Source organism: Mobula birostris, chromosome 4 (assembly GCF_030028105.1).
Source record: "Mobula birostris isolate sMobBir1 chromosome 4, sMobBir1.hap1, whole genome shotgun sequence".
Lineage (NCBI taxonomy): Eukaryota > Metazoa > Chordata > Chondrichthyes > Myliobatiformes > Myliobatidae > Mobula > Mobula birostris.
The window spans coordinates 125,909,955-125,982,043 of NC_092373.1; the positions used below are offsets into that span (position 1 = coordinate 125,909,955).

Genomic DNA, 72,089 nt, shown 5'->3' on the forward strand with positions numbered 1-72,089 from the left:
ACCCTTCTTCAGTACAAGGAATCAGAATTGAAACCAAAATGATAGGTTTAGCTCCAATAACAGTAAATGTTTTCACTGTGACATTTTTGAAGATAACTATAGAATTCCAAAACAGAATATATAATACACTGCAAACACGAGAAAATCCGCAGATGCTGGAAATTCAGTCTGAGACCCTTTGTCAGGACTCATGAAGGGTCTCGGTCCGAAATGTCGACTGTACTTCTTCCTATAGATGCTGCCTGGCCTGCTGCGTTCCGCCAGCATTTTGTGTGTGTTGCATATATAATACACTGTTTCTTGTTATTTGTATCCTCAGACAATGCTAATTTCTGCACAACTTTACCCATGAGGCATGAAGTTAAATACACTTGCTCAAGCACTTTTGACCAAGCTGAGATTGCAAAATAACCCATTGAAAGGTTATGTAACAGTAAGTAAATATAAATTACTAAACATCACCTGTGTAATGATTTGGCAGTATTTCACTGTCAAAAGTGGGTATCAGTTTTCTTAAAAACTCATTTTAAACATAAATTAATTGTTTGTTCTGGCAATAATAAATATTTCTTAATAAGTAACTTTTGAAAAGTATGCTTATTAATACTGATGGTGATCCTCTTCCCAAACGTTGACATGCATCAAATATATAACATTGGACAATGCTGACATTATAATACAGTTTGTCAAAAGAACCCACAAACAACATTGTTATCGTACCAAGTTTTTTTTTGGTTCAAAGTATCTGCTGCAGATTTACTTAACGGGAGTGTATTTGTAAAATCAAGCCTGTAAAAGAAAAGTTTTTTTGTGAAATAGTTTCTCAAAATCAATGACTTCCTTATTTACAAGTCCTCTATCCTTCACTATCATCTGCCCAAGGGAAACAACACTACCCATCCATTTCTTTGCTACTGGGAGGCAAGTGGCAACAGAATGAGGTAGCTGGTCCTTTAATTTTCCTCTCATCTTGAAAAGAACACTAAAACCTTAAGCTTCAGTTCTTCCATGACATCAATACAGAGAACTAATTTTGTTAATACATCTAAAGGTCTTGTAAATAGAGTGCATGCTAACAGAATATAATTTGAAAAGAGTTCAGATACATTATAAAATATGCCCTTCCCCATGTTACCAAGAAGACATAAATAGAAGTTATAAAGTTCACGCTGTAAAGTTCGTGACCTTGAACTATTTTACCAAAGTCTTCTTCAAAAGTAGCATAAATGTTACCAATTATGGAACATAGACCAGAAAGAGCAAGTTGTAAGGAATCTCCTGTTTAATAGGTAAAATATAAAATTCATGAAATTATTTAAGACGTTGAGTAGGTGTTTTGCTTCACATAGGTAGAATGATCTGTTGTAATATTCAGTAGCATAGTTGGGGGCACCAATTACTGTTCATACTACTTAGACAATACTTTGGAATCAACAAATCTCAAGCAATTTGTGTTGTCTGTTTCAAAGAGCTCTTGGAAATCTCAGTCTGCATGGTTGACATGGCAATAGCTTCGTAGTCCTCCTCTCTGGAGCTGCATTTACAGTAATGAAGAATTGATCGCAAGTCCCTCTGAAAGTTCTTATTGAGGAATCCATAAAAAATGGGGTTTGTGCAGGTTGACAGCATTGCTGTCAGATGGCATAAAGAAAAAACTAGATTATGATGGCAATTATTAAAAGCCTCATGGTTCCAATCAAAAACAGCATTGAAAATGTTGAGAGGTAGCCAGCAGACTGCAAAAGCAACTACAATGGAGATTAGCATAACGTTTATCCTTCTGTTCTCATCTGCCCTGTATTTATTCTCTCTCATCTTCTCCATCATGGTATTCCTCCTCCTCAGGCGCATATATATCTTTTGAAGAAAAAACAAGATTACTTTTAATAAATTATATTTCAAAATTCAAGCACATCTGTATCATATTATAGAAAATATTCTTTTCTGGAAATCAGATATAAATTGTTCTCCAAGATGACAGCAATCACATGGCTCCATAAGCACTCTGCAGTCTAATGAACTATAAGCTATGTCCTGTAATCCAGAGAACGTACAGATTCGTCATATAGTCTCGGTTAAGTTGGCTGATCTCTGCCAGCATGGTGGAAGGCATGTTCAAATAAATTCAGTGACCAAATTTTGGCTTCCCAATTCCTATTCAATTATTTATTGTATTTGAAGGTAGCAGGGTGAGAGTCATTAGTGACAGCCTACAGTTTGAACTGTTTGAGAAAGGTCATTGTCTATGCCAACATATCAAGAATCAGAAGGTGTGGGACATTTAGCCTCTCAAGCCTGCTCTTCTGCATTCCATATGTTAATTTTACACACCCTTGCTTTTCAAATATCTACCTCCAAATTAAAACAAGATCACAGACACTGCTTGGATCACCTTTTGAGGAAGAGAGATACAACTAGAAATCGCTTAGAGCAATTGGTTGGAAGTTAATTGGTCATTGTAAATTGGCCTGTGATTAAACTCAGGTTAAATTGGGTGATTGCTGGGTGCTGTGACTCGAAGAGCAAACTCCACACTGTATCTCAATAAACAAATAAGTAATGGGTATTGTGGTCAGCATGGGCTTGCTGGGCCGAAGGGCCTGGATCCATGCAGTATTACTCTAACTAATGGCATCAAGTCCTACACAGGGAATGCAGAGGGAAGTATAGGTGATGAAAGAAGACACAAACTTAGGTTAGTTCTTCTTGCAAGCTACAGATTTATACAATATGATACTAACAATCAGTTCCTTAATGGTGTTCTCTAAAATGCATTAACTCATTTATAAAAGAGCAAGGCTTTTGTAAATCATTGAGCAACATTGAAATCATTTATCAGTAAATTCAATTTAAAACAGAATATCTTTTAGTGATTCTCAAGGCTATAATTTTCTCTAAATGACAATAATTCTCACTGTTTACCATATTAATTGAACTAAAACAGTCTGCTGTATTGGAAACATCCTTGTATGTTCTGTTTATTGTAATATTTTAAAATACTATAATCATTAAAATAAAAGGTTTCATGGAAAACCTTGCTGAAATTACTGAGCGTTTGAATTGGAAAAGTGCCAGCCCTCCTGAACATAACTTTTTACTGTTTTTATTTCTTTGTCTTTGTTATGTGTCCCTCTGAGGTGCAAGATCTCTACAAGGGCCAGCAATCTTGTTGGGTTCTTCTTTTACTTCAGTATTTCTAATGAAGCTCTCAGTATGATTCTTAACTCGGTATTTCTGGTATCATCAAAGACCAAAGCTTCACCAATATAGTTATGATTTTGTTAACAAGAAGTTGTAAAATTCCTATTCCTTCTTTTACATCTTCTTTTGCTCTCTCTCGATGTGACTAGTTTAATTGTTTGTTTGCACTTTCAGACTGTATCATGTCACTAATTTTGGAACTTCATTGTCACCATCAAACAGTCAAGAAAGGAAAAACTGGGCACAAAATAACAGACAAGATCTCTGTGGGCTCATTAGCATCTGAATGAGTAGCATTTGTTGCTTGTTCACACGAGGAATCTGCAGATGCTGGAAATTCAAGCAACACACATCAAAGTCGCTGGTGAACGCAGCAGGCCAGGTAGCATCTCTAGGAAGAGGTACTGTCAACGTTTCAGGCCGAGACCCTTCGTCAGGACTAACTGAAGGAAGAGCTAGTAAGAGATTTGAAAGTGGGAGGGGGAGGGGGAGATACATTTTCTGGCCTGTTTCATTCAGCTGACACCTGCATTAAAACTTGTATCCCCCACCTTGTTTCACTATGCTATGAGTTCTTGATGATTAAATATAGCAACTGATCAGCTCACCATATTAAATAAGTTAAAATTCTTCAGTGGAGAAAAGACAGATAAGAATTAAAATAACAAAAGAAATAAGATAATCGGTTTAAAGTTTACAGTTAGCTTTTGCAATGTGATGTGTTGCAATCTTAGGATAACTCGTCAAGGTCAAGTCCAACCTGCTGTTCTTCCAGCGGTGTGACTTACTGAACTATTGGTAATGGTCATGATTGTGGTCCTGTCGCTGAGAGGGCAATGACTGCCATTCCCTGAGTCTGGATATTCTGCTAGAGGGAAGCAACTTCACCACAGTGAAGTCAAAGGGATGATTGGCGGCCATCTCAAGTCGAGTTTATTGTCATGTGCATAAGAACTGTTTTCCTGTTCAGACTGTCAAAGTTATTTGGCAAAGTGCCTCACCAACAGAACTCTTTAAAATCAACAAGACCTTCTTTGGCTGGTGGTGAGAAGTGTACTTCTCGTCGGGGTCTTCTTGCAGAGCCAGGATCTAAAAGTCACTCCATGTTGCCCATGAGATGATCATTCGTCCACTTACAGACCACATCAAGAAAATCTGGAAGGGTACTCAGCGACCTTTGTTGAAGTTCGTCCTGAGTAGCTGTGTACACTTCCGGCCATTCTCCAGGACACATAGTGGGTCAAACAACTGCTGCTGCTGGAGATCATCAGCTTGTCGGCAGAGAACCGCTGGTCTCCTTAAAACCTGATGGTCTTTCAGTGGAAGGAGAGGTCCAAAGGAATTGCTGCTGACCAGCATATTGCAAAATGCCAGGAGCTCTACATACGCCTGTCTGTTTCCTCTCACATCTCAAAGACTGTAGGTTAGCTGGTTAATTGACCATTGTAAAATTGTTCAAGCGTGTAGGTGAGTGGTAGAATCTGACGGGAGCAGAGGAGAATGTGGAGAGAATAAGTGATTAGCATAGAACCAATGTAAATAGCTGTTTGATGATTTATAGTCAGTAGGCTGAAGGAGCTGTTTCTGTGCTGTCTGACACTATGACAATCAGAATGTTCTTAATTAAACTGTTTAATCACACCAAAACCACTGAAAAATGCACAACAATTCATGAAAAGAATGGTAATAAAGTTTTTTTTGAAGAAAGTTAAAAACCAAATTTGGCTAAGTCCAACAACAGCACACTTGGCACTGTGACATATTTGGACATTACAGTCCTCCGTGGTTTCTGAAGTTGTGAATTGAAAATGCCAGGATAAAGAGTTTCCTTTGTGATTCCAAAGTTAATTGTTCTTTTTTGTTCAGGTGTTGCTCCAAGTCGTGATACGTATGAGAATGTAATCAGTTGTGTACAATTCCAAACTCAGATTAATTGACTGTTACATTAAACTAATAAAACTCAAATCAAATTGCTCATTCACCAGAATATAAAACACTGCTGTTAAGATTCACTGTAAGGTCAAATCATACAGTTTTATCATATTATGAAAGAGATGCAGAGAAGGTAGGAAACTAGATAGTTCCTATTAAAGAGATCATTCTGATGCCTAAACAACAAGTAGAATATTCTATCAGTAGCAAATTTCTATAATGGACACCACAGTGGCGTAGCAGTTAGTGTGACCCTATTACAGCTCAGGATGTTCTAGAGATCTGAAATCAATTCCGGCACCGCTCTGTAAGGAGTCTCTGTACGTCCTCTTGGTGGAATGTCCGGGTCATTTCCAGGTCCTCCAGTTTTCTCTCACAGTCCAAAGATGTACTGGGCAGGTTAATTTTTAATTGTAAGTTGCCCTGTCGTTAGGTTAGGGCTAATCGGTTTGTTGGGTGTTGCTGGGTGGTGCAGCTCAAAGTGCTGGAAGGGCCTATTCCATACTGTAACTCTAAATATAAATAAATTTTATAGTTTAAAATCAACTCCATGGCTAATCAAGGTGCATTCCTTGCTGACTGTTCCACACCTCAAAATCCTCATCATATGTGTTACAAATGATTATACCTTACAAATATTTGTTAATCAAATATTTAATGCACGTATTTAAAAGAAATGATTGTGCCCCTTTCTCTGAAGGAAAGCTCTAAAAAATGGCCAGTAGCTGATAAAGAAAGTCAGATTTCACACTGATTCATGTGCCTAGTGCAAATCTTTGAAAACTGGAATGAAACAACAGGAATTTGCACAGAGGCCAACAACTCATGCAAATTTGATTTGTTTCTTCACTTCAATCCCCATCAGGATTTACCATGCATGAACTTCCCTGATTGGGAACACAATCAGAAAAATATTCTGTGGAACATTAATATTAGTTCTATTACTATTGAAAAAAAATCTGGAAATGTTACAAATAACATTGTCATTATAAATACATAGATACTCATATTAACAGCACAGACAGGGATGAAGATTGCTTTTAAAAGATATGTATGCTTGTTTATTGTAAATAAATTAATATCTGGGTTATGAAAACAGAAAGGAATTTTATTCAGACATAAGTATTCATACAATAACCTAACATAATAATTTCCATACTTTTTTTCATTTCCTACAGGAAAAAAAAAATGATCTTGTGTTCTCTTTAGATCTAACAAAAAACTGAAGTGTATCATTCCATCACTCACTGCTCTTGGGAAAACAGAATTTATAAACCTTTCTCTCTCAAGATTGTCCATGAGAGGTGCATAAAATTACTTTAGTGTTCACCAATTGATGTCCAGTTGAAAAGATCAGAGACAAATAAGAAAATATTTTGGTATATAATCTTGTTCATCAAGATAAGATATGTGATTTTGTAAGAAATAGCAACATACTGTGCATACATTTTCCATTACATTAAATATGCCAGTGATTAATCCTTATCAAAAAAATTTAGAGTACCAAAGAAATACAGCAAATAATTACTTAGCTATGTGATTAACGAATCTGCCTGAATAAAGTCAGCTTTATAGATCTTGATCATTATTTTCTGTACAATTTGAAGCATTCTTCATTCAAATAGCTGGGAAAGTTATTACCACTTACTTCTTTTCCTATTCTTTTTGCAGTACTCCAAGCAGCCTTACGTGATAGCAAAGAAATCTGATTTGGTAAATCACTGATAAAAAATTGCTGTGATTGTTCCTTGATCAGAAAACTTAAGCCTGTGATAAACCATGAATGGTGGGAATATTAAAAATAACTACATGCAGGAAATATATAGCAAGCCACAAAATATGTTAACATTTTCAGCAAACGTTACGTTGTCCATCTATTTATGCTGATTGTCTTGCAGAATCAAAATTAAAACAAATTACATTATACAAATAGACAAACTAGTCCATTTGTCCAATTTCCTTCCACGTGACACAACAGTATTAGTTATATCTAACTACTGAAAATGCCACAAATAAGCATAATTGGAAAGCCGAGAATCGTCATGGACAGTTTCCTTTCACTCTTGCTGCATTTACGTGCTTTGAGATGTTGACTAACATTATGATTCAAATTCAGATTTGGAATATTTTCCTTAATGTAGATGCTAATAACATATCTCTTAAATAAAATTCTTACTATCATACCAATAACTGACATAAAGTACTTCAAAATTATGTCTCCACAAAAATCTATGTCCTTAAACTGCACTACCATAACTTTAACACATTCAAGCAGTCTAGTATTCACTAAACATATGCATAAACCCAAAACTTTGATTGGATATATTGAGCGCTCAATAACAGTTCCATCTGGCAGCACTCACGACTACTGTCTGCCAATGTCTTTAAAGATCCATGTTAGATCGATTTTGAAACTGCTTCAAAGCGACATTGTATTGAAGTACATCAGCTTATTCAGAATTGACAGATTGAAAACCAAAACATAAGATTCACAAGCAAACCAACTTTTATAATATGTAAACCAGACAGATATGTTGCAAAATATAGACACTTCTCACTTACTTTGAAGTAGCAGATGAATATAAAGCAGAGTGGAGCAAAGTACTGCAGTATCAGGAGACACGTGGTATAGGCAAGCCTCTGGTTTTCTGATGGCCACTGGTCAAAACACAAATACATTCCAGCAAATTCCTCTGAGTATTTAGGGTCAAATTGGATCTGGTCACTTGTTAGGATGTGGTAAAGTGGGAAAGGCAGTGCTGTCAGGATGGCCACTGCCCACATAATGGCAATGCTTAGATAGGCATGCTTGTTGTTGGGTCTCCAACCACGGGGGTTGATGATCAGCTGGTGGCGCTCCACGGCAATCAGCACCAAGGAGAAGATGGAGACAGTGATGGAGATGCACTGGATCATCGAGTTCAGCTTACACATGGCCTCACCAAAAATCCAGTGGTCCATGAACGTATAGACAAAAGTGAAAGGCAAGCACATGATACTGATCAGCAGGTCGGAGACTGACAGGTTGACAATCAGAATGTTTGTGACATTGTGCATTTCCTTCTGTTTCATGATGATAACAATTAGAAGTAGATTGCCAGAAACCCCAAGGATGATGATAGCACTGTAAATCAGAGCTAATATGAAAATCATGGCGGATGGTGAATAGCACTGGTCAAAATGATCGAAGGTGAAATTTCTCTTTGAGAAGTTAAAGAGAATGGAATAGTTTCCAGCGTAAATAGAAGCTATCCCATCCATTCTACTTGCAAACCGTGCACTGTGGACGATGAAAACTTTGGTGACGGTGTCTTCTGGGAAGAACGTTCTTTTCACAATTCATGTCACTTCCATGTTTTCTTAAACATATGAATCTTTCTATAATTGAAAATAAATATTACCAAAAATACAGTGAATGAACAAAATCTTCAACTGCTCAGGATCAAAAGAAAACACTTGTCATCATTCAACTTTGGAAAACTGAAAACTATGGTCATTTAGTTACTTAATTACTTTGTAGGATCGAGCAATCAAATAACTGGGTCTGGAATTTAAGCGGCACACCTTTGGTGCTGAATGCCTAATATTGTTATCAGATAACTTGATCCTCATACATCTAACACTGTGGCTTAGATGTTAATTGGTAATAAAATGCTTGTAAACTGAGATTCCAGGAAGCATGTTGAGATATGATACATAACCTAGTACCTCCTAAAAAGATGAAACTTTAAACTGTTGTTAGCAGATGAAGGCATTTGCACAAGACATCCAAATATTATCCCTCTGCAACCCATCTTCCTTTGTTTAGCTAAGGACGAGCATGGTCCTGTAGCAAAAATTTAGCTTAGTGGGACTGCCTGTCTTGATTCTTCTCTGAGGTATTCAGTAACTGCTGTTTTCCTACAGTAATGGCTTTGCTTCATTCCGCCACATCATTACCTCCAGAATCCCATGAGGATCGTAATTAATATAAAATGCTGTATATATATATATCCTATAAAATTGGGTTAAATTTAAACATAATATTATTACTTCTCTAAAGTTGATATTGTTTTATAAGATTTTATTCGGTTACAGGCTCCTCTTCTGTAAGGTACAGGACATGGCGTCCTTTCAGGGGCATATCAAGAGTCATGGGGTTAGTCTCCAAACACAGACCTCTGCCGCTTCAATGCCTTCCCTGGCCTCTCAAATCTCCTCACTATAAGACTGCTTGTCATTGATGAATCATTGTCCATGGGCCCAATCCTGCCACCAGTTCTATCCGTCTGACCCAGACACAGGCTTTGGGTTAAACAAGTTTGTTTGCAATACCAAGAGCTATTTGATCTCTGAACTTCATGGCCTTGATGTTCTGTTGCATATGAGAATGATATATGCACCCTATGTTGGAATTTAAAAAGAAATGATTTTGGAAGTGATTGATTACCTTGTGCACTGGGACTACCTTGGCAGACTTGACTCTGGTGCCTCATATTCACAATCCCACACATTAATTCAAAAATAACTGAGCAATGAGGTAGTCAAAGAGCATTGAGGGCTTTCCTGTTATTAACCAAAATGCCTAGCCTTACCTGTAACGCTGCCAGGGAGTCTCAGATACCCGTCTTCCAGGTAGAAAGAAGTTTTCATTGTTACTAATTCCCATCTACAGCTTCTTGAGGCATCCCTGAATATTTCGATGACTCCCACAAATACTTCCAAGTCTCACTCTCGCTGCCTATTTCTGAGCATTCCCCATTAACTCAGTCCCCAATCCCGCCTGTGACAGACTCAATACCCCCTTCCTCCGTCACTGATGTCAATACTGATAGGTAACTCAATTCCATTCCGTGTTGATAACTTCCCTCCTTTCCAATCTCCAACTTGGGGTGCGTGTCTCACATTCTCTTCCCCCAAGGACTTCGCTCACCACATCCCTAATCTTCCCTCTTACCATCTTCTTCCTCCAATCCCAATCCCAGTTCCCACGCATGCCCCCCCTCCCCGGCCCGATCACCATTCTTCATGGTGCTGGGAAATCCAGGACTTTACTTATTTATTTTTCTCTAGATTCTTACAGAGTTTCATTCATGCAATAAATCCTATTGTTGTTGAATTCAATTACTCCCCAAACTCTTCCATTCTTACCTTTTTAAATATTTTCCTGGTGTCGTCTCTGTAACCTCTTCATTCTATCATTACCCTTCGTACTCTGACCCTGGCTTTAGTATGTGAATTGCATTAGCTAGAATTTTGTGTCACCCACTGTACACAGTGCTCCCAGTCAGGCCTCCTGTATATTGGGGAGAACCAATATAGACTGGGAGACCACTTCACTGAGCACCTCTGCTCCGTCTGCCACAAAAAGCCGGATCTCCTAGTGGCCACCCATTTCAATTCTACTTCCCATTCCCATTCCAACATATCAGTCCATGGCCTCCTCTACTGCCAGGCTCAGGATGGAGGGGCAACATACTTACATTCCATCTGGGTAGCTTCCAACTTGATTTCTCGAACTTCTAGTAATTTCACCCCCCCCCCCCCTTCACCATTCCCTACTCTTGTTTCTCTCATTCACCTTATCTCCTTATCCGGTGCTCGTCCTCCTTTTCTTTCCTTTCTTCCATGGTCTTCTGTCATTACCTATCAGATTCCTGCTTCTCCAACCCTTTTATCTCTTCTTCCCTGACTTCTGCCTATTTGAACTTAAGATACATAATACCAATTGATCTATTTATCATGCAGCAAAGACACTCCAGGTAGCCTGGTGTGGATGAGGAAGATAAGAGATCTTATAAGAGATAAAAGATATGTGATTACCTATTCCACACAAAGGACAGCAATTCTGAACACTGTATGATGGTGTCAAATATTGTACAAGATTTTCCTCAGATTCATTTTATTATTTTTATATTTTATCTGAGAAACACTTACAGTATATGGAGAGATGTGTATTGCTTGCTCTCTCTTTCTGAATTGGTGATTTTCTGTTGAAATAAACAAGAGCTAGTTTTAAATAGTGGGATCTCAAACCAAAAATTTCAATGCCTGTAATCAATTATCACAACTCAAGTTCTTACAGTAATTCTAACAATGAAACTGTCACTTTATTTGGATATTCTACTTTTCTTCTTGAAGGAAGATAAAAATTACAAACCATTTCACTGATCTTAAATTTTATTTTTAGATCAACTCTAGTCAAATAAACTGTCACATTTCTTTTGGACCAAATATTGAAACAAAGTATTAGTAATGAGAAATCTTTGGATTTGATTGAATTTAGCAAAACAGTTGTAGAATAAAATACTTCAGAATGGATTTTTCAGCTATAAATTTTAATGAGTAGAAAAATCATTACATTGATTTCCTCATCTGAAACTCTAACCAAGTCATCCTAAGTGAAGTGTGACATTTAAAATATATCAATTTTGAAATAAATTACTTCTTCATAAAGTACAATGCTATAAGTTTATAATGAATAATTCACCTTTTCTTTGAACACATATTTGCTTAAGCTATCAGTGCACAAAAGGACAATATTTCTCAAGTAATTAATTGGCATTTTTCATATTTAATTCCAATTTAAGAACTAACTGACGAGAACTAATAGAAACTGGATGCGTTCAGACAACCCTTCAGGACAGTATATTTGCTACATCACACAAATGCAGGGTAGTCACTGAAAGAGTACATGAATTTCAACATCCTTGGGGGCCTGAATACATTAAAAATTTGCCAAAGCTTGTCAGAAAGCTATATGTTTAGAAAAATTAAGAAGAGAAAAAGGTCATGAGGTGGATATTAAGTCCCATGAGAATCCGAATTTGAAAGCAACCTTGGTTGGTTAAGGTGGGAGTAGATGGTAGGTGGGACTGGGAATTAAATACAAAAGAAAAGATACCTAAGATGTCCATTTATTGCACAACTTTTGCTTTCAATAGCAGACTGAAAACCTCCTAGCAATATACCTTTGACATTTTCAAAGATTCAAAGTACATTTATTATCAAATTATGTATGCAGTGTACAACCCTGAGTTTCGTCTTCCTCACAACAGCCACGAAACAAAGAAACAAAGAAAAACTATGGAACCCATTCAAAGAAAACCATCAAACCACCCTCCACACGCAAAAAAAAACTGCAAATGACAACAAAAAAAGCGGAAAACACAGAATACAAACACAAAATTGAAAGAGTCCAGGCATATTCAGTTCAGCTCAGTATTCGTTATTTGCAGGCTGCCCAGATTCAAAATCAGCCAAAATAGCAACAAAAACAAAAATGGCAATTGCTCATTAACAGTGATGGCAACAGGGATTTTGACTCCTTTTACATTTTGAATGGGTCCCTTGAACTTACCAGTGAAAGTATGAGGAGCTAATTGGGACAGACAAACCAATCAATGTAAGCTCTGGGCTCACTGCTGCTTTCTTGAGTGACTCTGTCACAGGCTTTTTTTTCCTGTTGGAAGCTAGTTCAGAACACTCAGCTGGATATTTTCTTGGTATTTGAGCTAAACTTCTAAGTTTTACTGTTCAAAATTTAGTGTTCTGAATTTAAACTTTGTAGGCACCAACTTTTTCAATTTACTTTGCTAGGTTTTGTGAATGCTGTTCATTCCGTGAGTCGATGAAACAGAGCAGAGGGTCGAGCTGAATCACAGAATCGTATCATAGAAATGCTATGGAACACAAAAAAGACATTTTATAGAAGTGTAATCCTGTTAGTTATGTTCAAAGTTCTTTCCTCAGAGAACTGTAAATGATTCCTTCTCAACTGCCTATCTGACTCCCTTCCGAAGGCACTGATTGATTAAGCTTCTGCCAGCCTTGCACACAGTAAAATCCACATCATGACAACGAGTAAAGCAGTTTTCATCAAACCCCCCTTCGTCAAAAATAAATTAAATCCATGCCTGCTGGTTCTGGAAATGGGAAGAACTCCCCCTCACTTAAACTTTCAAAAGCAGTCACAATCTCCCATAACTCCATCAGCCTTCATCACGGCAAGCAGAACTACCCCAAGTTCTCCAATTTAACCTCACAGCAGAAGCTCTGGACCTAGTCCAGTGAATATGTCCTGCACCCCTCGAGATCCCTCATGTCCTCATTAAACTGTGGTGACCAGGGGTGAACGGGGTTGTTACCTAATCAGTCTTTTGTGCAGCAGCAGAATAACTCCCCCGCTTTTGTACTCTCCACTTCTAAATATAAATCCCAGGATCCCATCAACTTTAATAACCTCTCTCAATTTGTCTTGTTACTTGGAAAGACTTAAACCCCTGCTCCTGCACACTTTTAAGAACTGTACAGCATGCTCAATGTTTTCTCTCTTCCTTTCTGCTAACGTGTATCAACTCACAGTGATCTGTATTGAATTTCATCTGCCACTATTCTCCCCAATTAGCCGGTCTACCTGCATCTTCATATGCATAGTTTATTACCCCTCAAGGTTTAGAACATTCTAGTCTTCGTGTTAGCAAGAGGTAGGCAAATTTTTCTCTGCCGTCTTCTCAGTCCACTATACCACCTACTGTAGTGTCATCTGCAAGCTTATTAACCATGACTCATAGATTCACATCAAAATTGTGCATATAGATGACAAACAGCAATATGCAAAGCCCCAATCTCTGAGGTACACCACTAGTCATGGGCTTCTAGTCAGAAGCAATCTTCCAGCATTATCCTCTGCTTTCTACCGTCAAGCTAATAGTGCAACAGTCATAAACACAGGAGGTTCTGCAGATGCTGAAAATCTTGAGAAACACATACAGCATGCTGAAGGAACTTAGCAGGTCAGGCAACGTCTATGGAGAGGAATAAACAGTTGATGTTTTGGCCCAAAAAGGATTATTCATTTCCATAGATGTTGCGTGACCTGCTGGGTTCCTCCAACATTTTGTGCATGTTGCTTTGGATTTCCAGCACCTGAAGACTTCCTTGTGGTTACAGATACTGCCTGGCTTGCTGAGTTCCTTCCAGCACTTTGCATGTGTTGTGTATCCAATCAGCCAGTTCTCCTTGGTTCCATGCAGTCTAACCTTCCAGAAAGGCCAACGGTGTGGAACCCTATCAAAGGCCTGACTGAAGCTCCTGAATAGAGCACTTCAACCACCCCGCCCTCACTGACCACATAAAGAAGCTCGGCCTCTGGGCGCACTTCTGCACGTGTCATGTCTCCCTAGTGATCCTTTCCTCCCAGGATTGTGTGTAGCAGTTGCTGCTTTTTCCTAAAAATTCTGGTTCACCATGGAAGGAGTTGCCGGGGAGCACTGGGTGGCACAGTAGTGTGGGGACGTCATGGTTGTGCAACAGTTAGTGTAACCCTATCACAGTGCCAGCGACCCTCATTCATTTCCCACCACACTATGTAAGCAGTTTGTACATTCTCTCTGTAAGGGTTTCCTCCACGTACTCCGTTTCCTCCCACAGTCCAAAGATGACTGAGGAGATGTCAGGGGTAAGTTTTTTATGCAGAGAGAGGTGAGTGTGTGGAATGGGTTGCCAGCAACGGTGGTGGAGATGGATACAATAGGGACTTTTAAGAGACTCCTGGACAGGTACATAGAGCTCAGAAAAATAGAGGGCTATGGGTAACCCGAGGTAATTTCTAAGGACATGTTCAGCACAGCTTTGTGGGCCAAAGGGCCTGTATTGTGCTGTAGGTTTTCTATGTTTCTATGAACGGTTTAGCAGGTTAATTGGTCACGTGGGCATAAATGGACAGCACGGGCTCATTAGATTGTTACTGTGCTTTCTCTCTCTAAATAAAAATAAAAACTAAAATAACAGACAATATGAAAACTGATGAGCAGGAGGTATCAGAAAAGATGTACTTAAACTCGACAACTTGTCAGTCCAGATTGGATGCATCTTAGATTGCTGAGGGAGGAAAGTCGTGAGGGATTATGGAAGGGCTTGCCATAATCTTCCAACTGTACAGGCATGTCCAGCAATTACAGATCAGAAAGTTTAACTCATGGTCTGATTACTGCTTATGGCTGACAGGAATGCAATCTCTGAAGTACAGAAGCAGGACACCGGCAGTCATTTCTCACTGGAAAATCCCAGTGAGGATCAGTATGTTGTAAGTGTGTGCTCTCAGGGGCTTGGTGTTTCTGGAACACCCTTTAAATGCACCAGCCAATGTAATACTTGTCTGTCACACCCTGAATAATACTGTGGAGACACAGACTGGAGAGGACAGAGCACTTTGTAGCACGAGGAGAAGGATGGGGAAGAAACTCTAGTCAAAGCAGGAGCAGTGGTACACACTGCTAACTGGGGTGAACAAATTAAACTCAGTATTAGGCCCTCACATCGAGATGCGAATCCTTTTACCGTCACCATCAACAACTCCAACCGCAAACTTTCCCTGTCTTTCCCTTAACTTCCCCCATCAGAAACCAGCCCTGAAAACAGCCACTGATTTTCATAGGATGAGCTTGACGGTGATTGGAAACTGGATAGATATGGGCGTGAGGATGTATAACGACAGAAAGGAATAGGTGTACCTGCACACTGAATTGGTGTAGGAATGATGATTTAGAGTTAAAAAGGCAGTGTGGGAGCTGTATGAATAAAACATTCGGGGTGTAGCTGACTGTGAGATTGCACTCACCTTCCCTGACCTGATTAAACTACCAGTGGCTCAGATGAAAGAACAGAGATCACCGGCTCCTGCTTCCGTGTCACTTTTCAGGAACACTTCTTTGAAAGGCTTCTCCTCACTTCACGACCACAGAATATGAGACCCATATAAACTCCACATATCATTCTGTGAAATGTCAATGAATCTTGAAGCAACCTTGGTGTGTCTGAAATCCACCTTCTACCTGCTTGTGTCGGGCAGCTAACTGAATGTCTAGAAAGTGCTTTTTAAGTAGCATGACTGACGCTGAGTCATGTCTATTGTTGTCGTGGCAACTTAGGTTAATGACTAGGACGTCCAGAAATTATACCTTGAGACTAAGTGCCATGCACTCTGACCCCTAAGACCATAAGACACAGAAGCAGAGTTTAGGCCATCAAGTTTGCCCCGCCATTCAATCATACTGATTTATTTTTTCCCCTCTATCCCATTTTCCTGTTTTCTTCCCCCCATAACATTCGATGCCCTTGCTCATCAGAGGTTGCTATCAACCTCTGCTTTAAAATTTCCCCAATGACTTGGCCTCCACAGTCATCTTTGGCAATGAATTCCACAAGATTCACCACCTTCTACTCAGATGCTGTACTCTCTGTCTTAGACTTACCCACAAATGGAAACACCTTCTGCAAATACACTCCATCTAGACCTTTCAATATTTGGTACGTTTCATTGAGAACCCCCTCATTCTTTACACTCCAGCAAGTACAGGCCCAGAGCCATCAAACTCTTCTCATATGTTAACCCCTTCATTCCTGAGATAATTCTCGTGAACCTCCTCGGGACCTTCTCCAATGCCCGCACATCCTTTCTTGGATACGAGGCCAAAACTGCTCAGAGTACTCCAAATGTGGTCTCACCAATGACTTGTAAAGTCTCAGCCTGACCCACCCCAATCCATGGCTCTCAGCCCAAAAAAGCATTAAGATTCCCAACAGCCCTGGAAAGTAATGTGGAAATCGGTGCAAAGGGAGCAAAAGGAAAAGAGTTTGAGATATATAAAAAACACTTACTTAGTTGACCAGAATGTAAAAAAAATTAAGATTGGGGGAAGAGAAAAGATGGGTAAGCTGAGGAATAACAAGGAAGATACTCTATGGCTTGATACAACAACCTCAGAACCTTACTGTCAGGATCCTGTTTAAATACTTAAATACATTTCAAGTTGTCCACTTTTAATTCTTTTTCTAAATCTGCTTTAATTCCCTTTTGAAGTTATGGATTTTAACCTGAACATTGATTCCATTGGGCATTTCTGTTTCCCAGCAATGATCCCTCTTCTCATTGGTAACGTCAGGGAGGAAGTAAAGAAGACCATAATATATAGACGCAGAATTGGGCCAGTTGGCCCATCGAGTCTGCTCCACCATTTCATCATGGCTGATCCATTTTCCCTCTCAGTCCCAATCTCCTGCTTTCTCAGACTCTATCAACCTCTGCCTTATATATACACGTATAAGACCGCAAGAAGTGTGAAGGCACACATGCAACTATTCGGGAACAGCTTCTACCAATAAATTTCTGAGTGGATCTTGAACCCATGAACTTTACCTCACGATTTTTTCCACTATACACATAAACACTTACCATCATTTGTCTTTTAAAAATTATGTATTGCAATATACTGCTCCCGCAAAACAACAAATTTCACTACATATGCCGGTGATATTAAACCTGATTCTGAGAATATTTCATGCCTTAATATTTTTTAATGTTTAAAATATTTTAAAATATTTTTTGCAACAGCAAAATGTTACAAGACTAGTGGTCATAGTTGGGTACAGAAACTAATTGGGTTTCTGCCGATTTTTTACTTTTTGACTTTCACTAATTAATTCTCCAACTAATGTTCAGATAAACCACAAGCACCACATTAACCCCGCTCTGTAATGATAATAGGTACGCTGAAATGAAAGACAATCAGGCGCACGCTGACAGACTGACAATCGGCGGTTTAGATCTGTACAACTGCGGTGTTCTTCCTGGATGTCAGGCTAACTCCAATTAAAACTCAGATTGTATTGTTTCCCCTACAAACAACATCCCTCACCCCCTGCCCTCCACGTAGAAATTACTTCCGTCCCCAATCTCAATATCCCAAACATTCATAAATTCATATTTCTTTTTTCACTTCATTTTCTACCGCCTCTGCCTCGCCAACTTTTCTGTAGACTGGTCCATCGCTCTGTCTCTCTCTTCGGCGGGGTTCCCTTTCTTACCTCTCCCCCATTAACTGAGGGTCATCTAACTGTCTCAGCTCTCCTCTTGTCCAACTCTTTGGTCTTTTGCCTTATCCGGCGCATTTCTCCGTGGTCAGTCACATATCCTCAGTCGCTCGCCATCTCCGCCCCTCGCATCTTAATCTTTTCTCTAACATGGGCATCCATTTGAACAGAACAGGACGCAGAACGAAACACAAGCACAGTAACAATACGGCACAACACGCACAGCTTTGAATGAATTGTCCCGTGCAGCACACAGACCAACCAGATCAGCAAGGAGTTTTGAGGGAAGACGAACCTCTTCACCGTTGGATGGAGAAATCCATTATTGGAGAAAATAATGTAAAAGCATAAAACCGAACAAGCTGCTTACCAGCTTTAGTTTAATCTATTATTTAAATAAAGCGATTGCGAGTATTAAATACAATATATAAACAAAAAAAATGGCCGTTTCATTTGCGGAGAACACTTTGCAATAGAACATCCTACTCCGATCCATTCCTGGAACTCAAAAAGTAACAGCCTAACTGTGCTGGCTGAAAGTTTCCACGAGATGCCACTAAACAGAGGGCATTTCGCGCACGGGTTAATCTATGATACCACTCGCCCAGGAGAAAGCACTGCGTTCCCTTCATTTGTTACCAACCGGGTTTCCCTCTTCACTTGCAGGTCAACGATGCAACTAAGCAAATTCCGACCTACTTTGCCCAGAAACAATCGGTTATTTCACTTGCAGAAAGCGAAACAGTGCTTTCTAAAAACATGCAGAGCCGATATTTTTAAATGGAAATTTTTGTACATCTATTTACATTTTTGAACAGCGATGCAATGTTTATGAAGTTGGTTTTGAATAAAAGAACTAAACCCACCTGTACGCAGCCGAACCTGCCTTTTGCTGTTGTTCCCGGTTCTTTTGTGAATAATTTATCAATGCGAGTTGCTCCCTTATTACTTACGGAGGAGGCGGGTCTCAGAGTTCAGCCACTGTCAGTCTGTTTTGTATCAGCGGCTAGGGGTTGGTTCGGCAGACTGATCGAGGAATGGCTGTTCATTATTAAAGCAAGGAACCCCTAAAAACGACATCGTCTCGAGTAAATAATAACCTCGCCCCTCCACCACCTCCCCGCATGTGCCTTTATTTCCCTGCTGTTAGCGAGACTGTTTTATCTTCTGGCTTTTTGCTGCCGCCTGCAGGAAAAAGAGGTGATCTCACCGGACGATTTAGCATGCATGGGCTTCGGCCAGTGAGATCCGTAACTTGTCAAAAATGAAACTTCATTGATGCTTCATTCAGCGGCTTTACAAGCAGGCAAGGAAGCTATGCATCTGCTAGCAGACCCTTAGTATGCATGGCTCCTTGTGCCTGTCTCCCCCGTTATACATCAATGTCTCGTTTAATGAATAGGGTGCTTGACCGACCGAATAATAAAGGATTGCATTGCATTTGCAGAATAGCAAATAAGGGCAGTGAATCACAAGAGTGTGATTAATCCGTCCGTAGCACAGAGCCAGAAAGACTTGAAGGAGAGTTTTAAAAGTACGGGAGACTCTCTGTGCACGGCCCCTAGACGGAGGCGTTCTCTAAATGAGCAGAAAGAGTTGGGATGTATGGACAAATTGCATAGAAAAAAAGGGCAAAAATACTGTTCGTGACTCAAGCCGAAAATCGGCAAGCCAACGACCATCCGGCTGCTTCCACACACATCCGTCTCGACCGTGGGCAGCGGAGCCACGTGAGAAATCTCCAGAGTTCCCTCGAAGCTCCTGGTGAAATCGCCGGGCTGAAATTACTAGTGAGGGAATGCTGATTGATGAATGCAAGAGGTATCCGTCGGTCGCTTTGCGGATCACAGGTATTCGATCTGTTCTTTGGGGTTTTGCAAAGACATGCATGCGGGTTTCAGACTCGGCGGAGAGATTGCTTCAGTGATGTATGGTTGTGTTGCCTTCCAGTTGTATTCGGTAATGCTTTGCCAACTTCGCAAATGCCTATCTTCATTATCTTAAATATTATTTTAAAATTTATCCTCGGTCCATATACGGAGGACTATTAACAAAAAAACTGACAAATCGCACGAGAGGAAAAGTGTTGTATCTGGTTTGTAAGTGTCAGAGCATTTGTCGTAAACAAGTATGTTCGCAACCCCGGACAGAAACAGACTCATTATCAATGATGCCCGCTGAGCGGGCTGATGTTGGCGATTGCTTCAAGAAAGCTTGAACACCAGATTCCAACGTTTATTCGAGTAATGCCCAGTACGAGCATTGCACTTTTCCGCTTTTAATACTTCTTCCGTCCAAACCCGATTAGAGAAAAGAATCGATTATTTGGAAGGAAGATGTCAAAGCATTATTCTGTTTTCGCTCACCCGCCTCGTTTGTCTGCAACTCTAAACGATAGTGCATGAAAGCAACGTTTCGATATTTGGCAATTATGAGCCTTAATACGGATTATGCTTTATTAGCGTCAACAGCTTGATATGGTTTATATCGTTAAAAAATTAGATTAAAAGGAGGTTCTGAGAGGAGGATGATGTGTCTGCTTGTCCAGAACATGAGATTAACAGATTGATTAAATGTTACTGGGGCCGTGCACAAGAGATACGTGCCTCAAGTAACGCCTTTCCCTTATCCCTAGTTATGCAGCTCACCAAATGATCTGTTTTACTTTTTAGGGCAGACTTGCGATTGCTGTTTCAAATAGTCAAGTGACAAAATACTTGGTATTTGACCTTGATAAAGATCAGAGATAATCAGAGTTGTGCAACTCGCCCTCTTTGAAGCAGCGAAATAAATAAACTTTAATAAAGCATAGATATTCTGACGGTATTCCCTTTGAGAGATGTTTGGATCGCATGAGGGTTGCTGAAGTCAATGAGCTGTCAGAGTGAAGACCTCTGTACGTGAACAAGAAGGGACAGAAATATGTCACGGGGCTCCTAAAAAGATTCATATTGAAAGGTTAATGGGACCTTCCATAGATAAACAGACAGCTCCTGTTTACACTTTTAGATTAAAATTTGCATAAGGGGAGATGAAAGGATAAGAAACAGTGAAAAAAAATGAGCAAGGAAATATCCTTTTTATCTCACCTTGTAAAAAACAATTTGCTTCAAAGGGTTAATTAGATAAGATTAATTAAAAACCCGAAAGCTTTACTTTGCCTTTATGACATAATAACAGAGAAATTAATAGAAAGATAAATCCATTCTAAACTTTGTTTCTCAAACAATAAGTAATATTGAGGATCAACCTTTATATGCGGGCTTTCTGCATGTTGTTTTATTTGGTGTTTTGGACATCATGGCAAACATTCTGGAGAAACAGAGAGATATGGACACATGAACATAATAAATTGGAGAAGGAATTTTTCATTTGGCCTCTCAAGCCTTCGCCAGATCAAGGCTGGTGTGATCTTTTCCTACAATGAGAGACCCAGAGCAAATATAATATTGTGGCAGGAAACAGGTGAGGGAATAAGATTTGAATAAGAAAACCAGAAAGGGACAGATGAAGGTTCAAAGATACACGTATAGACAGTTTACTGGAGGGAGAAAGGGAGACTGTCTATGTAGATAGTGTAAGGTGGATGGCCAGGGCGAGTGAGCTGAACTGAAATTTCTGCTGTAAATAACAAATCAGAAATTATTTCTGAATGACTCTATGATGGCTCCAAACTAATTATTCCTGATAATTAACAAAAGCAGGATTCTGCAGCGAATTCCCACTAACTTTTTTTTGCCATTAGATTTTCAGGTTGATCCAATGACAGCTGAACTATGAAAGGCAGCCAGTTTATGAGGTTGTTCCTTAATGAGCTAATGTCAATTAGGAACAGGACAGTTATATGTGGTTCATGGATAAAGAAGGAAAAATCAAACCTTGGTTAATATCCAGTGATTCTTGGCACAGTTTTTTGCATATTTGCATAAGGATGGGGGTTCTGGCTGTGTTCCAGTTTCCAACAGTAGTGGAATATTCGTGGCAAAGCTTCACAAATGAGGGACGTTCAGAATTTTCCTGGCATCTATAGAATCATGCTCCAAGAAGGAACTAAAGCTTTCAGAAGAGGAATAATTAAAATAAAAAAAAACTTGTCAAAGAAGCATGTTGGAAAACATAACACAGGCAGTACCTTGTTGTAAAAGCAGGGAATGAATTGAACAACACTGACAAACAATCTGATGAAGTAGAAAAAAATACTGCTAGTAACTGTTAATTCAACTTGATATGACTTGATTATAATGCTGACCTAAATGTTAATGTTGCATTTGTGGCCTCTTCCTGTTCAGAATTTGATTTGAAGCTGATTTCATTGTCTCAGGAAAGGATCGAAGGAGCTTAATTTGTTGTGTGCAATAGCTCCAGTGTTTTTCTAGATTGTCATTAAATAGTAAGTGAGAGTAAGTTTTGACTAGTTTACCTTATTGCTTCTGAGTAATTACATTGGCACATTGATTTTACACTGGCTGACATACAGCCAGCCCTGAGCATAGCATTGATTACATTTTACATTTCTGCATGAATGGTGGCAAGTTTTGTTAAATGATAATAAGGATTATAAATGACAACAATGGATTATAGTAATCCATTATAGAAAGAAAAGTTAAAGTAATTCTCAATAGGACAAAGTACTTAAGCTACTCGTGCTTTATGGTTATGGATGCAATGATCAAACAAGAAGCGCATGGTGCAGTTGGCAAAACTTGTAGTATTTAATCCTTCTTTAGGTACGTTGACTGTGTTGCATTATTTCAGCCATTTATTTGTTGCACTGGATCCAAAAGTACAGAAAATGTTCAGCACAATTATACCAGTGCATTAAAACTGGACTAAAATGAAAATGAATATTTATGCCCCCCCCTACCGAGTGCCGGTAAAGAACCTCTATATTGTGCAATAAAAAAGTCAATCTGTAGGCATAATAGTACTTTGTGAAAAAAATTGTATCAGTACTGTACCACAACAGGGGCAACAAATGCATTGTATCCTGGATAACAGGTTTAACTTCGTATCAATTTAAATGATGTTTTATATCTGTTAGCTGGAAGAAAGACTTAATTCATCATTATTGCACTGGTTTTATCTACACTGTATGTATACTGTGCTATAGCTGGTTGAATTGATCTAGATTGATTTTAGAGTACGTTAAAAGGTTGACATAGAATAATAGGCTGAAGGGCCTGTACCGTGCTATAGTGTTCTATGTTCTATGAATGCTTTGGCTGGTTATGATCTAGATGTTTCATTAATTAAAAAAGATGTGAACACTTCTAATTTTGGCATTTGTAATAATAATAATAATAATAAGAAGAAACCCTTAACTCCGAGTGGAGTCACTGTGTTGTTTTAGCAGACTTTCTTATTTTTACGAGGCTGAGTTGCTAGCTCGATGCTCAACCCAGCACGGTTTGGGAAAGCATGCAAGGGAGCCGGCTGGATTCGAACTCGGGAGCCTTCACTCCGTAGTCCGGAGCTGATGCGACTACGCCACCAGCCGGCCCGTTTGTAATAATCATAACTCTAATTTGTTGACCTGAACCAGACAATGTTCTTCTTAAAACCCATAAGGATTCCTTAATTCCTGTTTTGTGCTGGTATTCTACTCCACATAGTCTGCACCTTTTGAGTGAAAAAGCTGCTCCTGTATTTTCTAATTCATGGGTTTTATAAATATGCATTCCACACTTAAAGTCTGTATTTGAAGGTATTTGGATCTAATTTGTCCAAATATTTTGTAATTGCCAATGCCATTAAAATATTTCAAACTATTTCTTTTCCTTCGACCCAAAATGTTTTTTTTCATAAGTCATTGCCATCTGTGGTTGCCTGTGTAGCCTTTCACTGCACACCTCCAACAAACAAGTGTCCTTTTTAAAAATGCAAAAACTTCATTTAATAATCCCACTGTGATCTTGCCATAGCCATAGACATGGCCAGAATTACTTACCTGAGTTGCATCTTACATCTCCATCTATACAGCCTGTCATTTTGTTGCTATTTTAAATGACTTGCCAAACATGCCAAAACATCCCAAGGTACTTCATGCAAATTTGCCAAACAAAACATGACCTCAAGTCTGCAAGAACAATATAACCAAGATTTATTCAGAGTAAGTACTACTGGGTGACAGATAAGGAAGAGAGAGGTAAAGAGACTGAGGAGCTGAGGAAATCTCAGAGCCTGTCATGTAAGCCACTGAAGGCACAGCTGCAAGGGATGGGTGACGAAAATCTAGGACAGATGAGAGGCTGGAACTGGAAAGCACACTTCCAGAGCTTTCGGAAGTCACCCATACATAGGTATAGGTGTTTGATAGGAAGGAAGGGAATTTTATGAGCAAGATAGAATTGGGAGCTTATTCAGGTCAGCAAGTAAAAGTGTGAAGGCCGAACAGGAACTGGTGGCAGCTAGAACGTAGGCAGCATTGTATTCAATGAGTTCATGCTTCCACAGGTTTGAAGGTGGAAGGCTGGCCAGGAGAATGTGGGATGAGCCACATCTAGAGGTAACACATGGATAAAGTTGCAATTTTCAATGAGCTCAGATAGGGTGAGGTACAGGGATGATCCAAGGGGTCTGTCTTGCCCCGGTAGCTCAAATGTAATCCATTTGTCTTGCCATCTTTATCAGCTTTCCCTCTGTCAAATTCCCAAGCCCTACAAATCTCTATATTAAGCTGCAGCTTACATATTATCGCCTTCTTACTGAGCTTGTTGAGATCCTTTTTGAATTTATGCATATTTATGTGGAGCCTGTGCCACTGTTCCCTCAGGTAACTCATGATAGACTGTATTATAATAATGAAATACAAATCCCAGGACCGCAGAAATGTATTAAATAAAACTAGAGTTTTTCACTAAAATGAATATAATTTCTTTCACACTGATTGTATGGTAAGGTAACTATGATCTTGAATATTTCCTATTATGAGCAAAATCCTCAATGTTTAATTGGTATATTTCACAAAGATGCCTACTGTTAAATAATTAATGCTGGCCATGCATTTAAGCATTCATTGTTGAAGATATTATGCAGATTGCACTTTAGGTATTAACATAAAAACCAGAATCCGCATCTATTGAGATAGCTGTTTCCTGAACTAATTTTAAACATACAGCTCAGAACAGGCCTGAACCAGTTTTGGATCCAGTGCTGGTCACAATTCAAATGAAATAGGTATATACCCAGCTTATCAATAATGACAGAGACTATAATTAATTTCATGACCATACTTATTTCAAAAAAGTCTTTCCTCTTACTTAGCCTGTGACACAGCACCACGGATCAAAACACTAATGTGCTTTATTTCATAGGATTTTAGACTATGATTGTAAGAGGAATAGTTTAGTACATTGGCCTGGGGTGCCCACGTCTATGAACACCAGACAATATGGAGTCTTTTCAGAGGCCCCATATAAACAGCAGTAAAATTAAGCATTCATTTAAACATAACATTTTGTACATTGACTTGCTTTGTTGTGGCATCACTTTGCGCTGGAGCAGTTCCTAATATTGATTACAAATTTTCGTAATTGATCATTGGTCAACTTTTGAAAAACAACATCAATTAGATTCCCAAAAGAGGTATGGTTTAGCTGAGCAAACATTCCTGAGAAAATAAACAGAAACTGCTTCCACTGGCTGCAGGGTTGGTTACCAAAGAATTCGAGATTTTTCAAAGAATCAATGAGAGGATGAAGATGTTGTTTTGCATAATGTTAGCTCGTGGAAAGCATTGACTGAAAAGTTGGGGGAAGCAAGCTCTTTAAAAGCTATCAAAAGACAATTAGAGAGCTGCGAAGATCAGTACTCTGGATTTAATATGGATAGAACTTTCACAAAGTCAGTGTGTGTATAATTATTAAATGGTTTTCCAAGGACTCTGATTCTGATCTGCTGAGCTCTTACCCTCCTCTCTTTCACAACCACTCTAATGTCACCATCCCCCCTTCATCCCAGCCTCATTCACCTTTTTCACCCTCCTCCCATTCTTGCCCCCTCCCTCCATCCCACCCAACGTTTTCTGTGAAGCATGAAGACATTTGCAAAGTATTTGGAAATCAAACCATTAGGAAAGCTGCAGGCCCTGATAGTGTCTCACCTGGTACTCTAAGGCACTGTGCAGATCAGCTGGCACCTGTCTTCACTGAGATATTTAACACCTCTCTCAATTATGCAGGGTGTCCTGACTGCTTTAAAGTTGCTACAATTGTTCCAGCTCCCAAGAAAAACAAAATCACTGGACTTCGCTTATAGACCAGTCGCTCTGATTTAAGTAGTTAGAAAACCTTCGGATGTTTGGTGTTGGCCTACCTTAAGTCCATTATTCATTCTCTTCTTGACCACTACAGTTTGCTTATAGAGCAAATTGTCCTGTTGAGGATGCAGTTAACTTGCGCCTTCATTACATTCTTCCACAGTTGTGAGGGTCTTGTTTGTGGATTTTAGCTCCGACTTCAACACTGTTGTTCTGATGTTGCTCCACAGCCAGCGAACCCAGCCAGCTGTACCCTAGAGTGTCGGTCAGTGGATCACAAACTTCCTAATAGGAAGGAAGCAGACTGTTAGGCTGGGTTCCTACTTGTCCAATCCAATGTTTATAAGCACAGGCTCTCCCTAGGGCTGTGTTCTTTCACCCCTCCTGTTCTCACTTTATACAAATGACTGTAGCTCTGCAGACAATCCATTAAAATCCTAAATTGTGGTGATGACACCACTGTAGTTGATCGCATCTCTAATGATGATGTGACCTTCTATCAAAGAGAGGCAGACTGTCTTGCAGCATGGTGTGTTCATAACAATTTGGAGCTTAATGCTATCAAGACACTGGAAATGAGGATTGACTTCTGCCAACAACCTACTAATTCCCTCCCCCCCTTGGAAATGAACGGTTGGGCTATGTCTATGTTGGACACGTGGCCAAGTGGTTAAGGCGTTCGTCTAGTGATCTGAAGGTCGCTAGTTTGAGCCTCAGCTGTGGCGGCGTGTTGTGTCCTTGAGCAAGGCACTTAACCACATAGGAGTGGCGCCCCACACAGACTTCCAATCTGCGCCTTGTAAGGCATGAAAATGCCCGACGCAGACCTCTCATGGTCTGAGTTGACGTTCCCTCCCTACGGTCGAGTCAGTCATATTCCTGGCGAAGACCATTACCAGTCCATCGAAGCGGGATAAGCGTGCGATGCATATCGCTAGGAAAGCCCAGAAGAGATTGTTCTTCCTACACCAGTTTAGGAAGCTCAACATCGCAGGGCAAATCCAGATGAATTTTTACTCAGCCATTACTGAGAGTGTTGTGACCACCTCTATCAGCATTTGGGTTCCCGCTGCTTCCTCCCTCTCCAAGTCCAGGTTGCAGCGAGTGGTGCACTCTGTGGAGTTCAGTAGCTGCCACTACTGACGTTAAAAGACTTGTTCATCGCCAGAGTGAAGAAAAGAGCTGAAAAAAAAAATTACTAATAACTCCATCTACCCTAGCAGTCACCTATTCCCCAAATTACCAACTGGGAGATGCCACAAGTCATTCACCACCTGGACTACACTTCACCTCCACAGCTTCTTTCCTGTAGCTATCCAGCTTCACAAAATAACTCACTCAGGTGTAATACTGTCCTGCACAACATCTGTTAAGTGGTCTTTCCTGCTTTCCTTGTTCTGTTGGTAATTATTGAGCCAATTCATATGTTCACACTTAATTAAATTTGATTATTGTTGTTTGTGCATGTGTCCATTCTGCTAATTGTTGATTGCTCATGGCTGTTTGTACTATTGTCTTGCAAATTGTTGGTTGCCGTTGTGTTGTCTGTTATGGTGTTGTCCTGTGTTTTATGCTTGGCACCAAACCACAGTCAATTCTGGTATGTTTCACATACTGGCAAAAAAGTGATTCTGACTCTGGTTCTTCCACTAATGAGTTATCTGTACAGCCTTGAAAGGGATATTGGATCTTCCAAAATGAAGTCTGATGTTGACAGTATTGCAGTAAAATGGCATTGAAGGCAGAATTACTAACCCCTTTAAAAGTATATTACCATTAACGTGTTCCAATGAGTAAATAATGTAAACATTGCTTTAAAATAATATATATAAAATGCAATGCCTTTTAATCTCTCTATAATCAGCATCCGTCATTGCCCATTGCTGATTTACGTATCTTTGACACAATGTTAATGATGGAGACCCAAATCACTTGAGAAATATTAGCATTTCAAAGTTATGACATTTTGTTAGTTTCTCATCAAACCAACACCAAATTTTACATAATTAAAAAAGTAGAGCAATATTCTGGAGCTTTGATATACTGTTTTATTTGTCAGCAGCATTTAATTTTCATTATATTTCAATCTTTTCTTGAAATCTATCCTTATAGAGTCTAAAAAATGTCAGTTTACCTTAAGTAGTTTGTACTTAGAGGATGCCCATAGTATCCAATTTCTAAGCAGATTGATTTTTACCTATCCCAGGCAGAGTTTCTCATGAAAATTATCAGCCTGAATATTAACTGTTTAGTTTTGTATGGATGCTGAATCTTTCCAGAATGTTCTGTTTATATCTCAGAATTTAGCAATGTTTTGCTAAATTTGTATGTAAACTGCATTTAAACAAAAAAAAGGAAGACAACCAGCCACACCTTAATCTGCAGAAGATTAGCTGTGTCAATCAGTATTGAATCTGCAAAGATCATCCTTCCATCAAAGTATGACGGCTGCTGATAAAAAAAAAACTGATTTGGACACAGGAGGCTATTATTGCTTTATGCCATAAACTGCTGGATTAGCATTTGCAATTTTCCCATTTATTTAATTAAATAATTACATTTTTTTCTATCTTTTTTTCTAATTAATCATCTATTCCAATTATTATTCAGAAAATTACCATATTTTCAATGATGCCAAGCTAAATTTTACATTAGCATTTACAAACTACAGTGTGCAAACAGAAAGCTGTTTGAATCAATGTGTTAAGATTTCCCCCAGGCCTTTCAGGGAGCCTTCATATCTTCTAATTGATGTGCTCTTTCTCAGTCTTTTTTTTCTTTTTTGCTATTTTATCTTTAGGTATGCTACATACAAAATCCACGTTTTGCACTGTTTTAAAGTCATCGCACAAAAAATTGTACTGTGAAACATTACCAAGAATTAAGTGAATCTTTCCCTAAAAGAGTAGCAAAAAAATGCTTTAACAATTACAAACCACAAAGTCTTGATGTTATAAAGAATATCTTTCTGATATTGAACATATTAAAAGTCGAGAACAAATAGGATCTCCGTGGTGATGGAAAGATAATGACATGGGGCAGAAATATCAGAACAAAACCAGTGCAAGCAAGAGACCCAATAACAGAGAATATCAAGGTGATAGATATAAGATCTTGGTAACTCTTAAGTTATCATCCCTTAAAGAAGATTTAGAGGATTATTATAAAAATTACTCTTAATGATTAATACCTACTTTAGGTTACATAGAAGTAATGTAACAAAGTGTATTTTCTTCATCAGTATAAAAAAAACTATTTAAAGAGGCAATAATAAGAGAGATGAGTTTATCATGTGAAGAGCCTTCAGATTAGATTATGTATACAGAGTAGCAACAGGGAGCAGGTCTGTTCACAATCACCTCACTAAATCCACAGCAGAAGCAAGCATTACATGCTGAGTATATTATTATATATTTCCACCATGAAACAAAAAACATATATAATGTATATATATTTTACAAACACTTGCTTTACTTATTTGGAACACAGTCTTTTTTTTTCATCATTTAAAAGCTTCTGAATGTCACAACAGGTTTTAAGACTGAATTGTTTTATCCTGCCCGGTTGACACACCATTTCTTTAAATTCAATAATTGTGAATTTTTTTAGCCTTTCCACTCTCAGAGGGCTGTGCTGAGATGCATGGTTCCAAGCTGGCACTATTTTAGGGATGTAGTTTTACACCATGTTTTAGACTGGGCTACGTATTTTAAGTTGAATTTCAAGAGGACCAAGGGAGTACTGCAGTATTAAAGTTGTATCTTTTTACTTGAGGTGTTGAAGCTTATACCAGTAATATAAACAGGTCTGTGACAAAATCTGAAAAAGCTGATAAGTTTACGATGCCCTGGCCAACATTTGATCCTACCTAACAAACAGATATTAACTAATAGGTCATCTCGTTCTTGTTTGTTATTGCTGCTTGTTTGTTGATCAGTGGATATGAGGCATTTTCTGATGCCTACGGAACATGAAAGTTGCTATATAATGACAAGTTATTTCTCCCCAGTTCAACAGGAGCCTCACTCTCCTTGTTATCAAGGTTTTTATTGCAACCTCAATCCCTTTCCGAGTGTTTTTTTTTTGCAGTCCCCAATTTTCCTTCCATCTGGCAATAATTTCACGGTGATTTATATGATATCCAATTTCACAACACAAAGCAGTAGATTTCATTTATTTGGATTTTCAGACGGCGTTTGATAAGGTGCCACACGTGAGGCTGTTTAACAAGATAAAATCCTATGCCGTTACAAGAAAGATACTGGCGTGGATTGAGAAATGGCTGACAGGCAGGAGGCAGTGAGTGGGAATAAAGGGGGCCTTTTCTGGTTAGCTGCCCGTGACTAGAGGTGTTCCTCAGGAGTCAGTATTGGGACCGCTACCTTTCATATTGTTTGTCAATGATTTAGATAATGGAATTGATGGCTTTGTGGTAAAGTTTGCAGGTGATATGAAGATAGGTGGAAGGGTAGGTAGTGCTGAGGAAGCAAAACGATTGCAGCAGGACTTAAGTAAATTCAAACAATGGGCAAAAAAGTGGCAGATCAAAATGTATGATAATGCATTTTGGTAAAAGGAACAATTGTGTGGACTATTATCTAAGTGGGAGAAGATTCAAATATCAGAGGTGCAGAGGGATCTAGGAGTCCTCGTGCAAGATTCCCAGAAGGTTAATTTACAGGTTGAGTCTGTGGTAAAGAAGACAAATACAATGTTGGCATTTATTTTAAGTGGAATAGAATATAAAAGCAAGGAGATAATGCTGAGTCTTTATAAGACACTAAACAGGCAGCACTTAGAGAATTGTCAAGAGTTTTGGGCCCCATGTCTCAGAAAGGATATGTTGTCATTGGAGAGAGTCCAGAGGAGGTCCATGAGGATGATTCAGAAATGAAGGGGTTAACATATGAGGAGTGCTTGGCAGCTTTGGGCCTGTACCTACTGGGATTTAGAAGAATGCAGGGGGAATCTCATTGAAACCTACCGAATGTTGAAAGGATTAGATAGGGTGGATATGGAGAAGATGTTTCCTATGGTGAAGATATCCAGAACTAGAGGGCACAGCCTCAAAATTGAGGGGAGACCCTTTAGAACAGAGATAAGGAGGATTTTTTTTTAGCCAGAGAGGCTTAAGTATGTGGAATGCTCTGCCACAGACTGCGGTGGAGGCCAAGTCTGTGGGTATATTTAAGGTGGAAGTTGATCATTTCCTGATTGGTCAGGGCATCAAAGGATATGGTGAGAAGGCAGGTGTATGGGGTTGAGTGGGATTCAGGATCAGCCGTAATGGAATGGTGGAGTGGACTCGATGGGCTGAATGGCCTAATTCTGCTCCTATGTCTTATGGTCTTACTGTCTTACACATGTTAATGTTCTTTTGCAAATTACTTAGATTCTGCCCTGTATGTTTGAGCCAAGGTTTTTTTTCCACAAGTCCAGATGAAAATTTTGTTCAAAGTGTTTCCCTAGTGTCTGTATGTAATCTATTTTGAAAAGTGAGGCATAAATTGATATATTCAATTAAACTTTCAGTCTGCTATTAGCAACAGTGATGTCACTGACCAGAAGCAGGTACTTGTGTTAGAGAGCAACCCCATTCATTTCACTTAGCTCTGTAACCTTAGTGTGCTCTGGGAAATAATAATATCCTGCCAGAAGATAATCACAACAATGTTTAGAAATTCCTCTTACATTTTCTTCCTCTTCTATTAATCATGTGTTGCTGGACTGAAGGAATAATTCATTGGTTATAATGTGGAAGCATCAACAGTTTCATATATATTTTATCAGCCAGCGCTGAGGTTGCATAACTTGTTTTCAAGCACAGATTAAAACACATTCTCCTTTCATGAACAAATGTAAAACACAAACACCAGAAAGTAGGATTAGAAGTAGGTCACCTTCCCTGACATTCAATATGATAAAAGCTGAAAAATGCTGACCTCAACTCCTCTTCTATGCCAGTTGCCTACAACCCTCAATTCCTCAATCTTTCAAAGATTTATCTATCTCCCCCTGAAATATATCTGGTCTCTGTTACTGTCACGGGCAGAGATTCGCTGCCCTCAGAGAGAAGCTGTTAAAATGATCCTCATTTTTTTTTAGATATTGCAGCTGGGTCCCTTTGTTCATGATTCTCCTGCTAGTGGAATCATTTCAACATCTACCCAGAAAGGTCCGCTTAGGATTTTTCTAGGCTTGAATAAGGTCACTCCTCATTCTTTAAACTCAAAGAAATACAGATCCAATTGTCCAGCCTCCCTTGGTTGAACAGACCTCTCATCCCAGGAATTAGCCTGGTAAATATACCTCAGACTGTGTCCAACACTACTATATCCCTTTTATGTAAGAGGGCCAAAACTCTGCACAGATTTCCAACTGTGGCCTCAACAAACCTCTGTACATCTAGAATAAAACCTCCCTATTCTTAAACTCCAAATGCTTTCTATTAAAGAGCGGTGCGCTGCTTGCCTTAGTAACGACTTGCAGGATTTGCCTGTTGAACTTTCTGTGAGATGGGGCGATTGTGGGATTAGAAACTGAATTACTATTTGGGGACACCCTGCTTTGACTTGTATTTCATATCCTGATTTCATATTTTAAGAGAATGGAAAAAAGTTGAATAGCCTAGAGCCAGGCTCAACAGATAACTTCTGTTTATGTATTATGGAAAAACTCTGATCAGTGTTTGGAACATGACAATCATTTTTTGTAGAATTGTTTGGTGTTTCAACTTGGGAAGCTAATTATAACATTCCTACTTTCCTAACACCTTTACTTACTGTTAGCATGTTCTAATTTAAGCATGTGCTTATAAGCAATGTAAAAATGCATACTGTTGTAGAACCTTCTAATAATTTTATAAGGATAATTCATATATTATGTCACTTGATGCCTCTGATTGCATTTGTTTTAGGAATACTGTGAAAAATTTCAAGGATGGAATAGTCCAGACTTTTGGGCCTGAACACCTGCAGATCAACACCAGAAAGCAGCATTTCTCACCATTAAACAACAAGGAATCCTTTCATAATCTTACCTCAGATATCTGTTTGAGACAGCATAAAACACTGCATGAAAAGAGAGATTCCTCATCGACAGCATTCCCTCAGAATTTCAAATTCAAACAGAATTATTTAACTTTCTGAAATAGTCTTCTGTCATTTTGAAACTAAATTAGTTACTGCAGTTGTCCTCTGATTTATGTGTGCTTGTAATATCTAACCTTCTAGTACACGTTTATGGAGATTGTGTGCTGATACAATATGAAGAATTGATGAAACATTTGATTATGCTTGCAAAATGTTCTAAGGGGCTGGTAGATCATGTGAGTTGTGTTTAATCTGATGTATCTAATGTTATTCGCTATTTATTGCTTGGTACTGAAGTGATGCCGGTCTCCAGCTTGCATCATTTACATTCCCTTAGTTACCACATGATTATTTCTCTTTTCATGGATTGAACTGATTTTTGTTTATCTCCTATCACATGCAACTTTGCATTAAAATATAATATCACCCAAAATGGATATTGAAGAAAAAAATAAAAGTAATATCACAGCCCTGTCTGACAATGGTGATAACAATTCTTTATATGGACAAGGTCTCCCATCTTGGGATGATTATATTGGAAGCATACATGACATACGATATTTACTGATTGGAATTTATACGTGTATAACAGTTTTGGGCCTAGTTGGTAATTTTTTTGTTGTGGTTGCATTGTGCAAAAACTTAAAACAGAAATCAATGATTAACTTTCTGATCGGAAATTTAGCCTTGTCTGACACTTTAATTTTATTATTTTGTTCTCCGTTTACATTGACCTATGTACTTCTGGACCAATGGATCTTTGGTGAGATCATGTGCTACATAGTACCATTTGTTCAGTGTGTATCTGTTATGGTTTCTATACTAATGCTGATGTCAATTGCAATGGTTCGGTATCAGATGATAAACAATCCACTATCCAATAATTTTACCATAAATACAGGTTACCTGTTAATGGGAACTGTGTGGATTATTGGATTTACTATTTGCTCACCCTTGCCCATCTTTCATAAAATAATAGACCTAAGTGAAACTGTTCACTTAGAATCTTTAAAAAATAAATTCTTATGTATTGAGGCATGGCCGTCCGATTCTTACAGATTCGCCTACACTTTATCTTTGCTATTCATTCAGTATATTTTGCCTATAGTTTGCCTAACAGTCAGCCATGCCAGTGTGTGCAGGAAGATAAGTTCCACTGTGCCCAGCACACAAAGTAGGTCAGAGGAGAATGAAATGATAAATTTAACCATACATCAGCCAGCTAACAGACATCTGTTGGAACAACACCCAAAGGTGCAAGCAGGGAACTGTTCCCTCCTGAGAAAGCACAAGAGATACAGCAGGAAGTGTGCCAGTGTCATGCCTGCCATGGCCAAGGTCCACAAGAATGACCAGACACACAATGGTTCGAAGAGTGCACAGCTGGCCTCCTTCCTACCGGGTGTACCCATTTGCTTTGAAGTGAAACCAGTGGAATTGGAAGAGACTACTGATGCACACATTATTCCTGTGACACCAAAATCTATCACCAGATTGAGGAAACGATCCCGTAGTGTTTTCTACAAACTGACCATAGTAATTGTTGCTTTTACTGTCAGCTGGATGCCTCTACACATCTTTCACCTTTTAACTGACTTCAATGCCAATCTGATTTCCAACAGGCACTTCAAACTGGTTTATTGTATTTGCCACTTGTTGGGCTTGCTGTCCTGTTGCCTAAATCCTATACTTTATGGATTCTTGAATAATGGTATAAAATCCAGTTTACCATCCTTGGTCAAATGCTTTTGGGTAAAATAACATCTAGAGAGGGCAAAAACTGAGGTTTGTCATGTCAGGCTTTAATTAAGTATGTTTCTCAGTCATATGGGCAATTAACTAAATTCAATTTGGCAGTATGACTGTAATCATATACTTCTGAAACAATCCAATTCATTCTTTCATGTTCTATATTAAAGATTTTATTAAAAGGTACTCACTATCTTTACCAAAATCTTGACAAGAAATTTAATACAAGTTTCTACTGAGTTTTTCAGAGAACAAAACCAAAAAAAAAGTCTTGTGATGTTATTCATCTGTCATGAACGAAAACATTTAGAGGTACTAGAAGTATTCATAAAATGAGCTAATGTAAGAAAATCATTTTTTATCTCGTGAATATTTATTGACTCAATGAGTCAATTGGACAATGTGGTCTTGTACTTTTCTAAAGCTCATTGACAATATTTTAACATTCAGATATTATCAAAGGAAGCTTTTTAAACCAAGGTTTTGATGTCAAACTGTTTTGAACCAAAGAGGAATTATTATAACAGCCATCTTCTATACTTTTCACTATCACCTAATGTGAATGGAAGTTACAAATTCAGACAGGACAAAATATATATGCCAAGCCACTATCAAAAGCACTCTCTAAACCATGCACTATAACAAGTTACTCAAATAATATCTCATTTAACTAGGCTAACTAATGTTTCAAACGTATTTAACTAGTCTAATTAGTAAAATGCTATTAAAACGTTCTGCACATTGCTCACTTTTTAACATATTCAAAACCTGTTTGCAAGAAGAACCAAATTAAAAGTAATTCAGGAAAACTTAACTTTACGTATATGGAAGTAGAATATTGATACTTTAAAATGTTACCTTTGCTTCAGTTCCATATGATTGAAATATAAAATAACTTGTTTTTCTTTGCTATTTGCTCTAGTCCAGTGAAATAAAAGTCGGAAAATTCATTTCTGATACAGTAACCCCATTAATGATCTTTTACATACAAGACTCATGCAATCACTGATTGCTGTTTTCTTTTCCTATTAAATACCTGATAAAAGAAAATGTCTGATATAATTCAGACAAAGGTATAATTTATTTTAAGTAGTTGATATCTTAAGATTATTTTTGCAGCTGAAAGAACTGTCTAGTTTAATTAGAAGCAATACTTTATGAAAAATAGATTGCACGTAGAATCATGGTAATCTGAAGAATATAAACTTAATTTGCAATACATTGTTTCTGATTGAGGTGTTATTATAGAAAAAAATATGAATTGATCCTGGCTATGATAAATGAAAAGTATTAAAACCTAAAAGTAATAAACAAAATGAAAATAGGATGATACTTTTGGAATATTATACCTTATTATGTTTCTATAGATAACTTAGATAGTAGTTGCACCTGCATGCATTAGTTAAGTGGTTGTGGAAGTAATGACTTCACTCAGTTACATTTAGTTTTCATGAATTTGATGGATTTTGTTGAGAGCTAGTTTCAGTTTGCATAGAATGTTTATGTTTGCTGAAAGACTGGTATTAGTAGTTTGCAACAGTGATTTTTTGTCTGTGGACAGTGATAAGAACAAATAATGCCTGAAATGTTCCAGTAATAAACACTTATGTTGTCTGAACAACACACATCAAAGTTGCTGGTGAACGCAGCAGGCCAGGCAGCATCTGTAGGAAGAGGTGCAGTCGACGTTTCAGGCCGAGACCCTTCGTCAGGACTAACTGAAGGAAGAGTGAGTAAGGGATTTGAAAGTTGGAGGGGGAGGGGGAGATCCAAAATGATAGGAGAAGACAGGAGGGGGAGGGATGGAGCCAAGAGCTGGACAGGTGATAGGCAAAAGGGGATATGAGAGGATCATGGGACAGGAGGTCCGGGAAGAAAGACGGGGGGGGGGGAACCCAGAGGATGGGCAAGAGGTATATTCAGAGGGACAGAGGGAGAAAAAGGAGAGTGAGAGAAAGAATGTGTGCATAAAAATGAGTAGCAGATGGGGTACGAAGGGGAGGTGGGGCCTTAGCGGAAGTTAGAGAAGTCGATGTTCATGCCATCAGGTTGGAGGCTACCCAGACGGAATATAAGGTGTTGTTCCTCCAACCTGAGTGTGGCTTCATCTTTACAGTAGAGGAGGCCGTGGATGGACATGTCAGAATGGGAATGGGATGTGGAATTAAAATGTGTGGCCACTGGGAGATCCTGCTTTCTCTGGCGGACAGAGCGTAGATGTTCAGCAAAGCGGTCTCCCAGTCTGCGTCGGGTCTCGCCAATATATAAAAGGCCACATCGGGAGCACCGGACGCAGTATATCACCCCAGTCGACTCACAGGTGAAGTGTTGCCTCACCTGGAAGGACTGTTTGGGGCCCTGAATGGTGGTAAGGGAGGCACATCGGGAGCACCGGACGCAGTATATCACCCCAGTCGACTCACAGTACTCTACTGTAAAGATGAAGCCACACTCAGGTTGGAGGAACAACACCTTATATTCCGTCTGGGTAGCCTCCAACCTGATGGCATGAACATCGACTTCTCTAACTTCCGCTAAGGCCCCACCTCCCCCTCGTACCCCATCTGCTACTCATTTTTATGCACACATTCTTTCTCTCACTCTCCTTTTTCTCCCTCTGTCCCTCTGAATATACCTCTTGCCCATCCTCTGGGTTCCCCCCCCCCCCGTCTTTCTTCCCGGACCTCCTGTCCCATGATCCTCTTGTATCCCCTTTTGCCTATCACCTGTCCAGCTCTTGGCTCCATCCCTCCCCCTCCTGTCTTCTCCTATCATTTTGGATCTCCCCCTCCCCCTCCAACTTTCAAATCCCTTACTCACTCTTCCTTCAGTTAGTCTTGACGAAGGGTCTCGGCCTGAAACGTCGACTGCACCTCTTCCTACAGATGCTGCCTGGCCTGCTGCGTTCACCAGCAACTTTGATGTGTGTTGCTTGAATTTCCAGCATCTGCAGAATTCCTGTTGTTTATGTTGTCTGAATATGCATTATCTGTTTTTATGATGTGAAGTATGTTCCAAAGCTTGAATGCACCAGCGTCTTCTGCTAAAGAGAAGACAGATTTAAAATAAATAACTCCCAAATAAGAACTACTTTTGTAAATGAAATAATTCAAAGGTGAAATGGTTGTAGAATAAAGGAAAATTATGCTTTCATATTTAAATATTGTATTTACAAAAAACGTGTACATTATTTCTATTTGGTAAATAATACTGATATGTAAATCTTGAAATTTAATATTTCTTCATCATAATATTACAATAAATTATAAAATAACTGACTATGTTGTTTCTGAATTTGATGTGGATGCTTCAAGGACAACATTTCATCCTCATTTTAAGTGAAGATGTGAGAAGTGATTGATCAATTATTCAGTGCACAAAAATCTATGCAATCATCTTCAAATTGAGCAAGCTCTAATTGCAGTTAGCTAACTTTAATGAGTAAGATTTAGTAAGTCAGTAAGCTACCATTATTGTGGCACCAATGTAGAAGATGACTAAAAGTCCGTTCTTATCAGCACTGTCATTTACTTTGATGTCCAACTGAACCAGTAGGTTATATATTGAAAATGTAAATGCACAGTGTGTGCAATTCATAACTAGTATAATGCTGCAATAGCAGGCTGGTGATGGAGTGGCATCCATGCCAGACTTCACGGTGAGTGGTCCGGGTTCGAATCCTGCCAGCTACCTGCACACTTTCCATCCGGCCTCATAAAAAACAAATGCTAAAGAAACAGAAAGGTTGCCAGCCGATGTGCCACATGGCACGGAGAAGAACAACAATATACTGCAATAATCTTCTGCATGATAAATCATTAGGAAGACGGAAAATAGGGTAACATTGCAACATTTAAGGCACTCTTTCAATCAGTTCTTCAAACCAAATTCTTTTGAGGCACTGTCACTCTTCATTTCTCAGAAATCTTGGATAAATTATTTGCTTTATTTCAGCACAACCTGCTATTTTTCATTCAGAGTTTTCAAACTTCAATATAATTCTTTGAGAAAACAGTGTAATCTCTACTGCTTCATTTTTTAGTTCATAGACATAGAAGCATAGAAAACCTACAGCACAATACAGGCCCTTCGGTCCACAAAGTTGTGCCAAACATGTCCCTACCTTAGAAATTACTAGGCTTACCCATAGCCTTCTATTTTTCTAAGCACCATGTACCTATCCAAAAGCCTCTTAAAAGACCCTATCATGTCCACCTCCACCACAGTTGCCGGCAGCCCATTCCACGCACTCACCACTCTCTGTGTAAAAAACTTAACCGTGACGTCTCCTCTGTACCTTAAACCAGTGTCCTCTTGTGGCAACCATTTCAGCCCTGGGAAAAAGCCTCTGACTATCCACATGAACAATGCCTCTCATCATCTTATACACCTCTATCAGGTCACCTCTCATCCTCCGTCGCTCCAAGGAGAAAAGGCCAAGTTTACTCAACCTGTTTTCATAAGGCATGCTCCCCAACATCCTTGTAAATCTCCTCTGCACCCTTCCTATGGTTTCCACATCCTTCCTGTAGTGAGGCAACCAGAACTGAGCACAGCCCTGGAACTGGCAATGTGATCTGACCCATAGTTATTTCTTACACATTTAATTTGTTTTTAAATTCACGACTTTATTTCAAATTGAACTATAATAAAAGTTTTTGTGTCTAAGTTTGATTTTTCTTTCTTGCTCATCATATGGGAAATTCTAAGTGTAAGCTAACTTAGACATGTTTATAGACAAAATATTAATGAGTATGATTCAGGCATGAATTTCTGGACAATCGTGATGCTGTTCACCATTAACTTCACAGAAAAGTTGCCCTTAAAGATCTTGCAGTCATTGTGACACAAGTTTCCCATTTTCGAATCTCACTTGCTGTCAAGCATTGGTTCCCTGGGGTCTGTGGTGTCTCACTGTGCTGGCTGGGCAACCAATCTCTCTGAAGAATCAAACAGCAAGCCACAGGTTTAAAACTCAGCTTTAACAGATATTGTAAACATTTTACAAAAACGACACAAAATAAGCATTATAACTTCCATGAGATTAATACTGATGCTTGGAAACCAGACAAACTATTTTACAATGTGAGATTTCAAATGTTCAGCAAAGGGAATTACAATCCACATATACACAATTACCCTTTCCCATGAGAAACTGTCAAGCAGGAGTTGCTATTGCCATTCAGCTCTGTGAGTCTGCTCAGCATAAGACACAAGACCATAAAACAGAGGAGCTGAATTAGGCCACTGGGCCCATCGCATCTGCTGCACCCCCATCACGACTGATTGGTTATCCCTCTCAACCCCATTCTCCTGTCTCCTCCCTGTATCTTTGAATTCCTGACTAACCAAGAACCTACCAACCTCTGCTGTAAATATACTCAATGACTTGGCCACTGCAGCTGTCCACGGCAATGAATTTCAGAGATTCACAACCCTCTGGCCAAAAAATTCCATCTAACAACAGGAATTCTGCAGATGCTAGAAATTCAAGCAACACACATCAAAGTTGCTGGTGAATGCAGCAGGCCAGACAGCATCTCTAGGAAGAGGTACAGTCGACGTTTCAGGCTGAGACCCTTCGTCAGGACTAACTGAAGGAAGAGTTAGTAAGAGATTTGAAAGTGGGAGGGGGAGATCCAAAATGATAGCAGAAGACAGGAGGGGGAGGGCTGGAGCCAAGAGCTGGACAGGTGATTGGCAAAGGGGATATGAGAGGATCATGGGACAGGAGGTCCGGGGAGAAAGACAAGGCGGGGGAACCAGAGGATGGGCAAGGGGTATAGTCAGAGGGACAGAGGGAGAAAAAGGAGAGAGAGAGAAAGAACGTGTGTATAAAAATAAATAACGGATGGGGTACGCGGGGGAGGTGGGGCATTAGCAGAGTTAGAGAAATCGATGTTCATGCCATCAGGTTGGTGCCATTTTTACCAAGTTTGTGGACAATACAAGGATAGGTGAAGGGGCAGGTAGTTTTGAGGAAGTAGAAGCTACAGAAGGACTTAGACAGATTAGAGAATGGGCAAAGAAATGGCAGATGGAATGCAGCAGGGGTCCCCAACCTTATTTGCACCATGGACCGGTTTAATATTGACAATATTCTTGCGGACCGGCCGACGGTGGGGGGGGGGGGGTGGGTGGTGTTCAAGTTCAACAGTGCGTGACAGGGAATGAGGAAAAGTGCAGCTGACTCATATCATTTCACATCGCCAAATCATATCGTTTCCTCGCAGCACGGTAGCACATGCTTTGCGGCCCGGTACCGGACCGCGTCCCGGTGGTTGGGGACCGCTGGAATACAGTGTTAGGATGTGTACGGCCATGCATTGTGGTTAAAAAAATAAAGGGTTGACTATTTTCTAAATGGAGGGAAGATTTAAAAATGGGAAGTACAAAGGGGCTTGGGAGTCCTTGTGCAGGATTCCCTAAAGGTTAATCTGCAGGTTGAGTCTGTGGTTAGATCCAATGTTTGCATTCATTTCAAGAGGACTGAAATATAAAAGCAAGTAATGATGAGGCATCATAAAACTCTGGCAAAGCCTCACTTGGCGTATTGTGAGCAACTTCAGGCCCTCAGAAAGGATGTGCTGACATTGGAGAGGGTTCAAAGGAGGTTCATGAAAATGATTTCAGGAATTAAAGGTTTGTTGTTTGAGGAGTGTTTGATGGCTCTGGGCCTGTATTCACTGAAATTCAGGAGATTGAGGTGTGACGTCATTGATATCTATTGAATGTTGATAAACCTTGATAGAATGGGTGTGGAGAAGATGTTTCCTATGGTGGGGGATTCTAAGACCAGAGGACACAGCTCCAGAATGGAGGGACATCCTTTCAGAATGAAGATGAGGAGGAATTTCTTTTACCAGGGTGGTGAATATGTGGAATTCATTACCAAAGGTGGCTGTAGAGGCCAAGTCATTGGGTATATTTAAGGTAGATTCTTGATTAATCAGGGCATGAAAGGATACTAGGAGAAGGCAGGAGATTGGGGCTAGAGGGAGAATACGTCAGCCATGATGAAATAGCAGAGCAGACTCATGGGGCCAATCTGCCCCTATATCTTCTGGTCCTATGGTTAACACTTTCATTACCAGAATCTTTTTCGTGAACCTCTCTGGACAGAATGCCAGAATATCTTTTCTTAGATACGGGGCCCAAAACTGCTCACAATACTCAAGTGCATCTGTCCAATGACTTATAAAGCCTCAACATTACATCCTTTCTCTTCTCTTAGAGCCCTGTCAAAATGAATGTTAGCATTGCATTTCCCTTACATACCACTGACTCAAACTGCATATTAATCTTTAGGGAACACTGGAAAAGGACTCCCAAGTCCCTTTGCTCCTCGGATTTTTGAATTTTCTTGCTGCTTGGAAAATAGTCTATGTCTTTATTCCCTTTACCGAAGTGCATGACCATACACTTCCATCCACAATACTCCATCTGCCACTTCTTTGCCCATTCTCCCAACCAGTCCAGGACTACATGCCCCTCCACCTATCTTTGTATTGTTATGTACCCCGTAACTGGGTTACCAAACCAGCAGAAATGGACAACTCGTTGGAGTCTGGATTACTAGGAACTAATAAAGTTTTATTAAAGAAATAAGTAACACAGTACTCTAATCATAAGGATATAAATGCAACAGGTCAGCAATGATAATACACACGTGTACACAGAACTAGAGTAATAGGGATCAACCAAGCTCTACCGCAGTCTAGGGGTAAAATGATCAGTCTTAAGTGACGCAGAGTTCAGTTCGGCTTAGTACAGTTCGCCGTAATCGCTGTTGTGCTGTTGGGGGGGGGGATTGCGGTTTGATTCAGGCAGACCTTTGATGTCTTCTCAGTTGGTTTTCGGGCGGACCCTTTTATGTCTTCTATCCCGCTGTGGTCACTGACTGTGACCCCTCCGTTCTGGACACGACTGTTCTTCCGCGGTGAACCCGGCACCCAGGCAAGGGCGGACACACACACCAGGTTCCCACCGATCGTACCTTTACACTCTGTGAGAATATAGTCGGTTCCCGCGAACCGGACCTCCAAACTCCACCAACTTGTGGGGGCACACTGCTCTTCCAGGGCCTCGTTATCTCATGATCTCGTGGTGTCCCGTGCCTTAGTGAACCTGTTCTTTTTATCCCCCTGCTGGGGTATTGCCTGTCCATCAAACTTCAAACAGTTCAGCTTCAAAGCAACCGGTCTGTCAATATTCTGAATTGTGTCTCTTTTCCGTTAATCTCTCTCTCCTCTCTCGTTAACATTTTGAACGTTTCTCCATTGTCTCCCTTATCTCTCTCATTAGCATCAATCGTCTGATATCTTGGTTTGGCGTCACACCCCTACCCTTCAAAGGATTTTTACTGGGGTAAAATTATGGGCATGAATACATTATTAGATACACACTAATATACATGGTCATTAGCTATTTGGCTAATATAGGGAACTTTAAGTTTTCAACACCTTGACAGACAGTCAGCAATCACATTGTCCATTCCTTTTATATGTTTTATTTTATTATCAAATTCCTGTAAGACCAGGCTCCAACTTAGCAACCTTTTGTTTTTATCCTTCATAGTGGCCAAAAACACTAATGGGTTGTGATCAGTGTAAATTATCAGTGATTTCCGTGCCAGACAAATATAACAAAGGTCGTCCCACACAAACTTCGCATTCTTTGGCAAGAGCTTAGTAGGAGGGAGGGTAATATCTGCAAAGTTTTTGCAAAACTTCCGCTAGTACCCCACCATCCCCAAGAACCTTCTCAGGGCTCTCTTGTCTGTCGGGGTGGGGACTTCAGAGATAGCCCTCACCTTAGTCTGCGTCGGTGCCAGCTGCCCCGTCCTACCACAAATCCCATATAAGTGACCTTTGCGTAGTCAATTTCACTTTTTGCGAGGTTCACTGTCAGGCTGGCTTCAAGCAGCCGTTTAAACACTTCCTCTGCTGCCACTATGTGCTCCTCCCACGTGTCACTCCAGACCACTAAATCGTCAATATACGCTTTTGCGTTCTTTAGCCCTTTTGTCACTGAATTAATCATCCTATAGGGATGTTGCTTACTAGGCTGACCTGATGTGACAACAACACCATGTCCCGGCTCTTTGCATCGCCTCGGGACATCCGGACATACGTCTGCGTGCCGGTTCATTAGCTTTCTCAGTGGCTCGCTCTGTTCGGGGGTTAAGGGACAGACCTTATCAGCAAAGTTGGCCAAAACAATAGAGTTCTCCCATCTGGTCGGCACCATACTTATCTTTTCAAAATGGGTTTTCCCCTTATCAGGTGGCACCCTAGCCTCATTAATTTTCGTGATAACACCGACTAGGTCTGCTCGCTTATCGTGGCAAGCTGTTAACATATTAATAGGCTGTAACTGTGTCGGCTCATGCCTACAATACTCAATAACATCCCTCCTCATGTTCGGCCAGTAAAACTCTTTCATGATCCTATCGACTGTTTTCCTCACCCCAAGATGTTCACCGAGGGGTATCTTGTGGGCCAGGTTAAAAATCTCGCCCCTATAAATTTTTGGCACTACCACCTGGTCCACCACCCCCCATTCCTCATCTGCGGGCACAGTACTTGGTCTCCATTCCTTCATTAGTACTCCCTCCTTCACATAATAGCCCACTGGCTCCCTTTTTAATTCTGCTTCGGAGAGAGCTGTCTCTGTCAAAACCATTAGCTCCTTGTCTCGTTCCTGTGCCTGTATAAATTCCTTCCTTGCTAATGATGTCTACCTCAACTCCCTCACTTCCTTCCGCTCTACCATGCTCCTTCTTCTCACTTTCTAACCCCTCCTGGTACAAGGCTGGTAAAAACGTCTCAGCTAAATCTACATTTGCTTTGGCAGCCTTTCTGGACATGCACCGAGTCACTGCACAAACGGGTTAAACCTGTGAGTCCATGGGTGGATCCTCAATCCTGGCAGGTTTGCTTGTCAGTTTTACTGCTGAGTACACATTTCCGCCTGCAAGGTCATTACCGAGTAAGACCTCCACGTCTTCCATCGGTAGTTCGGGCCTCACCCCTATCATGACCGGTCCGGAGACCAAGTCGCCTTTTAGGTGTGTCTGGTGCAAAGGTACTGCTTCAGTCCCTTTCCCAATGCCTTTTATCACACTGACCTCCCCAGTCTCGGTCTCTGAACTAAAGTCTAAAACACTCCTTAAGATCAGTGACTGACAAGCTCCAGTGTCTCTCCAGATCCGTACTGGAACTGGGTTTGACCCCTCCTTCACCGACACCAATCCGGCTGAAATAAACTTCCCACGCCCTTCCTGAACTCTATCAGACCTCTTCTCCCCTAGCAGTTTGTTTGCCAGCTCAATACAGCCAGTCGGAGTTGTCGTTTTTCCTTTCCCCATCTCCTTCTTTGGGGCAAAGCACCTGGATGCAAAGTGACCGACTTTCCCACAATTATAGCATATGACCCCAGGAGACTTCCTACCAAACTACTCCCTGTCTTCCTTATCCTTCTCACTAGTCCCCGGCTTACTTTCTGGCTTTTCTGCGGACTCTCTCCACCCTCTCGACTACCCTTGTGGTAGCTTTTACTCGGGGTAAACTTCGCTTTGTGTGTTAACGCGTACTCATCCGCTAACTTAGCAGTTGCGGCTAAGGTTTCTGCCTCTTTCTCATCTAGATAGGGCCTCATACCTTCAGGAACACAACTTTTAAACTGCTCAATCAGTATTAGCTGTAGCAGTCTGTCATAACCCCCATTGACCCCTTCTGAGGCGCACCAACGCTCACAATACATCTGCATCTCACGGGCAAACTCTAAATACGTGCGGCCCCACTGCTTCCTCACATTCCGGAACCTTTGCCGGTATGCCTCTGGGACCAACTCATAAATCCTGAGTATCGCTCCTTTCACCACGTCATGCCTCTGGGCATCTTCTGCGGACAATGCCGAGTAAGCTTGCTGAGCTTTCCCTTTAAGTACGCTCTGAAGCAAAACAGCCCACTTATCCAACGGCCCGTCCTGACTTGCAGCGACTTTTTCAAAATGTAGAAAGTATCGATCAACATCGGCCTCCTCAAATGGGGGAACCAGCCTAACCTCCTGGGTCGCCCTGAACCCTCCACTTTAGTTCGGCATGGGGCCCTGCACTAGCGTCATCCTTAACTTCTCCAGCTCAAATTCCCTTTCCTTCTGCTTCTCTCTCTCTTCTCGTTCTAACTGCCTGTCCCTCTCTTCTCGCTCCAGCTGTTTTACTCGGAACTCGTGCTTGAGTCTCAATTTTTCCATCTGCAACTGCACTGCTTCTCCACCAGGTTTGCTCATAGATACCACCTCCAGCTCCCCTTGGGGAAATACACCTTTAGATACATAATGCTCAATGATAGCTCCGTGCATCTCCGCTCTCCTCATTGTCGACTTCCCCTTAAAAAGATTCAACCGTTTGGCAACAGTCGCCAATTCTGATTTCCTGGCATCCTCTAATGCCTCCAAGGTTGGCAACTTTAGAAATTTCTCAATCTCCATTTCTGCTGTTTGCCCTTTCTTTCTTTTGGGAATTTTAACCCAATCAATTTACCCAGTCCCAAATTTGGCGTTCAAGATTGCGGACGAGATCCCCACTTATGTTATGTACCCCGTAACTGGGTTGCCAAACCTGCAGAAATGGACCACTTGTTGGAGTCTGGATTACTAGGAACTAATAAAGTTTTATTAAAGGAATAAGTAACACAGTACTCTAGTCGTAAGGATACAAATGCAACAGGTTAGCAATGATAATACACACGTGTACACAGAACTAGGGTAATAGGATCAACCAAGCTCTATCGCAGTCTAGGGATAAAATGATCAGTCTTAAGTGATGCAGAGTTCAGTTCAGCTGAGTACAGTTCACAGTAATCGCTGTTGTGCCGTTGGAGAGTGGCGGGAGTGGGGATTGCAGTTTGATTCAGGCAGACCTTTGATGTCTTCTCAGTTGGTTTTTGGGCGGACCCTTTTATGTCTTCTACCCCGCTGTGGTCACCGACTGTGACCCCTCCGTTCCGGACACGACCATTCTTCCGCGGTGAACCCAGCACCCAGGCAAGGGCGGACACACACACCAGGTTCCCACCGATCGTACCTTTACACCCTGTGAGTCTATGGTCGGTTCCCGCGAACCGGACCTCCAAACTCCCACCAACTTGTGGGGGCACACCGCTCTTCCAGGGCCTCATTATCTCATGGTTTCCTGTGCCTTAGCGAATCTGTTCTTTTTATCCCCCTACTGAGGTATCGCCTGTCCATCAAACTTCAAACAGTTCAGGTTCAAAGCAACTGGTCTGTCAATATTCTGAATTGTGTCTCTTTTCCGTTAATCTCTCTCTCCTCTCTCATTAACATTTTGAACGTTTCTCCATTGTCTCCCTTATCTCTCTTATTAGCATCAATCGTCTGATAACTTGGTTTGGCGTCACAGTATCATCTGGAAACTTGGCCAGAAAACCATTAATTCTATCATCTAAATCGTTGGCATATAACATGAAAATAAGCAGTTCAAATACCAATGCCTGCAGAACCCCATTTGCCACCCACAGCCAATGAGATAAGCACCCTTTATTCTGAGTCTTTGCCTTCTGCCAAACAGACTATTTTCTATCCATGCTAGTGTCTCTCCAATAATTCCATGGACTCTTATCTTGTTAAGAAACCTCATGTGCAGCACCTTGTCAAAGGCCTTCTGAAAATCTAAATAAACAATATCCACTGACTCTCCTTTCACTATTCTGCCTGTTATATCCTCAAAGAATTCCAACAGGTTTGCCAGGCAAGATTTCCCCTTAAGGGAAACATGCTGACTTTGGCCTATTCTATCCCAACCACTGGCCTATAACAGGCTAACTGGCCTAACATTTCCTGTCTTCTACCTCCCTGTTTTCTTATAGAGTGGAGTGACATTTGCAATTTTTCAGTCCTCCGGAACCATTTCTGAATCTAGTGATTCTTGAATGATCATTACTAAAGCCTCCACAATCTTGCCATCTACCCTTTTCAGAACACTGGGATGTAGTCCATCTGGTTCAGGTGTCTTATCTACCTTCAGACCTTTTAGCTTCCCAAGCAACTTCTCATCAATAGCAACAACGCTCACTTATGCCCCCGACACTCTTGAATTTCTGGCATACTGCCAGCATCTTCCACAGTGAAGAATGATGCAAAATACATATCAAGTTCATCTGCCATTCCTTTGTCCCACAATACTACCTCTTCAGTGTCATTTCCCAGTGGTTCAATATCCACACTCACCTCTTTTTTTTTACAGCATATTTGAAAAATCCTTTGATTATCATTTTATATTTTTGGCTAGTTTTTCTCTCCTTATGGTTTTTATATTGGATTCTGTTGGCTTTTAAAAGCTTACAGATCATCTACCTTCCCACAAATTTTTGCTATATTACATGCCTTTTCTTTTGTGCTTATGCTGTCTTTGACTTCCCTTGTCACCCATCCTCAGTTTAGAGTACTTCTTCATCTTTGTAATGTAGCTTTCCTGCACCTTCTGAACTGCCCCCAGAAACTCCAGCCTTTGCTGTTCTGCTAGTGTCCTCTTCAAATCAAGTTTGGCCCTTTCCTCTTTCATGCCTCTGTAATTCCCTTCACTCCACTGTGATGCTGATACATCTGACTTTATCTTTTCCCTCTCAAACTGCAGGGTGAATTCTGTCAGACTATGATCACTGCCTCCCAAGTAATTAATCCTTTACCCTAAACTTCATAATCAAATCTGCTCCATTACATAACATCCAATCCAAAATTGCCTTTCTCTTTGTGAGCTCCAGTTCAAGCTGCTCTAAAAAGCTATTCTGTAGGCGTTCTACAGATGCTCTCTCTTGAGATGCAGCACCAGCCTGATTTTCCCCATCTACCTGCATATTGAAGTACCCCATGACTATCATATCACTTATATCAACACTGATTTATTGTCCCTCGCAGACCCATTCTCCGGCCTTCGCCCCTTAACCTTTAATACCCTGACTACTCAAGAACCTATCAACCTCCACTTTAAATATACTCAATGACATGGCCACCACAGTTGTCTGTGGCAATGAATTCCACAGATTCACTATCCTCTGGTTAAAGGAATTCCTCCTCTTCTCTGTTCTAAAGGGACACCTGTCATACTGCATCTTCAGATGCAAACACAAGATCACAGAGATTCAGAAGGGCAAAACAAAACTAGGAATTTTATTAACAAAAAAGACAAAGATAAACAGTGGAACTTACAAGGTCTTGGATAGTTCAGCTAAAACTTCACTAGGCAAGTATCAAGATGGCCAAGCAAACGAGGGACTAGCACTGCCTCTTTAACTGCATTCCACAGCATGAAAGAATCTGTGCCCAGCTGATAAAACTCCAGATTAGTTACAAGCCAGCAAGTAACTTTTCTAATAAGAGACAAAAATTCAAGGATACTTAATTGGACACCCACAAAGTCTTGGAGAATTAATTGGAAGTAATCAAGGACAATTGCAACCTAAATATTACCTAGAAAATACCAAACAAATAACACATTAAAGCCAGAAGTGAGACAAGACAGAACATTATAATTTATAAAATGCTGAGAATACAAAAAAAAACAGCAAACTACTCAGATCCCTCAGAATACTGTACCAATGACCTGAGGTGGTGACAATGTCCCTCTATTCTGAAGCTGTGGCCTCTGGTCCTAGACTCATCCAATATACAAAAGAAAAATCATCATCTGAAATTTCTGCAATAAAGCTAGAGGTTCCACACAAAACAGTTAACTCTTAAAACCGTACTACAGCTCAGCATTTTTCACAAGCATACTGGATTTGCCTACCGATTATAACCATTCTCCTTCCAACTGCACCTCAACATTAGACCTCCCCAAAAGTGCAATTTTCCACAAGCTCCTGTTTAGCCAGTCCTTGTGCTGACAGAAGAGAAAAGTTGCTGAGGTTCCATTCAAGTAATAGCAGTGTTAGTGGGTTGGAATACAAAACCAGTGAGACAGTCTAAGGAAATTCAGATCTTATTAGATCCTTATTTCCCAAGATTATGACAGAGAATGCGACTCGCACTGTTCTTCATCGTGAGCAGATTCTGACAGAGATTGTACAGACAGCTAACTCCAAGAAGGGGAGTAAATATAGCAGAGATGGGAATGAAACCAGAAAAGGCCTGAAAAGATCAACAAAATGGCACCATCTGAGAAAGTATGTTTTCTTTTGTCTCCGAGCACTGGGAAAATGTTGTTTTCCAGTTGGTGGGAAAGGGTGTCTAGTATAAAGGAATTGTCTATGAAAGGGTGAATTGAAATTAGTTATTAGGAAGAGTTATTGTCACATTACTTTATTGAGAGGAACAGGAGACTCCTGATTGATAGTCACTAAGCTCCTGCAGCCCCTGGACTGGAGGTTAAATAATGACTGCAATGTAGTGTTAGCTACTGTAGGTCTGTTCATCATTGCCTTCCTAAAAGTGCAGTCAGAGGACTTTGATATGCTTCATCTTTTTAGGGGGATATCAAGTCAGGTCTCACTTCAGCCTCCTGGTAGGTATGCTCACACACGTGCACATTAGGCAATGTTAGTGCATATTCTGGAGTTATGGAATACAGCAAATATTAATTTTAATTGCAACTAGTCTTCAGACCTGGATATGGATTGTAGATTGAATTTAAAATGCAGCTCAGAACAACGGTCTTCCTGGAACTGTGGATTGGGGTTGATTGGACACCAGGAAACACCCCGTTGACCTGAGATGTCTGCATGAATGCAGCTCAGAGACAGCAGTGATTAACATTTACTTTGCGTGTCTGAAGTGTTGGTATGAAGATCAACGTGCTTTAAAATTATACTGTATGTAATTCAAGGGAAGCATTATGAATGCATTGTAACAATAGAAAATGTCCTGCTATTACCTTTGATCTCTAGCATATAAGAATGTGATGTAATGTTGGGTCAAGGAGCCTCTCTCCAGAGTGAATCTAAATACTGTCTTAATACCTGAGTAAAGACTTATATATATATGACTCTGCATTTATTTTCCAGCCCGTTTGCAGCAGTAGAACAGGCAAAATACCATAAAGTTGCAATGGAATATAAATCTGTTTTTGTTGAAGACCCAACTGTGTCTCAAATGTGCTCAGTTATGCTTTCCCGGATATAGAACACAGAACATAGAACAGTACAGTGCAGGAACAGGTCCTTCAGACCACGATGCTGTGCCAAACTAATTAAATTAGTCCCTTCTGTCAACATAAGCCCATATCCCTCCATTCCCCACACATTCATGTGGCTATTCAGAATCAGAATCACATTTATTATCACTGGCATGTGTTGTGAAATTTATTAACTTAGCAGCAACAGTTCAATGCAATTCATAATATGGGAAAAAAGTTAAAATAAATAAATAAATAAAACAATTACAGTATGTGCATAGACATCCGATGGTCTTATGAGACCATGGATTTGCGCCCTGGAAGGTTTCCAGGGTGCACAGCTGGGCAAGGTTGTATGACAATAGACAATAGGTGCAGGAGTAGGCCTTTCGGCCCTTCGAGCCAGCACCGCCATTCACTGTGATCATGGCTGATCATCCACTATCAGTATCCAGTTCCTGCCTTATCCCCATAACCTTTGATTCTGCTATCTTAAGAGCTCTATCCATCTCTTTCTTGAAAGCATCCAGAGGCTTGGCCTCCACAGCCTTCTGGGGCAGAGCATTCCATATATCCACAACTCTCTGGGTGAAAAAGTTTTTCCTCAACTCCGTTCTAAATGGCCTACCCCTTATTCTTAAACTGTGGCCTCTGGTTCTGGGCTCACCCATCAGCGGGAACATGCTTCCTGCCTCCAGCATGTCCAATCCCTTAATAATCTTATATGTTTCAATAAGATCCTCTCTCAGCCTTCTAAATTCCAGAATATACAATCCCAGTTGCTCCAATCTTTCGACATATGGCAGTCCCACCATCCCGGGAATTAACCTTGTGAACCCACGCTGCACTCCCTCAATAGCAAGAATGTCCTTCCTCAAATTTGGAGACCAAAACTGCACACAGTACTCCAGGTGTGGTCTCACCAGGGCCCTGTACAGCTGCAGAAGGACCTCTTTGCTCTTATACTGAATTCCACTTGTTATGAAGGCCAGCATGCCAGCATGTATGGAAGACGGGCAGCTGCCCATACTGTAAGTCTCTCCTCTCCACGCCACCGATGTTGTCCAAAGGAAAGGCATTAGGACCCATACAGCTTGGCACCGGTGTTGTCGCAGAGCAATATGTGGTTAAGTGCCTTGCTCAAGGACACAACATGCTGCCTCAGCCAAGGCTTGAACTAGCGACCTTCAGATCGCTAGATGAATGCCTTAACCACTTGACTACGCCAACACAGACAGTATATGTATATTGAATAGATTAAAAATTGTGCAAAAACAGAAATAATATGTTATTAAAAAAAGTGAGGTAGTGTTCATGGGTTCAATGCCCATTTAGGAATCGGATGGCAGAGGGGAAGAAGCTGTTCCTGAATCGCTGAGTGTGTGTCTTCAGGTTTCTGTACCTCCTACCTGATAGTAACAGTGAGAAAAGGGCATGCCCTAGGTGCTGGCGAACCTTAATAATGGAAGCTGCCTTTTTGGGACACTGTTCCTTGAAGATGTCCTGGGTACTTTGTACCCAAGATGAGCTGACTAAGTTTATGACCCTCTGCAGCTTCTTTCAGTCCTGTGCAGTAGCCCTCCCATACCAGACAGCAATGCAGCCTGTGATAATGCTCTCCACGGTACATCTATAGAAGATTTTCAGTGTTTTTGTTGACATACCAAATCTCTTCAAACTCCTAATGAAGTACAGCCACTGTCTTGCCTTCTTTATAACTGCATCAATATGCTGGGACCAGGTTAAATCCTCAGAGATCTTGACACTCAGGAACTTGAAACTGCTCACTCTCTCCACCTCTGATTCCTCCATGAGGATTGGTATGTGTTCCTTCATCTTACCCTTCCTGAAGTCCACAATCAGCTCTTTCGTCTTACTGATGTTGAGTGCCAGGTTGTTGCTGCGGCACCACTCCACTAGTTGGCATATCTCACTCCTGTACGCACTCTCATCTCCATCTGAGATTCTACCAACAATGGTTGTATCATCAGCAAATTCATAGTATTTGAGCTTTGCCTAGCCACACAGTCATGGCTATAGAGAGAGTAGAGCAGTGGGCTAAGCACATACCCGTAAGGTGCACCAGTGTTGATGGCCAGTGATATTATCACCAATCCGCACAGATTGTGGTCTTCTGGTTACAAAGTCGAGGATCCAATTGCAGAGGGAGGTACAGAGGCCCAGGCTCTGTAACTTCTCAATCAGGATTGTGGGAATGATGGTGATAAATGCTGAGCTATAGTGGACATAGGTGACATAGGTGTTTGTATCCTGACATAGGTGTTTGTATTGTCCAGGTGGTCTAAGACCATGTAAAGAGCCATTGAGATTGCATCTGCTGTTGACCTATTGTAATGATAGGCAAATTGCAGTGGATCCAGGTCCTTGCTGAGGCAGGAGTTCAGTCTAGTTATGACCAACCTCCTAAAGCATTTCATCACTGTTGATGTGAGTGCTACAGGGCGATAGTCATTAAGGCAGCTCACATTATTCTTCATAGGCACTGGTATTATTGTTGCCTTTTTGAAGCTAGTGGGAACTTTCACCTGTAACAGTGAGAGGTTGAAAATGTCCTTGAATATTCCCGCCAGTTGGTTGGCTCAAGTTTTTAGAGCTTTGCCAGGTGCTCCATCGGGACCTTCCACCTTGAAAGGGTTCACCCTCTTTAAAGACAGCCTAAAATTGGCTGAGTCAGAGTCGGGTGCAGCAGGGATCTTCACAGCTGTAGTTAAATTCTACCTTTCAAAGTGGGCATAGCAGATGTTGAGTTCATCTGGTAGTGAAGCATTGCTGCCATTCATGCTATTGGGTTTTGCTTTGTAGGAAGTAATGTCTTGCAAAAGCTGCCAGAGTTGCCGTGCATCTGATGTCGCCTCCAACCTCATTCGAAATTGTCTCTTCACCCTTGAAATAGCCCTCTGCAAGTCATACCTGGTTTTCTTGTACAGATCTGGGTTGCCAGGCTTGAATGCCACAAATCTAGCAGACGACACACCTCCTGGTTCATCCTCGGCTTTTGGTTTGGGAATGTACAGTAAGTCTTCATGGGCACACACTCATCCACACAGGTTTTAATGAAGTCGGTAACAATTGCAGCATACTCATCTAGGTTCGAAGGTGAATCCCTGAATACAGTCCAGTCCACCGATTCAAAGCAGTCCTGTAGGTGCTTCTGTGCTTCCCTTGTCCAAACCTTCTTGGTGCTCACTACTGGTGCTGCAGTCTTCAGTCTCTGCCTATACTCAGGGAGTAGAAGTACAGCCAGGTGATCAGACTTCCCAAAGTGAGGGTGTGGAATAGCACGTAGGCATTCTTGGTGGTGGTGTAACAATGGTCCAGTGTGTTGTTTCCTCTGATATTGCAAGTGAGGTGTTGATGGTAATCGTTTAGCACTTTTTCAGACTGGCCTGGTTAAAATCCCCCAAATTTATGGTGAAGGCATTAGGGTGCATGTTGATCCCATTGTCCAGGTCATCCAAAGCCTGATTGACAAGAGCCTCTTAAATGCCTGTCATATTTGCCCCCACAACACTCTCCCTAGTAGGATATTTTAACCACCTAGCATTCTGCATTTAAAAAAAACACTTGTCACACATAACTTCTTTGAACTCAGCTGAACAGAGGAGCACTTTAGTAATAGACTAAGACAACTGCGCTGCTGAGAGAGTGCTATATGAGGTCGTTCTTACTCTCAGCCATTAGGCTCTAAAATAAGTCAACCCCATAGCTGGAAAAGTGATCAACCTGTCCTGTTAGACTGTTTGAGGTAACTTATTTTTTTATTATATTTTATTCTTTCTTGCACTTCTTTTAGTATTTGTATATCCGTGCATTTGTAATATTGCTGTGGCTCTGTAATTTCCTTTGGAATCAATAAAGTATCTATGTATGATCAGATGCACTTTCCATAGTAAGACTGTTGATAAACAAATCAATTAGGCTTACGCCTTGTGTGTATTTATTCATGACCTGCTGTAAGTCTTTCAGGACTTATCCTTTATCTCAGTTACGCCCTTCAGGGCTCATCCTGTTCAGTCAATGGCAGAGCACCAAAGAGTATTCTTGGTTTCAGCATTTCTCTCAAGGTCCTTGTGTCCTCAGTACTGTTGAAGGATGGTGCTGGAGCAAGGTTTACTCAATGCGGATTGTAGATAGGGACTCTAATTCAGGTTTTTGATGTGTTCTAGTTTCTAGCTCCAGTTCTAGTTGCTCTTTTTTGTTACTACTTTTGGAAAATTTTTGAATTGAGGTGGCCTGCAGATAAGGAACACTGAACTGAACTGAAATATGCCTTTTGATTTTGTGTTTTATTTTCTGTGTTTTAGCTTTTTGCTTGGGTTCTATTTGCACATTTTTTTGCGTGTGGTGGGGGGGGAGGAATGGTTTGATGTTTGATGTTGGCTCTGTGGTTTTTCTTTGTTTCATGGTTGTATACTACATACAGACTTTGATAATAAATGTACTTTGAATCTTTGAAGTTTGTTCAACAGAGGGAAGCACTGATTCGTCAGCTGAATGAAGGCAGCAGGTGGAAATCAGGAGTTTTACTTGTCCAAATCTGACTTGATGTCTTTATGGTATCTAGAGGACTCCTAGGGCTACTCCCCCTGCCTGTACAGCACTGTGGATTTACCCTGCCAGAGCAACGAGACATACAGAGGGTTGCAATGGAAAGGTCTGACACATTAAATCTACAGCGCAAGGAATAGTGCATCTTTCAGTTGGAAATTTAAACAAACTTCTGACCTCAGTGTTTCAGATCCTGACCTCTGCTTCCATTTTATCAGACCTGCGAAAGCTGATAATTGCTCTGTCATTGCCGCACTTTTAAAATCCTTCTACTTATCCACTGGACTTATAACCATCCACTTTCCTGCATGAGCGACCTGCACCCTGCAGCTGCAGTAACATACAGTACATATCATGAGATGGGTGTTAATTCACTTCAGATGACTCCAAAAATTATTCGGAGTTTATTGAATTAATTACCTCGAAAACTTGTGAGAAACAGTTCTTCTGGACTTCTATTTGTAAATTACGCATGGTTGTTTAAAATCAGATGACATTGCTTTCTTCCCATCGGCAATAAAATGAAGGCATTCACATTGAGAGATACTTTTCAACATCTTCCCAGAATCCCATGAGAGACAAGAACATGACCTAATCTATTTATTTGTTTCAGAAATACATGTGGATAATATAATTATTAAGTAACCTCATGATAATCATGTACAATTCATCCCATTGATAATGTCGAACTCAGTCCATCCAGTAATGCCTATTTATTACTCCCATTAAATTACCACCTTATATAATTTTCAGAAACTGTTTATGAAAACAACTCACTAGAAGTTAAACTTGTGATATAATTCATCTCTGTAATCTCTGAGCTAATTGAAAATAATGCCAGGACCCTAAACTAAATTTATGATGTTTAAAAGCCTTGGATCAGTATGAATATTCCAATGTAGAGTTGAAACTTTGTGGAGTTCGCTGAGTGTATCCAGTAACTAAGAATCAATAAGTATGAAGAACCATATGATCAACTGCAATTCAATTGCAAATAAGTCTGTATGGAACCGTTTCTGATCAGTTAAGACACAAAAAAATCTTTATATTTTTATGAAAAGAAGTGGACAGCAGCTGCAGTTGTTCCTCTCCCAAACTATGGCAAGAGATGAAATGTCAACAAGCTGAAATGCTAACTCTGCAAACTCAAACTCTGTCAAGAGCGGAGCTAGAATCAAGGATGCCACTGAACGGCAGCAGAGTATTCTGAAAGGGGAGGGTGAATAGCCAGAGGTCGTGACCCAGTGACATGGTTGGGAAGAGGGATGGGGCCATGTAGTAAGAAATCAGAGCGCCTGCGAAGAGGTGAAAATGCAGAATGTCATGGCTAGTAGTCTGAGGACTACTGGCAGTGCCACATACAAGTGAATACAGGTGTGGGAAGACGGAGCAATTAAATCTGTGTCTGGAGGTATAGACTGAGATTGGATGGCCAAATAACCAAAGCTTCAGTGGCAAAGGAGGTGCAATTTGGGAACACTGGACGTAATTCATCAAGTTTTAAGGTAGTTAGTGATTACTTGCAGCATGTAAGCTTGAGCATGTAGATGAAAAGAAAGAGGATGTGCTGGAGCTTTTGGAAAGCATCAAGCTGGTAAGTCGTGGGGACCGGATGAGATGTACCGCAGATGTGGGAGGCAAGGGAGGAGATTGCTGAGCCTCTGGCAATGATCTTTGCATCATCAATGGGGAAGGGAGAGGTTCCGGAGGATTGGAGGGTTGCAGATGCTGTTCCTTTATTCAAGGAAGGGAGTAGAGATAGCCCAGGAAATTATAGACCAGTGAGTCTTACCTCAGTGGTTGGTAAGTTGGTGGAGAAGATCCTGAGAGGCAGGATTTACGAACATTTGGAGAGGTATAATATGATTAGAAATAGTCAGCATGGCTTTGTCAAGGGCAGGTCATGCCTTATAAACCTGATTGAATTTCTTGAGAATGTGACTAAACACATTGATGAAGGAAGAGCAGTAGATGTAGAGTATATGGATTTCAGCAAGGCATTTGATAAGGTACCCCGTGCAAGGCTTATTGAAAAAGTAAGGAGGTAGAGGATCCAAGGGGACATAGCTTTGTGGATCCAGAACTGGCTTACCCACAGAAGGCAAAGAGTGGTTGTAGGCGGGTTGTATTCTGCATGGAGGTTGGTGACCAGTGGAGTGCCTCAGGCATCTGTTCTGGGACCCTTATTCTTTGTGATTTTTATAAATGACCTGGATGGGGAAGTGAAGGGATGAGTCAATAAGTTTGCTGATGACACAAAGTTTGGAGGTGTTGTGGATAGTGTGGAGGGCTGTCAGAGGTTACAGCAGGACATTGATAGGATGCAAAACTGGACTGAGGAGTGGCAGATGGAGTTCAACCAAGATAAGTGGGAAGTGGTTCATTTTGGTAGGTCAAATATGATGGCAGAATATAGCATTAATGATAAGACTTCTTGGCAGTGTGGAGGATCAGAGGGATCTTAGGGTTCGAGTCCATTGGATACTCAAAGCAGCTGCGCTGGTTGACTCTGTGGTTAAGAAGGTGTATGGTGCATTGGCCTTCATCAATCGTGGAATTAAATATAGGAGCCGAGACGTAATGTTGTAGCTATATAGGACCCTTTTCAGACCCCACTTGGAGTACTGTGCTCATTTCTGGTCGCCTCACTACAGGAAGGATGTGGAAGCCATAGAAAGGGTGCAGAGGAGATTTACAAGGATGTTGCCTGGATTTGGGAGCATGCCTTATGAGAATAGGTTGAGTGAATTCGGCCTTTTCTCCTTGGAGCGACGGAGAATGAGAGGTGACCTGATAAAGGTTGTATAAGATGATGAGAGGCATTGATTGTGTGGATAGTCAGAGGCTTTTTCCCAGGGGTGAAATGGTTGCCACAAGAAGACACGGGTTTAAGGTGCTGAGGAGTAGGTACAGAGGAGATGTCAGGGGTAAGTTTTTTACTCAGAGAGTGGTGAGTGTGTGGAATGGGCTGCCGGCAACAGTGGTGGAGGCAGATATGATAGGGTCTTTTAAGAGATGTTTGGATAGGTACATGTAGCTTAGAAAAATAGAGGGCTATGGGTAAGCCTAGTAATTTCTAAAGTAGGGACATGTTTGGCACAACTTTGTGGGCCGAAGGGCCTGTATTGTTCTGTAGGTTTTCTATGTTTCTTGTTATGAATAAAGAAAAGACTGATCCTCAAGAGAAATGCAGAACAAGAGGAGGTTAATTACAACAGTATTAGTTAAGAACTAAGAAATTCGATTGGAATCGGCTATTTAAGGGTAAATCCATATCTGATGTGTGGGAGTTTTTTGAATGCCAGTTAAATAGAGTTAGCTTGTACTTTGAGGATGAAAGATTAGAATGGGAAAGTTCAGGAGTCTAGGACAGCTAGTGGTACTCTAAGTTTAGTCAAAAAGGAAAAGGACGCATGTGTAAGGAACTTAGCATATCAGGCAACATCTATGGGGAGGAATAATGTGTCAAAATTTTTGGCTGAACTGCTTCATGAGGACTGAAAAGGAAGGGGAAAGAAATCAGAAAAAGGGGAGAGGTAGGAATTACTGGAAGTTAGAGAAGTCGATGTTCATGCCATCAGGTTGGAGGCTACCCAGACAGAATATGAGGTGTTGCTCCTCCACCCTGAGAGTGGCTTCATCATGGCAGTAGTGGTGGCCATGAATTAACATGTCAGAATGGGAATGGGAAGTGGAATTAAAATGGTTGGCCACGGGAAATCCTCCCCATTGCAAATGGAGCTGAGGTGCTCAAGAAAGCAGTCACCCAGTCTATATTGGTTCTTTTGGAGTTTCTTGTTTTGTTTTGTGGTAAGGAGATGAATCTCAAAGTTGTATAATGAATACATACTTTGATAATAAATGTACTTTGAACTTTGAACATTGAACCAATGTAGAGGAGGCTGCATATAGATGGCCCTGACAGAGTTGCAGGTGAAGTGTTGTCTCTCCTGGAAGGACTGTTTGGGGTCCTGAATTGTGGTGAGGGAAGGGTTAATGGGCAAGTGTGGCAATTGTTCTGCTTGCAGGTTAAGTGCAAGGAAGGAGTTCAGTGGAGGGGCACGAGTGGACAAGGGAATCACGGAGAAAGCAATCCCTGCACAAAGTGGAGAGTGGGGTAGTGGGGAGGTAGAGATGTGTTTGGTGGTAGGATCCCATGGAAGATGGCAGAAGTTGTAGAGAATGATGTGCTGGAAGTGGAGGCCCATGGGGTGGTTCACTGATCATTAGGGAAAGATGAGATCTTTCTGAGAATATAGTGGAAGTAGGTGAGCAATTTGCTGGGGCCGTGAGAGAGATCATTGTATCTTTTTCAGCCATGGGGGTGAGGTGCCATTAGACTGGAAAATAGCTAATGTTGTTCCTTTGTTTAGGAAGGCTAACAGGAGACAAATTAGAAAATTATTAGCTGACAAGCTTTACATCAGTGGTAGGGAAGTGATTGGAAAAGATTCTAAGGGACAGGATTTGTTGACTTGGAAAAGCATGGACATTATGGATAGTCAGCATGGCGTTCTTTAGGGGCGGTCCTACCTTCCAAACCCGATTGAGTTTTTTTGAGTAAGTGATGAAGATGATTGATCAGAGTAGAACCATGGATGGTATCCATGTGGACTTTGGTAAAGCACTTGACAAGTTCAAAATGTCTAGTCAAGACATTTGCCTGGAATGCACTGCTAGGGGAGGTGCAAGATAGCAAAGTTTAAGAGACATTCAGACAGGCACAGGAATGGAGAGTATTATGGAGGGACAGAGACCATGTCCAAGCAGATGGGGTAAGGTTAGCTTGCCAACATAGTCTGTGCAGATTGTGGGTTGAAGGACCTGATCCTGACCTGTAGTGGTTTATGTCCTTTATATTCAAGTTAAAAAGATGAGCTTTATTTAGCTTTACTTGTCATAGGTACATCAAAATATCGAAACATACGGTGATACCTAGGATGCCACGGTAGCATAGCAATTAGTATGACGCTGTTACAGCTCGGGGCATTGGGGTTCAGAGTTAATTTCTGATGCCATCAGTAAGGAGTTTATACGTCCACCCTGTGAACAAGTTGGATTCCTCTCACGTTCCAAGGACGTATCGGTTAGAAGGCTAAGTGATCATGGCAGATTGTCCTGTGACTCAGCTAGCATTCAGTTGCTGGGTTGCTGGGTGGTGCAGCTCGTTGGGCCGGATGGTCAACAATCAACACAGTCTGAGCATGTGCTAGGGGCAGGAGCAAGTGTCACTACGCTTCCTGCACTAACACAGCATACCCACAACTTACTGACCCTCGCCTGTAGTTGTTTGGAATGTGGGGCGCCCGAAGTAAGCACACACGGTCACGAGAAGAAAGTATAAACTCGTTACAGATGGTATTGAGCACAGGTTGCTGCCACTGTAAAGCATATTGTGAACCGCTGTGCCACTGTGCTGTCCCAAATAAGGAAGAATTTCTTCTCTCAGTGAGTCATGAGTGTCTGTAATTCTCTACCTCAGAGAGCTGTCGAGACAGAGCCATTAGAATGCATTCAAGACTTAACCAGACAGGTACTTAGGTTAAAAGAGAGTCGAGGAGCATCGGTAGAAAAGAAGAAAATGACATTAAGGCTGATGCTAGACCGGCCATGATCTTATTGAACAGGGAAGTGGAGTCTGGTTAAAAACTCCTGTACCCATTTCTTTGTGTTCCTCTCTTCTCAGGTGAATGCATGGCCTGAGAAAGTGGTTGAAGCTGTGTCAGTGACAGTGTTTAAGGAGTATCCAGATGAACATTTGAATCGTATAGGCAGAGAAGTGTTTGGACCATATAGTGAACGTTGAAGTTAAAGAGGAAGAGTGCCCACTGGTTGGTTTCAGTGCAACAGGATTTCATGAAATGAGATGCAATCTCCTATGTTGGATATTTCCAGCATTCCCTTTCATTTCTGGTTTTCAGGACAGCATACTTTCATTTATCACAGTCCAGTACTTTTTCTTTCTGTGGTTTCATTCATTTCCTTCTGTTTCTATCTCCTCTAAACATATTGCCGACAATTATTTTAGTTACCCGAGACAACAAAGATTTTGCTTCCTGAATACTTCTGGGTGTATCACGTGGAAGGCATTCAAAGATGTTGTTGAGTATTTTCTTGGCAACTACAGAGCACCAAACTCCGTGCAGCTGGTTGACAACATGCTTCAAACACGCAAAACCATGAAATGCAACATCTCATGAAAGGTTCATTTTCGGCATTCTCATTTCGACTTCTTCCCTGCAAATCCTGGCTGTCAATGACAAGCAAGGTGAAAGGTTTCACCAGGACATTGTGGTCATGGAAAAAGGATATCAGGGCAACTGGATCCATCAATGCTGGCCGATTATTGTTGGTCACTTAAGCAAGAAGCCTCAGACACTGAGTACAAATAAAAATCATCAACAAATTATTTTTTAGCTTAGTTGAACTATTGCAAAGCATCAGCACCGTTATGCAATTAAACGCATTTCATTCAATAAAAGTTAATTTTTTGTTTCTCCAAATTCCTAAGTGATACAAGTGGTCTGAAATTATATTTGTGTTCAGCTACCTATGGTCTATCATGAACAAAAAAAAAACTCTGAGGACGCGAAACTTTTGAAAAAATTGTGGTCCATTGTTATAGGAGAAGCCTATTGGTATGCACAAATAAATACTTGGTTTATAGATATGCCTGCCAAAAAGCCTGAGCTATATGCATTGCAGCTTGGGTGAATACAACCCAGATTCTCTCTGGATCTGCTCCTGAGCCAATAGTTAACAGCAATTAGGTTTATTCATCAGTACAGTGATGATATGTTATTAGTAGTTCATGCAGCAGGGGATAGTAGTCAGCTATCAAGTATAGCCCAATAACAGGTATCAGAATATATCAGGCCATTCATCCATATTAACTATTCTAATGCTGGGTTTGGAACACCTACACACGTGTTGTTTAGTGGGATCAAGGTCTCTGAATGCACGCTGTCTTAGCCAGCCACGAGCTGCCTCTTTACCATTGGGCCGAGCAGAGGAGGTAGTGATTCTTCTTGAAGCCTTCAGTTAGCTGCACATTTTTAGCCTGAAGGATCCATATCTCAAGCATAAATTTAGTTTAAAGTAAGCTACATAATAAGTAAAGCAACATGCTTCCCCCTCAGAGCCGTCAGATTAATGCTGACCACTATGACAGTAATTTCAATCACACTGGAATGGAATGATGAGATGCTTTTTACACCTGTCTTTCTGTCTATGAAAACGCTGCGGAGAGACTTTCTCACCCACAATTTGCATTTTCAAATGTGACAGCACTTCAGATGGAACTTTCCAATTATCTTCTTTCCCTGCATTTTCCTTTATATTTACAAGATTTTTTTCTGACTTAGGCGCTCTTATAAGTTTTCTCGAGTTCAAACATTTTCACATAGAAATGGTGGCCAAATCCATTTCAACACTTGGTGACCAAACTACCATGGAGCATGAATCCAGGTGAAGAGTGACAACCTAGCTGTCAAATGGCCGTTTTCCCTTTACAGATGTTGGAGGAGCTCAGACCGATTGAGTTCCTCTAGAACAAAAGGTCCCAAACTTTTTTATGCCATGATCCAATACCGTTAATTGAGGGGTCTGTGCAGCCCAGGCTTGGAATCCCTTTTCTAAAAGTTTGTTTTTGATTTCCAATCCTTTTCTTTAATTTCCTCTTACAGTCTAAACATGTGAGTAGGTTAATTGGCTACTGTAAATTACCCGTGGAGTAGGTGGATGGTAAAATCAGCGGGGCAGTCGATAAAAGTGTGTAGAGAATACAAAGAATTAGTAGTACAGGAAGGTTGTTTAGCGGGATCAAGGTCTCTGAATGCACCCTGGCTTAGCCAGTCATGAGCTGCCTCTTTACCATAATGCCGATCAGAGTGGGTAGTGATCCTTCTTGAAGCCTTCAGTTAGCAAGTCAGTTTCAGCCTGAAGGAATGATATCTCAAGCATAATTTGCTCTGAATTTCCAGCATCTGCAGAATCTCTTGTTTTTATACACAGAATTCGTGTAGGATTAATATACGTGTGTTCTTAATGGTTAGTGCAGAGGCAGTGGGATGAATGGTTTGTTCCTGTGCTGAATGACAATTACTGCCTCTGCCATTTAAGCACAATTAAGATTTTCCTGTGTACATTTGTCTTTTAAAATTTCTTGCTTCTTGTCCAAGGGAGCAGATAGGAGGTCTGCCTCCAGGCTACAGTCTTTCTGAGAGTCCGTGTGAGAGCTGTCTATTGATGACACTCTTCTACATTTCATCTTACTTAACTTGATTGTTGCTTGCCATTTTCAAAAATTCATAATTGGCACTGGGACACAAGCTCCCAACAGATTAGGGGCATATCAGGTTATGCTATGCTATGCTATTTCAAGATGCTGTTTATTGACTATAGCTCTGCGTTTAAGGCTGAAGGATGGTTGTAGTTGAGAGATGAATGTCCAAGGGCACACCTTGTATCAGAGGGAGTGGGAGGTTGAAGGAGGCGTAATGTGGCTCTGCTGATAGGGAATGGCATCAAATCAAAAGAAGTATGTGGAATCCTTCTGGGTTGAGTTAAGAAACTGCAAAGGTAAAAGGAATCTGATACAGGCCTCCCAGCAGTAGGTGGGATGTGGTTCACTGATTACAACAGATAATAGAAAAGGCATGTCAAAAGGGCAATGTTATGATGTTAACATGCAGGTTGATTGGGAAAAGTAGATTGGTAATGGATCTCAGGAGAGTTTGTTGAATGCCTACAAGATGGCTTTTTAAAGCAGTTGTCATTGAGCCTATTAGGGGATCAGCTATACTAGCTTGGCTGTTATCTAAATGAACCGATGGTGATTAGGGAGCTTATGTCATAAAGGCACGGCTGGGAACGGACCCAAGTGTGAGACACAGACACTGAAGTACTAGGGACAGGACAAGGATACAGGACGATGGCAAGGACATGGACAGGAAAACCAGGAACCTGGAACAGGCCTGGACAAGAGAGCTGGGAGCCTGGGCTTGGACTCCGAGCCAGAGACTGGACAAGGACCCAGTACCTGGGTCTTGCCTCTGGCTCGGACCCCAGAACTAGGCAAGGACGAGGCTTGGCAGGCAGGAAGAGGCTGGAGGCTTCAGGCTAGAAGCTAGAGGCCAGAGACTTGGCTTGGCAAACGGCTCGAGGCTGGGGACTAGAGGCGAGGCAGGAAGCTGGGGCCTAGAGGTGAGGCTGGAGGCTGGAGACTGGGGACCAGAGGCGAGTCAGGAGGCTGGAGACTGGAGACCAGAGGCGAGTCTGGAGGCTGGAGACTGGAGACCAGAGGCGAGTCTGGAGGCTGGGGAATAGAGGCGAGGCTGGAGGCTGGGGACAAGAGGCGAGGCTGGAGGCTGGGGACTAGAGGCGAGGCTGGAGGCTGGAGGCTGGGGACTAGAGGCGAGGCTGGAGGCTGGGGACTAGAGGCGAGGCTGGAGGCTGGAGGCTGGGGACTAGAGGCGAGGCTGGAGGCAGGAAGCTGGAGGCTGGGGACTAGAGGCGAGGCTGGAGGCTGGAGGCTGGAGACTAGAGGCGAGGCTGGAGACTGGAGACTAGAGGCGAGGCTGGAGGCTGGAGACTAGAGCCGAGGCTGGAGGCTGGAGGCTGGAGACTAGAGGCGAGGCTGGAGGCTGGAGGCTGGAGGCTGGGGACTAGAGGCGAGGCTGGAGGCTGGGGACTAGAGGCGAGACTGGAGGCTGGGGCCTAGAGGTGAGGCTGGAGGCTGGAGACTGGGGACCAGAGGCGAGTCAGGAGGCTGGAGACTGGAGACCAGAGGCGAGTCTGGAGGCTGGAGACTGGAGACCAGAGGCGAGTCTGGAGGCTGGGGAATAGAGGCGAGGCTGGAGGCTGGGGACTAGAGGCGAGGCTGGAGGCTGGGGACTAGAGGCGAGGCTGGAGGCTGGGGACTAGAGGCGAGGCTGGAGGCTGGGGCCTAGAAGTGAGGCTGGAGGCTGGAGACTGGGGACCAGAGGCGAGTCAGGAGGCTGGAGACTGGGGACTAGAGGCGAGTCTGGAGGCAGGAAGCTGGAGGCTGGGGACTAGAGGCGAGGCTGGAGGCTGGAGACTAGAGGCGAGGCTGGAGGCTGGAGACTAGAGCCGAGGCTGGAGGCTGGAGGCTGGAGACTAGAGGCGAGGCTGGAGGCTGGAGGCTGGGGACTAGAGGCGAGGCTGGAGGCTGGGGACTAGAGGCGAGGCTGGAGGCTGGGGACTAGAGGCGAGGCTGGAGGCTGGAGGCTGGGGACTAGAGGCGAGGCTGGAGGCTGGGGACTAGAAGCAAGGCTGGAGGCTGGGGACTAGAGGCGAGGCTGGAAGCTGGACGCTGGGGACTAGAGGCGAGGCTGGAGGCTGGAGACTGGAGGGTGGGGACTAGAGGCGAGGCTGGAGGCTGGGGAATAGAGGCGAGGCTGGAGGCTGGGGATTGGAGGCTGGGGACTGGGGACTGGAGGCTAGGGACTGGAGTCTGGAGGCGAGGCTGGAGGCTGGGGACGAGAGGCGAGGCTGGAGGCTGGAGACGAGAGGCGAGGCTGGAGGCTGGGGACTAGAGGCTGGGGAATAGAGGCGAGGCTGGAGGCTGGAGGCTGAGGAATAGAGGCGAGGCTGGAGGCTGGAGGCTGGGGAATAGAGGCGAGGCTGGAGGCTGGGGAATAGAGGCGAGGCTGGAGGCTGGGGAATAGAGGCGAGGCTGGAGGCTGGGGAATAGAGGCGAGGCTGGAGGCTGGGGAATAGAGGCGAGGCTGGAAGCTGGAGGCTGGGGACTAGAGGTGAGGCTGGAGGCTGGAGGCTGGGGACTAGAGGCGAGGCTAGAGGCTGGAGGCTGGGGACTAGAGGCGAGGCTGGAGGCTGGAGACTAGAGGCGAGGCTGGAGGCTGGAGGCTGGAGGCGGGGGACTAGAGGCGAGGCTGGAGGCTGGGGAATAGCGGCAAGGCTGGAGGCTGGGGAATAGAGGCGAGGCTGGAGGCTGAGGACTAGAGGCGAGGCAGGAGGCTGGAGGCTGGGGACTAGAGGCGAGGCTGGAGGCTGGAGGCTGGGGACTAGAGGTGAGGCTGGAGGCTGGAGGCTGGGGACTAGAGGCGAGGCTGGAGGCTGGGGACAAGAGGCAAGGCTGGAGGCTGGGGACAAGAGGCGAGGCTGGAGGCTGGAGGCTGGGGACTAGAGGCGAGGCTGGAGGCTGGGGACTAGAGGCGAGGCTGGAGGCTGGAGACTGGAGGCTGGGGACTAGAGGCGAGGCTGGAGGCTGGGGAATAGAGGCGAGGCTGGAGGCTGGGGAATAGAGGCGAGGCTGGAGGCTGGGGATTGGAGGCTGGGGACTGGGGACTGGAGGCTAGGGACTGGAGGCTGGAGGCGAGGCTGGAGGCTGGGGACGAGAGGCGAGGCTGGAGGCTGGGGACTAGAGGCTGGGGAATAGAGGCGAGGCTGGAGGCTGGAGGCTGAGGAATAGAGGCGAGGCTGGAGGCTGGATGCTGGGGAATAGAGGCGAGGCTGGAGGCTGGGGAATAGAGGCGAGGCTGGAGGCTGGGGCCTAGAGGTGAGGCTGGAGGCTGGAGACTGGGGACCAGAGGCGAGTCAGGAGGCTGGAGACTGGAGACCAGAGGCGAGTCTGGAGGCTGGAGACTGGAGACCAGAGGCGAGTCTGGAGGCTGGGGAATAGAGGCGAGGCTGGAGGCTGGGGACTAGAGGCGAGGCTGGAGGCTGGGGACTAGAGGCGAGGCTGGAGGCTGGGGACTAGAGGCGAGGCTGGAGGCTGGGGCCTAGAAGTGAGGCTGGAGGCTGGAGACTGGGGACCAGAGGCGAGTCAGGAGGCTGGAGACTGGGGACTAGAGGCGAGTCTGGAGGCAGGAAGCTGGAGGCTGGGGACTAGAGGCGAGGCTGGAGGCTGGAGACTAGAGGCGAGGCTGGAGGCTGGAGACTAGAGCCGAGGCTGGAGGCTGGAGGCTGGAGACTAGAGGCGAGGCTGGAGGCTGGAGGCTGGGGACTAGAGGCGAGGCTGGAGGCTGGGGACTAGAGGCGAGGCTGGAGGCTGGGGACTAGAGGCGAGGCTGGAGGCTGGAGGCTGGGGACTAGAGGCGAGGCTGGAGGCTGGGGACTAGAAGCAAGGCTGGAGGCTGGGGACTAGAGGCGAGGCTGGAAGCTGGACGCTGGGGACTAGAGGCGAGGCTGGAGGCTGGAGACTGGAGGGTGGGGACTAGAGGCGAGGCTGGAGGCTGGGGAATAGAGGCGAGGCTGGAGGCTGGGGATTGGAGGCTGGGGACTGGGGACTGGAGGCTAGGGACTGGAGTCTGGAGGCGAGGCTGGAGGCTGGGGACGAGAGGCGAGGCTGGAGGCTGGAGACGAGAGGCGAGGCTGGAGGCTGGGGACTAGAGGCTGGGGAATAGAGGCGAGGCTGGAGGCTGGAGGCTGAGGAATAGAGGCGAGGCTGGAGGCTGGAGGCTGGGGAATAGAGGCGAGGCTGGAGGCTGGGGAATAGAGGCGAGGCTGGAGGCTGGGGAATAGAGGCGAGGCTGGAGGCTGGGGAATAGAGGCGAGGCTGGAAGCTGGAGGCTGGGGACTAGAGGTGAGGCTGGAGGCTGGAGGCTGGGGACTAGAGGCGAGGCTAGAGGCTGGAGGCTGGGGACTAGAGGCGAGGCTGGAGGCTGGAGACTAGAGGCGAGGCTGGAGGCTGGAGGCTGGAGGCGGGGGACTAGAGGCGAGGCTGGAGGCTGGGGAATAGCGGCAAGGCTGGAGGCTGGGGAATAGAGGCGAGGCTGGAGGCTGAGGACTAGAGGCGAGGCAGGAGGCTGGAGGCTGGGGACTAGAGGCGAGGCTGGAGGCTGGAGGCTGGGGACTAGAGGTGAGGCTGGAGGCTGGAGGCTGGGGACTAGAGGCGAGGCTGGAGGCTGGGGACAAGAGGCAAGGCTGGAGGCTGGGGACAAGAGGCAAGGCTGGAGGCTGGGGACAAGAGGCGAGGCTGGAGGCTGGAGGCTGGGGACTAGAGGCGAGGCTGGAGGCTGGGGACTAGAGGCGAGGCTGGAGGCTGGAGACTGGAGGCTGGGGACTAGAGGCGAGGCTGGAGGCTGGGGAATAGAGGCGAGGCTGGAGGCTGGGGAATAGAGGCGAGGCTGGAGGCTGGGGATTGGAGGCTGGGGACTGGGGACTGGAGGCTAGGGACTGGAGGCTGGAGGCGAGGCTGGAGGCTGGGGACGAGAGGCGAGGCTGGAGGCTGGGGACTAGAGGCTGGGGAATAGAGGCGAGGCTGGAGGCTGGAGGCTGAGGAATAGAGGCGAGGCTGGAGGCTGGATGCTGGGGAATAGAGGCGAGGCTGGAGGCTGGGGAATAGAGGCGAGGCTGGAGGCTGGGGAATAGAGGCGAGGCTGGAAGCTGGAGGCTGGGGACTAGAGGCGAGGCTGGAGGCTGGAGGCTGGGGACTAGAGGCGAGGCTGGAGGCTGGAGGCTGGGGACTAGAGGCGAGGCTAGAGGCTGGAGGCTGGGGACTAGAGGCGAGGCTGGAAGCTGGAGGCTGGGGACTAGAGGCGAGGCTGGAGGCTGGAGGCTGGGGACTAGAGGCGAGGCTGGAGGCTGGGGACTAGAGGTGAGGCTGGAGGCTGGGGACTAGAGGTGAGGCTGGAGGCTGGGGACTAGAGGCGAGGCTGGAGGCTAGGGACTGGAGGCGAGGCTGGAGTCTGGAGGCTGGGGACTAGAGGCGAGGCTGGAGGCTGGAGGCTGGGGACTGGAGGCGAGGCTGGAGGCTGGAGACTGGAGACCAGAGGCGAGGCTGGAGGCTGGGGAATAGAGGCGAGGCTGGAGGCTGGGGAATAGAGGCGAGGCTGGAGGCTGGGGATTGGAGGCTGGGGACTGGGGACTGGAGGCTAGGGACTGGAGTCTGGAGGCGAGGCTGGAGGCTGGGGACGAGAGGCGAGGCTGGAGGCTGGAGACGAGAGGCGAGGCTGGAGGCTGGGGACTAGAGGCTGGGGAATAGAGGCGAGGCTGGAGGCTGGAGGCTGAGGAATAGAGGCGAGGCTGGAGGCTGGAGGCTGGGGAATAGAGGCGAGGCTGGAGGCTGGGGAATAGAGGCGAGGCTGGAGGCTGGGGAATAGAGGCGAGGCTGGAAGCTGGAGGCTGGGGACTAGAGGTGAGGCTGGAGGCTGGAGGCTGGGGACTAGAGGCGAGGCTAGAGGCTGGAGGCTGGGGACTAGAGGCGAGGCTGGAGGCTGGAGACTAGAGGCGAGGCTGGAGGCTGGAGGCTGGAGGCGGGGGACTAGAGGCGAGGCTGGAGGCTGGGGAATAGCGGCAAGGCTGGAGGCTGGGGAATAGAGGCGAGGCTGGAGGCTGAGGACTAGAGGCGAGGCAGGAGGCTGGAGGCTGGGGACTAGAGGCGAGGCTGGAGGCTGGAGGCTGGGGACTAGAGGTGAGGCTGGAGGCTGGAGGCTGGGGACTAGAGGCGAGGCTGGAGGCTGGGGACTAGAGGCAAGGCTGGAGGCTGGGGACTAGAGGCGAGGCTGGAGGCTGGGGACTAGAGGCGAGGCTGGAGGCTGGAGACTGGAGGCTGGGGACTAGAGGCGAGGCTGGAGGCTGGGGAATAGAGGCGAGGCTGGAGGCTGGGGAATAGAGGCGAGGCTGGAGGCTGGGGATTGGAGGCTGGGGACTGGGGACTGGAGTCTAGGGACTGGAGGCTGGAGGCGAGGCTGGAGGCTGGGGACGAGAGGCGAGGCTGGAGGCTGGGGACTAGAGGCTGGGGAATAGAGGCGAGGCTGGAGGCTGGAGGCTGAGGAATAGAGGCGAGGCTGGAGGCTGGATGCTGGGGAATAGAGGCGAGGCTGGAGGCTGGGGAATAGAGGCGAGGCTGGAGGCTGGGGAATAGAGGCGAGGCTGGAAGCTGGAGGCTGGTGACTAGAGGCGAGGCTGGAGGCTGGAGGCTGGGGACTAGAGGCGAGGTTGGAGGCTGGAGGCTGGGGACTAGAGGCGAGGCTAGAGGCTGGAGGCTGGGGACTAGAGGCGAGGCTGGAAGCTGGAGGCTGGGGACTAGAGGCGAGGCTGGAGGCTGGAGGCTGGGGACTAGAGGCGAGGCTGGAGGCTGGGGACTAGAGGTGAGGCTGGAGGCTGGGGACTAGAGGTGAGGCTGGAGGCTGGGGACTAGAGGCGAGGCTGGAGGCTAGGGACTGGAGGCGAGGCTGGAGTCTGGAGGCTGGGGACTAGAGGCGAGGCTGGAGGCTGGAGGCTGGGGACTGGAGGCGAGGCTGGAGGCTGGAGACTGGAGACCAGAGGTGAGTCTGGAGGCTGGGGAATAGAGGCGAGGCTGGAGGCTGGGGACTAGAGGCGAGGCTGGAGGCTGGAGGCTGGGGACTAGAGGCGAGGCTGGAGGCTGGAGGCTGGGGACTAGAGGCGAGGCTAGAGGCTGGAGGCTGGGGACTAGAGGCGAGGCTGGAAGCTGGAGGCTGGGGACTAGAGGCGAGGCTGGAGGCTGGAGGCTGGGGACGAGAGGCGAGGCTGGAGGCTGGGGACTAGAGGTGAGTCTGGAGGCTGGGGACTAGAGGTGAGGCTGGAGGCTGGGGACTAGAGGCGAGGCTGGAGGCTAGGGACTGGAGGCGAGGCTGGAGTCTGGAGGCTGGGGACTAGAGGCGAGGCTGGAGGCTGGGGACTGGAGGCGAGGCTGGAGGCTGGGGACTGGAGGCGAGGCTGGAGGCTGGAAACTGGAGACCAGAGGTGAGTCTGGAGGCTGGGCAATAGAGGCGAGGCTGGAGGCTGGGGACTAGAGGCGAGGCTGGAGACCGGAGGCTGGGGACTAGAGGCGAGGCTGGAGACCGGAGGCTGGGGACTCGAGGCAAGGCTGGAGACCGGAGGCTGGGGACTAGAGGCGAGGCTGGAGGCTGGAGGCTGGGGACTAGAGGCTGGGGACTGGAGGCTGGGGACTGGAGGCTGGAGGCGAGGCTGGAGGCTGGAGTCTGGGGACAAGATGCGAGGCTGGAGGCTGGAGTCTGGGGACAAGATGCGAGGCTGGAGGCTGGGGACTAGAGGCGAAGCTGGAGGCTGGGGACGAGAGGCGAGGCTGGAGGCTGGGGAATAGAGGCGAGGCTGGAGGCTGGAGGCTGGGGAATAGAGGCAAGGCTGGAGGCTGGAGTTTGGGGACTAGATGCGAGGCTGGAGGCTGGAGACTAGAGGCAGGGCTGGAGACCGGAGTCTGGGGACTAGAGACGAGGCTGGGGGCCAGAGGCGAGAATGGAGGGTGGGGACCAGAGGCGAGGCTGGAGGCTGGGAACTAGAGGCGAGGCTGGAGGCTGGAGGCTGGAGGCTTGGGACAAGAGGGGAGGCTGGGGAGTAG

At 43.4% G+C, this 72,089-nt stretch overlaps 2 protein-coding genes across 2 annotated transcripts; one reads left to right on the forward strand and one right to left on the reverse strand.

Annotated features, from left to right (window-relative positions):
- Nucleotides 1–1,280: 1,280 nt before the first annotated feature.
- On the reverse strand, nt 1,281–19,093 carry npy1r (neuropeptide Y receptor Y1). The gene is made up of 4 exons (XM_072254703.1): nt 18,852–19,093; nt 11,050–11,102; nt 7,696–8,511; nt 1,281–1,857 (listed from the first exon to the last, which is right to left on the reverse strand). Exons 3-4 carry the CDS (start codon nt 8,392–8,394, stop codon nt 1,441–1,443), a joined length of 1,116 nt encoding a protein of 371 aa, XP_072110804.1. The 5' UTR covers nt 8,395–8,511; nt 11,050–11,102; nt 18,852–19,093; the 3' UTR covers nt 1,281–1,440.
- Nucleotides 19,094–33,607: 14,514 nt separating this feature from the next.
- On the forward strand, nt 33,608–35,247 carry LOC140196014 (neuropeptide Y receptor type 5-like). The gene has a single exon (XM_072254704.1). It carries the CDS (start codon nt 33,766–33,768, stop codon nt 35,092–35,094), a length of 1,329 nt encoding a protein of 442 aa, XP_072110805.1. The 5' UTR covers nt 33,608–33,765; the 3' UTR covers nt 35,095–35,247.
- The last annotated feature ends 36,842 nt before the right edge of the window (nt 35,248–72,089 follow it).

Coding starts and splice junctions, on each gene's coding strand:
- npy1r (XM_072254703.1), bottom strand. CDS start 8,394: ATGGATGGGATAGCTTCTATTTACGCTGGAAACTATTCCATTCTCTTT. Junction 1,858..7,695: donor TATTCATCTGCTACTTCAAA/GTAAGTGAGAAG, acceptor TTTCTTCAAAAG/ATATATATGCGCCTGAGGAG.
- LOC140196014 (XM_072254704.1), top strand. CDS start 33,766: ATGGATATTGAAGAAAAAAATAAAAGTAATATCACAGCCCTGTCTGAC.